Below are 72,089 nucleotides of genomic sequence, written 5' to 3'. Positions count from 1 at the left end.
CTTTGAATAGATCTAGAGTTGCACTATTCAAACAAGTAGTTTCATCATATCTTAGACACAAGAAAGCATCTTGTCCTAATTTTGGAAGTTGCTATAATTCAATATATGTACTAGGTCAGTCTAGTCAAAAAGGGTACCTTAGCAAGACACCGATACACCTACCCTACCCAACACCTATAAGTGAAGGGATGATCAAGCAATACGTTCGTGATCCAGATTTGAGGCTTGTACTCCTACCATAGCAGAGCTCACGTCCAACAAACCGTCCGGGATGTCAAATGGCAAATATAGTGACTTATTTGCACCATGCATTCAATGCAATGAACATATAAATGTAAATAAATCTCATATCATGGAGTTCGAGTCAAAGTCTCTTAGTTTCATTAGTAGAGTCGCCAGAAACTGTGCGATGCTTTTGGGGTTACCAAAAGCGTCCAACAATTCAAACTCCCAATCTCCTGATCTAGTCTAACTAGTGCAATGTGGGGAAAAAAAATAAAATAAAATAAAACATGAGAGTCCAAATCTGGAAACTTTTATAAAAAATTCATTTATCGCAAAATATGCCAGAAATTGACTACATCACCAAATCTCATAGTCGCCACCTAATCTTTTGGAAAAATTAGAAAACCCGTGACTCATGCTTAAAGGCCACTGTTCGCCATAACCAAAGATGCCTCGTTTCGAAACCTTAGATATGAAGGGGGAAGGTCATGAATTGAGCACCCCCGCTCACCTAATCAAAAGATCAGCTTCTACTAAGCCATGATATGAGTTTTATACATATTGTATGCTCATGTTCCGGCTATTTTAATAATAATAAAATTAGTAAGTCAAGCAATTTATAGATTATATCACTTATTTTGGTATGCTTTGATTTTATGCATTTTGAAAGATTTTTTTTGAATAAATGTACAACTCATAGAGAAACTGAGCCCACATGCATAACAATCAACAACATTCCAACCTCAGCAACACAACCTTCATCCACTGGCATTCAAGGAGGTATATCATTTAAGGGTAAGATGACAAACATGATAAAATAACATACACAACCGGGATGCTAAAGCTGTAAATGCTCACCTAGTACTCCTCTGTGGCAAGCCAAAAAATAATATGTTATACATATATATGCATGATCTTATATGTAAATACCTAATGCAATACATACACAAAATACGACTAAAGATCCGGCTACTAACATTTGATACATGAATCATCTGAAGGCATGAGTTAGCGCACAAAGGCACATAAAAAAAAAATCCTACAAATGCAAATGGGCCAAATCCTAATGCATGAAAAATAGATGCAAGGCATGGATATGATAAATAAAACATGAAGCTGTGTAAATACAGAAAGCGCGTAAATAAAAGTGATAGAAAGACGTGGAGTTGGAAGATTATTACAACAATTCGAATAAGAAAGAATGAGAGAGAGAGAGAGAGAGAGAGAGAGAGAGAGATTATTACAACACTATGAATAAATAATAATAAAAAATAACAGAAAGGGGATTGAAGGAATTATTACAACAATGAATTAATTCAGCCAAGATACTGTTGAATCTAACAAATCATATAAAATAAATAAAAGCAATTGACCCACAGCTCCAGAACCACCCGGGGAAACACTCCATAGAAACTGCATACTCTGTTCTTGGAGAAGTTAGAAGGCTATACGTAACAGTGGCCGGCTAAACAGGGAAAAGAGCCTGCCGAATTCATCTTCTGACTAAGATTTAGGTCAGCGTAGGATTTCCATAACAGAAGCCACAAGACACTTTCCGAGGGGTGTTCACCGCCCTTTCCTTATCTGCTCACAGGGATCACTTAGGGAAGAGACCAATGGGACCTAACCCTCAACAATGATACAAACATTTATATACAACATATATTTTGTAACAAGTCAACAATTAAATGGATCAAAATCAAGAATGACTTCAAGCCAAGAAATAAATAGGAACCTACCTCTTCTCTTTGTGAATAAGGGCAAATTAATACCCAAATCCATGCTATTAAGTGGAAAGCGTAGATTAATGAAAATCATTTCTAGGTGGGAGCTTTGCATATTAAAGTAAGAGACTCATCAAAGGATATTGATAACTCCTCTTCTATTCAATGAAACAAGGGTGTTTCTATCCCTTTTCATGTTCACAAGTGATTAAGAATAGGGTATTCAACACCTTTGACATAAAACCCTTTTACTTTACTTCCAAAAAAAACCAATAAAAATGAAAATCAACTACTTTCTCAAAACCAAATCCCAAAAATCATCCAACTAACCCCACGAAACAACCTCCACTACTCATTAAGATTGAGCATGGGTTGAAGCATATGGGCTAACATGCTAAGATGATGAGATATGTGATGAAAAAGTGTATAAAATGAAAGACACAACTCTACAAAATCAAACTTGTGGATGGGTGGCTACTTTCTACTCCCTCCACATCCACAAGGTTCCAAGTATCACATATATATACAACAACAAGAAACTATAGCACTAGGAAGCAAGAAAGGAAAGAAAGACTATCAACTCAATGGATAGGTGGCTAATTTCTACTCCCTCCACATCTATGAGGACTTGTTACAAGATTACAACACAACAATAATGAAATACAGAGCTTAGAGATGAGGAAAGCGAGAAGAAAAGTGAGAAAAATTACAAAAGTTCACCTCTTGAAGAGATGATAAGCTTTCTTGTTCACAAACTCTCTCCTAGCACCCTTAAATTTCTTGATTAAGTCTAAGAACCCTTAGCAAAGAGCTCCAAGTTGTCAGGGTTTAATGGTGTTTAGGTGGTGGGCATATGAAGGGAGAGATAGAGAAGTTGTGAGCTTTTGAGTTCAAGGTATAAGCTTTTGAAAATGATTTTCCAACCCTTCCAAAAAAAACTTCCAAACCCTTAGAAAAAAATTTCAACCTTAATTTTAGCTTTAATAGAGTTTTGGGTGATTTATTAGTGAAGGAGCATGAAAAAAAATGTAGAGGAAAGTTGAAGATGAAGTGTAGGTGTAAACAAAATTTTGTAACCCTTTGAAATGAAGAATGAGGGCCATATTTATAGACTTTTGAGGTAAAGAAAATATCTGAGATATTTGTAAAGGAAGCTTAGAGTCAAAATATCTAAGATATTTGTGTAAAATTCGGAGAAAATGCCGAATTTCTCGAAATTGCTCTGTTTCTTGGACAAATCAGTTGGCTAAACAAAAAATCATCTGGCCGAACAAAAAAGTGTTCGGCCAGACAAAAAAGTGTTTGGCCAAACAAAAAATCGTTTGGCCAAACAATTTTTTAGAAGGGGAAGATAGGGTTTTTTTTCCAGAAAATTCTCATTTCTTCCACTCATTTCCACTTTATCTTTGCTCAATTTATTATGAAAATATAACACTTGAATTTTGAAAACGCGAGCCTCGAACTTTGTAGAAATGTTTGAATCCACATGAAAAAATATATATATATTTGAAAAATATTTAAAAGGGTTTAAAAGAGTTTGGCCAAAATGAGTGTAAGGTTGGGATTAAAGCTTGAACCTGGCTCTCCTGTTGAGGAATTCGTGAGATAGCACATTCCAACTTTCATCATTGGGTGTTTGGAAAAGAGTGTCCAAGTCTGAAGGCCAGTCAAAATGGGGTGTCTTCAGTATGTCGTCCCCGATTCTCACCTCTTGTCCGACGTTGGCCATCTATCCTCTACAAAGTTCCCACAGATGGTGCCAAATTATGAGTGTTGATTTTCGACCTCGCAACCAAACAGGGAACTTAGTTGGAGAGCACGTGGCATAATAGATTAAACCATGCACCTGCACACAAGAAGATAAGAATACTATGGTGGCTCGTCCACCCGAGGGCACTCCGACGATCAAGTCAATAACTCATCTCTCAAAGATATCAAATCAAATGAACAAATCATTAGTCAAAACATACCTTAGACCCACGAGGGTGCCTTACTCTTATAACTAGTAGTGCCCTCATCCCATAGAAGTCTTATTTCATAGGACTCAAGCATAACACTCATCTCAGACTCTTAGTTAGATATGGATGAACTCCTTAAGAGCCTCATCTCTATCTGAACTAAACGCCTCATCTTATCTAGGACTCTTGTCCTTTATCCAAATATCTTAGATTCTGGTATTACCGCACCATATCTCGGTAATTTGGTTCATCCACATGGCACCACGGCTATGTGGCACGACCCTAAAATTATGTTCCCACGCCTTCTATTATGCAACATTTGTTTTGAAAACATGTTTTCACAACTAGTTATAACCCAATCTTACATTTCGACACACTATACACACTTACACATTAAAACATCTACTACCTTCCCTAGTCGTAGGCCCAAGGGCAAGGAACACCCACAACATTATACCATGACATGTATTTCTAAACATTTATAACTGAGTAATACACACTTCCATTTCCACTGGCCTACAACACGGATGGCAAATGCAACAACCACATAACACAAAACGCTTTACCAACCTCACCCAAAGAGGAACGACCCCAAGGTCACAATTCACCAAGCGCAAACTAGAAAAGAGAGTAACCTATCTCAAGGCGCTATGCTTTACTAGCTGCAAACCGGAAGGGAGAGGAACCTTTGTCAAGACGCCATGTTTACCGGCTTAATTAGAGAGATACAGACCTCCAAACAATATCACAGCATGCTAGATCACATAGCTACCACACAAGTGTATTGCATACATATAATCTATTCAACAACAACAATGTCATCCTCTACTAATGGCCAATAACAAAACCTCTAATATTTAAATACATAACTTCCATGAATTAAACCACAACTGGTTCCATAATTCTAAAGCATTATCATTTTTAATGAAGTCATTTCACAAAAGAGTTACGAATATCATTCCATTCTTCTAAACAAAAACTATTGTTCTAATTATTCAACACTTTTAACCAAAAACCCTTTCCATTTTTAATAAAACCCTTTTTATAACATACAAGTACAACCCAACTCAACACAACATAAACAAAGCAATCACAAGGCCTGGTTAATCCCTTTTGGTAACCAAAGCATTAATTCAATCTCATAACAAATAACACAACTATTACCCAACTCTATCCCTTTTTCATTTATTAATTCGTAATAATAAATTAGGGCTTTCCGCCACTAGCAACCTAACCATAACCAACCACGTCCCAATTCATCAAAATGAACCAAAAACAAACAATTTTAACTCCCGAAACTCAAACCCTAAACCCCCTTTCATGCTTTTGGAAAAATCCCTTAACAAATTTGTTTTTAAATGCAAACAAAATTACCACATGTCTATCTATAATGAGGTATTAAAAATGAGAAAAGAAATCCCTACCTCTTGAAGTGAAGAGGAGACAATCCAAAAATCATTGGCGACGAAACGATGATTTGTTTAGATTAAATGGAAGCCCTTGCCAAGCTTCACGTTTTGGTATATGGAACTAGGGGCCAAAGATATTTAGAGGGTTAAAGAGCTTGGAAGCTCAAAAATGACGGAAAGAGAGAGAAGAGAGAGTGAAAAGTGAAAAGATTTGACTCAAAAAGTGACTTTGAAAGATTTGATCCCAAATAGACCGCGCAAGCAGTCAAATCTGCACTCGAGCGGTGAATGAAATCTCTCAGTATCTATACAGACTCGAATAGACCGCTCGAGTGGTCAAAATTGCGCTCAAGCGATGAATCAAGGTTTGTAGTATCTCAGACAATTTTGAAAAAATAGAGCTGGAAGGATCTACGAACCATGAGCAATGAAACTTGCACTCAAGCGAATAATGCACATAGCACAAATTGGCAAATTTCAAATGGACATAACTCTCTTGTCTGGACTCCGTTTAGGGTCGTTCTTGTGTCCAAATTAAAGCCCCAAAAGTAAGCTTTCCAATGGTTCTAGGCTCACATCAATATTCAAAAAAGGAAAAATGATAAAAGAGTGAAGACTACTCAATAACAACTATTCAAATTTGGAGTTTTTGATCCAATCTCGCCCAACCACTATGGTAACACCTCAACCAAGGCTCAAATATCGACTAAGAAAGTTCTCAATTATGATAATCAAGGAGTCAAATATAATTCCATTATACCAAAAAGTATGGAGTGCTACACCCAACAAAATCAATAAGAGCACTAGTAATTCTGTGCACATCTTTTAGTTTATTGCTATGTAGACCACACCAAAATTCTTTAAAAAGCTTGCTACTTTTTGGTGCTAGTCCAAGATTATAAAATGGTTTTTTGATTATAATAGGGAGTTTTGCTATATCTATGTCTTCGAGTTCAGCAAGTTCAGAGCTTACCTCATCCTTTCGCTCCTTTAATGATTCACCTTTTAAGAATCTCTTTGAATTTTTTAGTTTAAAATTTGGATTTTTTCTTTTTGCTATCGTGGTTTCAATTGTACACGTTTTTTAGCTGAAGCATTTTTTGAATCCTTCAACCAACAGTTTTCCACTTTATATAGCCTGGTTTGTTGCAGTTTCAACAAAATAATGTGGGCCTTTTTCCTTTGTCAATTGAAGTTGTGATTTCCTGCACCATAAAACTCATAAAACTTAATTCCCCAGTTAGACAATCTACAATGGAATTTTTCTCAGAAGAAATATATTCAACATCAAAGCTAAAATAATAAAACTTTGCTACCATCTGTGTAGTCTGCTTTGACTTACATCTCTTAAATCTTTTTTTCAAAAAAGTTTTAAATATTTATTATTTGTTTTGATAATGAAATGTTTAGAGACTAAGAAAATATGAAAAGATTTTATACCATTTTTTTGTAACAAGAAATTCTTTTTCTTTTATGTGGTATCTTGTTTCAACATCTTTGAAACTACCACTCCAATATCCACATATATGTTCTTTAGATTTATTAAAGGTTAATGATTTTAATACCACTCCCCAATTATTCTCAGAGGCATCTACTTCTATGATTAATTTGTCTCCTTGATTAGGTAGACACAACTTAGGAATACTTTTGATTATCTTCTTGATATCATATACGTTTTTAGTATCTTCTTGATTCCAACTCCAATTTTCTTTTATAAGCTTTTTGCTTAATGGATTTACTAATTCAGATAAGTTTGGAATAAATTTTCTAGCATAGTTAATTATTCTCAAAAATCATTGAAGTTGTTTAACATCTTCTATCTCTTTAGGAAACTCTGTAACTTTTTTAGAAATATGATTTTAAAGCACAACTTTTTTATTATCATCAATTACTAATCCCAAATATTTTATGGAATTCTTTTCCCATTCAATTTTCTTTTCAGATAGCACTAATCCATGATCTATGAATTCTTGAGCTATTATTTTGAGATGATTTCGATGTTCCTCTTTAGTTTTAGAGAAAACTAAAATATCATCTGCATATACCATACAATATTCTCCATGTTTTTTAAAAATATTATTCATTCTTCTTTGAAAGAGATGTGGAGCTTGTTTTAAATCAAATGGTAAAACCAACCACTCATAATGTCCTTGTAAAGCACTAAAAGCAATTAGAGAAATATAATTTTCTTCCATTCGAATTTGCTAATAACCACTTTTTAAATCAAATTTAGAAAAGAAATTGGCTAATTGAATTTTATTAAGACATCTTTGTTAGACAATTTATAACCATCTTTTATGGTTTTTTGGTTTAAAGCTCTATAACCTATTACCATACGAGCTTTTCCTCTTAATTTTTCTGCAAGATTCATTACCATAATGTAGGATTAGAATAAGGACTTCTACTTAGTCGTATTAACCCTTGTTTTAAGAAGTCAAGAATTTGTTTTTTGAATTCCTTAATTATTTCAAGACTATGTCTAATGGGTTTTACATTGACTACATAATTTAGATCCTCAAGCACTATTTTTGCCCAAGGCTTGTCTTTTTTCCATAATTTTAGTAGGTTGTCACTAAAATTATTTTCTAGCATTTTCTTAATATTATCTAAACTCGAAATATATTTTCCGTGTTTTCCTTGTTTGCCTTGATAGTGATTTGAGATATCAATGATCCATTGTTCATCTTCTTCTTTTTCACTATCACTTTCATAGTCATTATCAGTTATAGTGTTATTTTCATTGCTAATTTCATCTTCAAATAGTTGTTGCCAAGTTTTTTCTTGATTATCGTCAATTATTTTAAGCTCACCGCGTTGGGTTGTGTAGAGAGGTTCAATTTTTATTAATAAATTTGGTTATGTAATTTTAACAGGGTTAAAACCAAATCTACATTTTTTAGATGCATATTTTAGCAATGGAATTTCATGCATTTTAAGAGCAATATATGATTCATCTTGAAGAAAAGGTCTATTTTCTTCTTGTTTTAAAATTGCATTGCCACCTAAAAAATCTCCATCTAAAAATTGAAATCGGATTATTCAGTTAATTATAAATTATTTTTGATTAAAAATACTAGGAACATGATAACTTTCATATTCCATAGTTACCGATTGACTGTTTGCCAATTTTAATACAACTGGATTTTTAGCTAAAACCCATTTGTCTGGAGGTAATACTCAAAGTTTTGCCAAACTATATGAAGCACCAGTGTCAACTAATGCATCAATAGTGTAAGAATGATACCTCATAAAATTATACAATAATTCAACAAATGAATTTTTTGGCTAACTTCAACAGTTTTTCTAAAAATTTCATGAGATTATTTACTTATATCTTCATTTATTTTTTGGATTTCTTCTACTCCTTTTTGGAGTTCCTTTCCGAATAATCCTCGTTTAATTTCGCATCTTAAGTGATAGAGAGATTATCGAGAGAAACCATTTTTAGGTTTTAGTGTTCTTCTATTTATATCTTTGATGAAGATTTATTGGTAATAGGGATACTTATTATTTTGTATCCTATTATTTTATCTGACTTCTCTTGTACACAAGATTCTTGTCCACTAGATTCTTCAATTATAGCCTTATCTAACTTTCTTGTACACAAGATTCTTGTACACTACATTATTCAATGATAGCCTTATCTTTGTTTTTTGTTCTTTCTAGGCTATTTGTAGAATTGGATCTAGTAAAAAGGAATTGATTTTCATCTAGGTTCATCTAGATAAACAACACCTTTATTTTCTCGAATTGTTAAATTTTCAAGATTTTTTTTATCTAGAATTTCTCCAGCTCAGTGGTTAGCTTTAACTACTGTTGAAGAGAATATCATGTTTATGGTAGATAACCTTAAACAAGAATTTTGTGGAATAGCCCTTAGCCAATTGGGAATTCAAGAAAATATAGTATTTGCAAATCTAACTAAGATATGAATATGTGATATGTGCTATTTTGAAAATTATGCTTGTGAAAACAAAAAAAAATGGTTCCATAAGCTAGACCTAAAAGATACTATTCATTGGCAAAAACAATTTATGTCTTCAACAGTAGTTAAAGCTAACAACTGAGCTCTGACGTTATCATTATCTAATAGAGTATCCCAAAATTTTGTAGCTTGACCTCTTAGAGTAGCTTTTACAAAAGCATTTAGACCTCCGACATTTATAGCTTGTCCAACTACTACAATTCTTACTACTTAAGCCCAATCATTTATAACATCTTCTATGTTAGTTACAAAGACGAGATCAAAATATATTCCATATTTAGTAACAGGCTCATTTTTTTACAGCTTTAGGAACAAAGTTATATTTTATATGAGTTTTTAATGGTTAACCTGTAATTAATAGAAATATTTTTGCTTCTTGCAACAAGGTCTTGAAAACCTTGAGTTTTTATCTTAATCCTAATGATCAATTAAGATTAGAATCTTCCAATGCCACGAAATAATTTGGTTTGATAGTGAACCAAGTTGGTCCATTATACAAATTACTTTGAATTCCTCTAATTAAGGAATTTTCAAAACTATGTCATCTATTATCCATTACACATGTTAACATAGAATTTTTTTCCCGCCTAAAAATAAAAGACTTATACAACATATACTAACTTGTATAAGTCCAAAATGAATGCAATTATATTTTTGATTACGATAATGTTTGATTTTATTCATATCAAACAATGGTATATGTACACATGTTTATTCTGTATTACCAACTAAAGTTCTTCCTTCAAAGATTTTTAGATTCAGTTTACTTCAAGGTTTGAAGATTGAGTTTATATAAATTTCCTTAATTGGAATTTTTGGCATTTTCCAATCATTTACAGAAAATTCTGGTTCTTCAATTTCAAATGATTCACTTTCTCCTTTCTTAGGAAGGATCATTTTATTCTTATCATCTGAATCTATTTTCATTATGAAACTAGTTCCAATTAAAGTTTCCTCTAAGCTTTGTTCATCATTTTCATTAGAAACATATTCAGATTCTATTTCATATCCCCATACTGGTTCATATTTTTCTTCAGAAAAGAATACTTGTTTAACATGTTGTTTTCTTTATTTGTTAGGACATTTGTTTGCAAAATGTCATTTTTCTCCATAAAGCCAACATTTGCATTCTTCAAAAGATTTTTCTTTTGGACATGGAGGTTTTTTGTCTTTTGTGAATTTGTTAGATATTTTTCTAATATATCTAGCCCAAGGTTTTGGTTTTTCTTTATAAGGAATAAAATTTTCTTTTATGATATTTTTATTTTTGTTTTTTTTTTTTTTTGTTTTTGTTTTTTTTTTTTTTTTTGGTCATTTTTTCACAAATTTCTTGGATTTTTTGTCACAACTATAGATTCCTACCACACCTTTAATTTTTGAACAACAACTATAATCTATATATGCCTTTTCCATATCTTTTGTATCGTTCTGCATAATATTTCTTTATAAGTTCTCGTGTAGAAGCTATTCGTCTATCTAAAGAATCACAAATTTGATTTTTTTCCAATAGCCTTTCAAACTCTTTTTGAGATAGTTCATCTCATGGTTTAGGAAGTTTGGTTAGTCATATTTTATATGAGTTCTTAATGGTCCTCTTTTTCCTAACTTTATTTCCTTCTTAGAAGATTTTTCTTCATTATCTCCAAAGATATTCATAAAAACGAGATTTTCCCAAAAGCCAAAATTTCCAAATACTTTGTTTATTTCGGATATTTCAGCTTTTCTTTTTGATTGATGGTGTTGTTCTTTTAACTCCGCTAGATCAATAGAACCACTTATTTGTTTTTAAGCAATTTTTCTCTTTCATAATTATCCATATATAGATTTAAATATTTTTAAAGATCTTCTGAAGATATTCCTGTAAGCATGTCTCCATAAAGTGCTCCACATGCCACATTAGTTTGTTATTTTATTATTATTACTATACAAATATTATTTACATATTTAATTAGTAATATTTATTTGGGTAACTAACGTGTATGATACCCACTACTCTATAAAGTGTTTTCATGGGAAGTTACAACTTCTCTGATTGTGGGAAGTTATGAGGAGTTTGTAGACGTTCCCGAACGCCCCCGGGAGGAACGAGTCCCCCGTTCCGTTCGATATTGGGCTCACTACAGTTCAGGACTCTAAAATTGTCACGATTCTTAATCTGAACCAAAGAGTCCAAATCCGGCAAATCGTTTTGAGAAAACAGATTTTGAAAGAAGTGCCAAACATGGACTGCTTTGCCAGATACAGAGTCGCCACCTAAATATTTTATTTTGGGAAATTTAGGAAACCCTGACTCGTTGCCTAAGGCCACGTGTCCGTCATCACCAAAGTTGCCTCGGCTCGGGAACTTGGGTACGATTGGGGAAGGTCACTTCGTGAGCACCCCCGCTCGCCCGATCAAAGATCGGCCTCTACTAACCATGATATCTATTTTTGAAAAACATTGTGTGTTCTTATTCTGGTTATTAGCCTAGATTTACTATGTGATGCGCACAGCATACAAGTATAGACTGGATCGCCTGAATTGGAACAAAACATTTCATTTTTGTTGTTTGAAAATGGTTTGATGGTGCTACCCGCGAGTAGGCAAAGATGTGGATTTGCCACCCTCAGGTGGGCTTAGAAAACATGATTTTGCCACTATCTAGTGGGCTTTAAAACACACATTTGATGAATTGTTCCAATTCAAATAACCCAACCTTCACCCACATAAGCATATAGCCTCATGGTAAGCATGCTATTCATGGTAGTCACTCACACACATGCAAGGATGCTAAAGCATAAAACTTACCGAATACTCCAAGCCAAAACAGAAGCTTATTAGAAATCCATGCATGATCCTAATTATACGGAAATGCCTAATGCAACACATGCAAAAATGCAACTATAGCAGGCTCGGCTATTCTAAACATGGCATATGAAATGCTACAGCTAACATGTATTCAATTTGGAATTGAAAATACAATGCAATTAGTATGATGCGCCGAGCCCGGTGCATGCAAGACAGATGAATGAATGCAAACATGCTATCATACTGTATGCTAATTGAAACATGTCCTAATCTAACCATCATAAGCGGGTAAATAAAAAGGAGAAAGACGTGGGGTTGGAAGACATACATCACACACACGCACACTTATTACAATATTGCCCTCGCACAGAGGGTACGAATAAATAATATACAGTCTCGAATAAATATTACAGTCCAAATAATTACAAAATCTTAATTAATTAACAAATTAAACTAGGTAAGCTGTAAACTAGCATGCAAGCTAGGGACTGCCTTGACGCTGCTTCGGATGATGAATGATGCATGTCCGAGTTGCCTTGTGCAGAGAATCCCTTGCGATGCCCCGGTTTGCCTCTGTTTGCAATTGTTCTTGGAATGCGTGCCAAGCTCCGGAAGGCTGTTGATTCTTGATTTGCTGCGACAGAGAGCAACAAAGGGGCATGGCAAAGTATTTTCACATATGTATGCATGACTACTCTTCAGGGAGTGTAGTCCTCGATCCTCGTGCCACGAATCACGCATATCGATGCATGATGGCCGAGGAGTCGAATTGCACGACTCAATATGAAATGAATGCACATATAAACGCAACAAAATCTAAACTCCATCATGGATAATCCGGAGTGTCGGTGACTGGCAATTGAGACACGTTCCGTCACTCGAAGTACGAAACGTCCCTCGTTTCCCGTGCTCGGGCTAACTCCTATCCCAAGCACAATGCAATATGCATGACATGCATGAATGCAACTAATATACAACCTAGCATGCACAATGCTATGAGATGGCATACACAATGCACGATGTAACAAGGCATATGCAATGCTCTAACATACAACCTAGCATACGCAATGCTATAAAATGAAATGGCATACTCAATGCACAATGGACTTACACCAACATGAGTGGACCTCAGCCACACTCACATTAGTGGCCATGAGATGAAAAATGAGACACTCGAAATGCGTGCACACATGCACGCAAATTGAGGACCGAACCCAAGGCATAGCATGCAACACTAACAAGGCATGGCAAGGCATGAAACACGGTATGCAAACATGCAAATTTCAGTGCTGAAATATGATGCAAAACAGCCCCGATGCATGGAATGAACCCGAAACACAAAACTAGGCATATGCATTGGCCTATAGCTATACAAAACATGCATTATTTGATCATGAAGTATGAAGACAGAAGCAAGAAAGTCCCAAAACATGCATATTTCTAGTTTATAACAAGTCCCAAAAACGAATGCAAATAGGGCTAATCTATCATGCAAGAAAAGGCCTAAAATAGAGATTAAACACAAAGGGACAAAAGCTGGCCCCAAACAAAGAAGATCCCTTCAATAAAGTTGAATAAGGGCTCAAAATAATGCACTTTACAGTTTATGACCAAGTCCAAAACAGTGCACAAGTAAGCTTAAAACACTATGCAAAAATAGGCCTAAAAGAAGGTTTAAACACAAAGAGAAAAAAGGGAGCCTCAAACAGCAAAGGACCCTTGATCAAACATGAAGAGGGGGTCAAAATATGACTCTTTACAGTTTGGGTCGGAGCCCAAAAATACAAGCACAAGGAGCTAAAAAAACATGCAAACAAAGGGGCCAAAAGAGGGATAAAGAGGCAAGTGATAGAGGGAAGTCCCAAACAGTGAAGAGCCCTTCAACAAAGTTGAAGAGGGGCTCAAAATAAGGCAACTCACAGTTTATATCAAAGCTTGAAACAGTTTACAAATAGGCCTAAAATACTATGCAAGAAAGAGGCCTAAAAGAGGCTTTTAACACAAAGTGTAAAAAAGAAGCTTCAAACAGGGAGAAGCCCTTAATCAAACATGAAATAGAGCTTAAAATAAGACTATTTTCAGTTAGGGTCAGAGCCCAAATATGCGAGCACAAGGGGCTAGAATATAGATCAAAATAAAGCAAGAAAAGAGGAAAAGAAGACTTACCCTTGAAGAACCAATCTTTGACAGCCTTTGGACCAAGTTTGGGGACTCTTAAGCTCTGAAAATGGCCTTCAAGCTGCTGGAATGGAGTGACGAGGAGGGGTGCTATGGGTTGGTGAGGAAATGGTGTAAGAATCAAAAGGTTTTTTAAGGCTTAGAGTAGAGAGAGAGAGAGATTTAATGTGAGAGCTCCAAACCAAAATTTTCTAACCCCTAAAACACAGCTGGGGGGTCTGTTATATAGACACAAGAGGGTGGAAAAGAGGGGGAAAAATGGGGGGGAAATGAAATTCAAATTTCCCCCCAAAATTGGCCTAAAAGGGAGATAAAGGGGCAAGTGATAGTAGGAGATCTCAAACCGAAGAGAGCCCTTCAACAAAGTTGAAGAGGGGATTAAAATAAGACACTTTGTAGTTTATAACAAGCCATGAAAATAAATACAAGTAGGCCTAAACTATCATGCAAGAAAAGGCCTAAAAGAGGGGTAAAGAAGAAAGTGGCAGTAGGAGATCTCAAACACCAAAATGTCCTTAATCAAACATGAAAAGGACCTCAAAATATAACTATCTCAAGTTCAGGTCGGAGCCCAAAAATGCAGAATGAAGGTTCGGGAGCCAAAACATGCAGTTCGGGGCCCCGAAAGTGGGCTGTTAGGCACCGGAAGTGGTGTCCGACTACGAAGTTGGTCTCTCGGACCGCAGTGTCCCTCAAAATGGAGTAAATAAGATGCATGCCAAAAACTGGAGCAAACGGAGGTGGTTAAGCGGTCCCGAACCGAGGCACACGGCTAACGGCTCCGAAAAATCAGAAATCGGACTCCAAACGGGCAAAACGGCCTACGACCACGAAACGTAGCCTACGGCCACTGAGAGATGATCTACAAGACCTCTCCCTCCCTTCGGGAAGAGAAAACAGAGAAAACAGAGCCTGGTTCGCAAACCGAGGCAAAGCACAAAAGAGTCCGGGAGTCCGGAGGCAAGGCTCGCAGCCGAGACTCTGAAACCTCTGAACAAGCACGATATGCAACATCATCAAGCGCTCAATCGGTGACGTCTGAGTCTTAAAGTCGGTCAAAAATGAGGTGTCTACAGAGTTACACTTGGATCATGGGTCCAAGCCTATCTATATATATGCTTGTGATAGCCATCAAAACATAGACGTTGTTTTGTGAATAGAATAGACTTGAAACTCTGTTCCTTCCACTTTTCCATATGGTTATGTGAAAGTGTTTTGTAAGTGGTTTTGTTTATGCGTTCAAAACTTGATCAATCAAGAACAAGATTCAAAGACTTGAACATCATGGCAGGAGGTATTCTTCTTTTATTAAATTATTTTAGTTCTCACAATTGATATTAAAGCAATCCTTCTGTTCTGTTGTTTAGCATGAGATTTATCTACACAAAATCGAACTTCAGTTTACGCATTATTGTGTAGATTTAGATTTGTTGAATTTTGTTCAACATATTTACTGATTATTTTGACTCAATATATGAGCTCCATAACTACTCCCATATGTAAGCTGTTTTTCTTTGACTACTATCAATAAATCAAGTAAAAGTTGTGGTCCATATTTGACATCAATTTAGCATTTCTCCATACTTATGTGGGTTTGTACTTTATACCTGGGATATATTTGTATACTAATTCACACCATAAAGGTTAACAAACCAGTGCCTTCGATGAATCAGAATTGATTATTTAATTGCAAAACTTCTGATTCAATGTTTATCACTATTAAAGAAAAATATGAACTGTTGCATGATGTATATTAATTAGAGGCAATAGTACCTTCTAAACATACTTTGTTTTAGAAAATTATTGTATGTCATTAAGTATGAACTCTTATTAATTGACAACCATTACAAACCAAAGTGTTTAATCTGATTTAGTATAAAATTTGTAAATTCTTCTATTTTTATTTGGGTTTATTTGGTTTAATAAAAAAAAACATTACTGGACTGTTTCACTAATTCGGTGAATACATTGCTGGAAATCAGGGTTTTTTAAAAAATGCCACTATAGGTCCTAAAAACGCCGTCAAATCTTTTTGTGACGTTTAGCACCAAACGCTGAAGATGCGGCCATCGCTATAACTCTATGGCCCTTTAGAAACGTCGCTATATTACTATAGGCGGCGTTTTCTAAAAATGCCGCTAAAAGTTCTACTAACGGTAAAATGACGTCATGCTATTTAGCGACGTTTTTAAAACGCCGTCGTATCTCTTTTTCCCATACAAAAATCCAACCGTTATGCTATTTAGCGACGTTTACAGAAACGTCGTCATAGCTCTTTTTAAAAAAAAAATTGTGCTAATTTTTTGTTATTGCACTAAAAAAATACCTATAATAAAACTGAAAAAATAGCACTAATATAAAATAATAACTCCCATTCATATAGTAAAATCTTATCAAATGATAGTCCACAATCATTGTGTAAAAAAAAACATTCACACACAAATCAAACGGTGTATGTTACACAATTTAAAGAGATTAATAATTCCAAAATTAATAGCTGTAAAATGTTAATCTTGTCTAATTTAATTTACTCAATCAAACAAACATATTCTAAGGTTCTTAACGTTCAGTTTATTCAGAATGAATTATCATCCACATATATATATATATATATGAGTAAAAAAGTTCACCAGCTAAACTCAGCTCAACTTAATAAATTTGTTCTAATTACTTGATTTTCTTTTTTAAGAAAGGGAAAACTTTAGTGCACAAGGGTCAGATTTATAGTTAGCATCTTGATGGCCCTTTACTTACATGCTCTTCAAATTGTTTCATATTTCTCACACCCTAGAAATCTTCATATGGTCGTTGGAGAGTTAAGAATAAGTCATCAATGCAAATAAACTCACTATTTCAAATACAACAACCATCAAAAAAAAAATTAAAAAATTAAAAAAAAAAGTCATAACAACTGATAGTAATATTAGTCCTCGGACTACCAGGTCACCAGCTAAAGTTGCAAACACCAGACTTTCTTGTTCATCAGCATTCTTCTTTAGATCTGCCAATTTGACGACACTAACGAAAGCAATCTTGCATACCACCACACTCATTCTGGATCAGGAGAACCACCAGGGACAAGCTGCATTATGCACAAAATGTTAGAATTGTAGAATACAAAATCAATAGGACTCAACTTCTCAAACAAATTGTCCAAGTCTAACAAGGCAGTAACAAAAGTGTTGCAATGTCCAAGTCTAATGATTTTTTTAATTGAGAGACAAATTTAAGCGATATTCAATGATAGCCGAAGAGATATCCATGAAATTAACCCAAAATATTATGTTCTAATACAGTGATTTGATGATAGAGACAGAGAGTAAGGTGCATTTCCAAACAGGCTGTTTATAAATGAAAGTATTTATTTTCTTGCTAACAATAGATAACTAAAATGATTTGGCACAACTCAAAGTTACTTATTTGATATCATTTTCTTGTTAACAATCGATAACTGAAATGATTTGGCACCACTCAAAGTTACCTATTTGATACCACAGTGAGAGGACCACAATTGAACAACACAAGAAAAGAAAATCCAAGGTAAACAAAGGCAATGACTATTTTCCACAAGTAATTATTGTAAAATTATAACTTTGAAAGGAAAACTATGAAAATAACCTATGAATTATAAGTTCTGTCAGGCATAACATGAGGTAATGACTAAAATCCATGTTTTATGCCAACAACCTATGAAAAGAAACATGTAACATTTCAATAATAATGAAGAAACTACAAAAACTAAAGATAACAGTCTAGATAACAAAATTTTGGGAAGTGACTGTTATAACATGCAAAATACACATTCATAGTACATAGAAAATTGATTGAAATATGGAAAACACAGACACCATGCAAAAGAAATTTAGGGATTCAAACGGCTATTTTGGCAAAAAATCATCACAAGATCTTGAACTTCTATCACAACATAAAAGCAGAACCATAGTACCTTTGAAGCTTGCTGAAATAAGAAGCTGGTTTGCTCCATCCCACTAATCTAGAGAAGCGCAAGGAAATCAATATTCCAGCATGTATAGAAAACCGTCAGCAGTAATAAAACATATCGTACTAAATAATCCAACGCAACAGATAACAATAAAAGCAATGCTAAAGACTACCCTAAAACTAACATAAGAATGTTAACACTTCATTCTCAGCAAAAATAAATGTATATTCTATATACGAAAAATGTGCATACAGAATGATGTGGTGATATGACATTTTAAAAATTAAGAGTCAACTAAATGATTGTTTTATTTTGAAATGAGCACAATCTCGATTCAACTACATCAATCATTTTGTATAAATAAAAATACTGTATAATTTTTATATTTGTATAGCATTACTCCAAAAATAAAGAAGACAAAGATAGTTTCAATGCAATTCTATAAAATAAAGATCTGAGTTGTTGCTAAAAAATGGAATATCAAGAGAATAGCTTTCCTTAAAAAGGGATATGATGTGATGATCGTTTATTTTAAAAAAACTTAGAACTCTCACCTAAAATCGTCCGAACAGCTTCTAGGTAGGAGGGATTTCTCTTGGGCCCTGGATCGGGTGATTTGTAATAGTGGCAGAGAGAGAAGGCAGAAACAAAGGTTACTGATTGAAAGAACAGCATAGTCAATGGGCCTGCAATCCACCCCAACTGAGACATGCTCCATGCTAGCGATAGTTAGTACCCCTGATCCTATACAAGTTAACAGACACAGTCAGATAGTTAAAATTGATAATTGATAACATTTTAAATGTCTAAAGTTCAAATTGAAAAAAAATAAAAATACTAGTTTAATTTGTTACAATGTTAAATTTTGAGATTTTTTTTTTTTTAAAGTTCCCAATTATTTTATTCCAATGCATTTCAAGTCACAGGATCACCAAAATAATAGAAAAATAGAAATCTAACAGAGAACAAGAAAGAGAGAACTTCAACTTGAGCTTGGCATATAAACAAACATGTAATATACACAAATAAATCCAAATATACATACACACAAGATTTGAAGGTAGAGAAAGTGAAGAGATTGGAGATCTGTACCTCAAGCTAAAGAGAATCTGGAAAAAGGAAAGTAACTGTATATATGGGATTGTAAATGGGTAAGTGTATATTCAGATATCTTTCAACTTTCTCAACATAATAGATCAAAAAAGGATGCGTTCAGACACAAATCAACTCCTCCTCCTCCTCATCCTCTCTCTCTCTCTCTCTCTCTCTCTCTCACACACACACACACACACACACACACATACAGACTTGAAGTAAAGACTTAAATCTAGTTTAACGAAGCAGAGAGTGAAGAAAAGAAGAAAATGATGTGTTTAGCCACAAATCAACTTGTAGTTTCTTGCTTACAATTTCAATTTCAATAACCAAATCGAGAGAGATGGGAAGGAAGAGCTTGAGAGAGACAAAGAAATCGATACCTTGCCGGTGCAGGTGGTGGCGGTGGCGATGCAGATGGTGGTGGCGATGGAGCTTCGAAATCGAAATCAGAGATTCAGATGAAATCGAAATCAGAGAAATCAAGCCGGTGTAGACGGTGGTGGCGGTGGAGCTTCAAAATCGAAATCGAAATCACTTTGAATCTCAAAGATGAATCTGTGAGAATGATAACAGTTTAGAGAGGGTTGAGAGAGACAAGATTTGAAGGCATGAGGATTCCAAATAAGGGTTTACAAAGGGCTTTAACAATTATTCTCATATTCAAAATAGACTTTGAAATTGAGAGAGAGAATCACCGAAACATTAAATTTCGAAATTGAAATCGAGAGAGAACTTCAAAATCAAAATCAAAATCGAAATCGCCAAGATGAATCACCGAGATTGTATCATTCTGAGATGAATCAGCGAGAGATGAATCGATCCATTGAGAGGGTTTAGAGAAAGAGAGAGAGCGAACGAGAGACTGAAAGAGATTAGGGCTTCAGAGAGTTGCCCATTTAAGGGAGAGAGAGGGGACATTCGAAGGCGCTTTTAAACGCTTGAAACGGTGTCGTTTTGATTTTTTAAAACAGCGACGTTTAAGAAACGTCGTTAAATATTATAAAATGTGACGTTTAATAAAACGCCGTTAAATTAACGTCGCCAAAACTCATTTTTCATGTAGTGATATATATAGACTGCATGTGAAACTAGCAATAAACGCATGTTTGGACTTTATGTGACTATGGTTTTCTACTATAAAACAAATACAAAGGAAATATAAGTCATGTATGTGTGGTTTTTTAGCAAAACAACATCTAGTCTTGACCAATAGAACCTACACTGATTTAAATTTAATCTTCAATTTTATAGTGGAACTAACATGCTATTCAGATTATTCTATTGTAGTTGCATGCTCAGGTAGTGAGTGAATTCTTTGAATTTCATACAGTAAATTATTTTAAATAATGTTCCTTCAAGCCTTATAAATTTTAAAGTTCATTGGCATGCTATCTAGAATAATGTAATATTATATTACATGCATTAAAGTAATAATTTATGCCATGAAAATTTATGTGAACATATGGATTTGTTTCATGTTCTATGCCATATTTTAAAAAATTTATTTTTGTTTTAAGAGTAGCCACAGCATCTTAAGACATAAAGATATAGTGATCCTCAGTATTTTGATCACATAAAGTTAAAATCAATTTGGCATTTTCATATTGCAATTATATTTTATGAATAATTTCTTGGTCCCACAGGAAAGTAGTTATATATAAAATTTAATTGGAATAAGATAATGGGTTGGGTATTAAAGGGATTGGACACTCTAAACCCACAGGAATGAGTTTTCTTTTCCTTGAATATTTCAGAATCTATTAGTCTTATTGTAAAGTAATAGCAAATTTAATACAATTTAGTAACCTCTACCCACATGAAGGTTTAGATTTGTTATTGAATTTGACATTGGCTGATTCATACTATAGTTATTGTTTCAAAGCATTAATGATATTCTTGGTAATTGCAATGATTTCTACCTTTATACTGTCTAATGAGTCTTCTCGTATTCTATTCTTGAACGGTGATAATTTTTTAGACTGGAAGGACAAAATCCTTCAGACATTAGGGTGCATGGACCTCAGTATAGCACTCTATGTGAATGAACCTCCTGAACCCACAGGCGAGATTTCCGCTGTAGAAAGGAATGCTTATGACAAATGGAAGCAATCTAATCGCTTAAGCCTAATGCTCATAAAGTCACAAATCAGCCAGAGCATTAGGGGTTCAATCTCATCATCTGATAAGGTCAATAACTACATGAGAGCTATTAAAGAGCAATTTGTTAGTTCTGACAAGGCTTTGGCAAGCACCCTAATGAACAAACTATCAAGCATAAAGCATAGCAATTCTAGGAGTGTGCGTGACCACATTATGGAAATGAGGGACATTGTAGCTCGTCTTAAGTCCTTAGAGATTGAGATTTCTTAGTCATTCCTTGTCAATTTCATACTCAATTCTCTTCCTATGGAATATGAAGCATTCCAAATTTCTTACAACACACAAAAGGGAAAATGGTCTATCAATGAACTTTTGACCATGTGTGTTCAAGATGAGGAGAGATTGAAGCATGAAAATGTGGAAAGTGGTCATCTAGCAACACGTAAATGAGGGCAATGGAAAAAGGGCAAAAGTGATCACAAATGGAAGAAGCCTGGTAAAGTGCCATTCAAAAATCATGGCAATAAGGATGCATGTTTCTTCTGCAAGAAAAAAGGTCACTTGAAGAAAGACTGCCCCAAGTATAAGAAATGTCTTGAGAAGAAAGGTAATCTCATATCTCCTATGTGTTATGAATCTAATTTTGTTAATACTCATTAACATGATTGGTGGATTGATTCAGGTTCTACAATTCACATTGTTAATACCATGTAGGGCTTCCTCAGCCTAAGGAAACCGATGAAAAGTGAACACGACATCTATTCAGGCAATGGGATGTGTTCACATGTTAAAGCTATAGGAACGTTCCGACTTGTTTTAAAGAATGGTTTTGTTCTGGATCTTGAAAACACTTTTTAGATTCCATCGTTTTCTGAAAAATTTAATATCTATTTCTAGACTAGTACCGTTTGGATTTGAATTTCAATTTGTTGGTTCAAATTTTAGTTTGTTTAAAGACTTTGTTTCTATAGCATTTGGTACTTTAATGGTTTTTACAAATTAAATTTGGATCCTATTTTTGAACAAAGTCTTTTAACCTTGCATTTGGCATTAAGCGTAATATTGTTGATAAGTCCTTCTCTATACTTTGGCATAGGAGATTGGAACATATCTCTATTGAGAGAATAAAGAGGTTGGTTAATGATGAAGTCCTTTCAACTCTTGATTACCAACTTTGGTATTTGTGGGGACTGCATAAAAGGAAAGCAGACCAACAAGACCAGTATAGGTGACAAAAAGAGTGAGAAAATTCTCGGAATCATACACACTAATATTTGTGGACCATTTACTCCAGCTTGTCTGAATGGTCAAAGATATTTGATCTCAGTTATTGATGACTATATATGATACATGTATCTCTACCTCTTGTTTGATAAGGCCGAGGCACTTGATGCCTTTAAAGTTTATAAAGAAAAGGTAGAGAAACAAACAGAAAAAAATAAACAAATAATAAAATTGAGAGGTCAGACATGGGTGGAGAATATTATGGGAGGTACACAGAATTGGGACAATTACCAAGTCCATTTGCTAAGTTCCTTAAGGAAAAAGGCATTATTGCACAATATTTAATGCATGGCACGCCACAACAAAATGGTGTTACTGAAAGAAGGAACCGAACACTTACGGACATGGTAAGGAGCATGCTTAATTATTCCAATGTGCCTATAAATTTGTGGAGTGAAGCTTTAAAAACTGTTGTTCATATCTTAGATAGGGTTCCATCCAAGGTTGTTCCCAAAACACCATTTGAGTTATGGAAATGATGGAAGCCACGTTTAAGAAACTTACATGTTTGGGGTTGTCCAATTGAAGTAAGGGTGTATAACCTACATTTAAAGAAATTAGACCTCAAAACATTTAGTGATTTTTTTCCTAGGCTATGCGGAAAACTCCAAGGGCTATAGATTTTATTTTCCTTCAAATTCAGTTAGAATTGTTGAAGCCATGAATGCTAAGTCTACTGAGGAAGTTGACCCTAGTGGGAGTTACCCTCAAAAGATAGAGCAGAAGGAATCATGGGATTTAGATGCAACACTTGTGAATATAGGTGATTTGGTTGTCTTTCGAGATAATCAACTCAATATCCTTGAAGATCAATCAATTCAAGAACTTCCACCACAGGAGGAACAAGTCAACATAGAGCATGTAGCTTAAGTCCAACTGAGACTACAGAATTAAGGAGATTCTCATGAACTAGAAAATCAGCAATTTCTAGTGATTATTTTAAATATTTAAAAGAGTCTAATTTTGATATCAAACCTAAAGATGATCCTATTTCATTTTTCAATGCCATGAATAGAGATGATTCTCAATTTTGGTATGATGCCGTGAAGAAAAATTTGGAATCTATGACATAAAGTAATGGTGTTTTCAAAACACGTAGAGGGCATGGGACTGATTAGTTAGCTCAATAATTTTTCTAGTTGTTGTTTTGTTTTATTTTGTTTTGTCATGACATTTTGATTATTATTAATGAAAAGCATCATTTTGTGCACCTAAAGTATTCGTGATGTTATGTAGTCCATTGAGACTATTGATCCATAGGGATCATTGGCCCAAAATAACTCATTAAAGGTTATTCATAAAGAATGACACCACATAAAGTTGAGGAGCAAGGATCCTCTAAAGTGATTTTTCCCTAAAGTTTCCTAGAGTGTTATATTGTGTGGTTAAGATTTACTGGCAAGTCACATCAGAAAAATTGATGTGACTTGCCAGTAAATCTCAACCACACAATGTAGCACTCTAGGAAACTTTAGGAAAATTTCACTCTAGAGGATCCTTGGTGAAAGTTGAGAGTATCATACAATGTAATACATTGAAGGAAATACTCATTTGTTAGAGTATAGCTGCCATGATTCGTGTATTATGTCTCTCTATAAAGTTTGGGTATTTTTATTTAATGGGCATAATTAGTTTGTTGGTTACCAAAAGTCAGCAAAATGTGTCATATGTGCCAAGTGGGAGAATGTAAGCATGTCTCCGTAAATTAGTTCACATGCCACATTGGTTTTTTGTTTTATTATTATTATCATCATCATCATCATCATCATCATTATTATACAAATATTATTTATATATTTAATCAGTAACACTTATTTGGGTCATTAACGTGTGTGATACCCACTACCCTATAAAGTGGTTTTACGGGAAGTTACAACTTCCCTGATGATGGGAAGTTATGAGATGTTACACTTGGATCATGGGTACAAGCCTATCTATAGATATGCGTGTGATAGTGTAGACGCGCTCGAACGTCCCTGGAGAATCCCGTTTTGTTCATTGGGCTTACTACAGTTCGGACTCAATGTCACGGTTCTTAATCTGATCTCGCAAAATACAATACGAGATTGATAAATCACCAAAGAGTCCAAATCCGGCAAATCGTTTTGAAAAACTGATTTTTTAGAAAGAAGTGCCAAACATGGACTGCTTTTCCAGATACAGAGTCGCCACCTAAATATTTTATTTTGGGAGAATTTAGGAAACCCTGACTCGTGCCTAAGGCCACATGTCCGTCATCACCAAAGCTGCCTCGGCTCGGGAACTTGGGTACGATTAGGAAAGGTCATGCAACGAGCACCCCCGCTCGCCCGATCAAAGATCGGCCACTACTAAACATGATATCTTGTTTTTGAAAACATATGTGCTCTTATTCTAGCTTATTAGCCTAGAATTGCTACGTGATGCGCACAGCATACAAGTATAGGCTGGATCGTCTAAGTTGGAACAAAACATCTCATGTTTGTTTTTGAAAGCGGTTTACTACTCACAAGTAGGCTAAAATGCAGATTTTGCCACCCCCGAGTGGGCTTAGAAAACATGGTGATTTGCCACTTTCAAGTGGGCTTAAAACTCGCAATCGATGAATTGTTCCAATTTAAATAATCCAACCTTCACCCACAGGAATTCAGGCAGGTATATCACATAAACAGTTAGCCTCATGGAAAACATGCTATCATGGCAGTCACTCACACACATGCGAGGATGCTAAAGCATAAACACTCACCGAGTACTCCAAGCCAAAACAGAAATTAGTTAGTAATCAATGCATGATCCTAGTTCATGTTAAGATGGCTAATGCAACACATGCAAAATTCAACTAAGATAGGCTCGGCTATTCTAAGATGGCATATGAGATGCTACAGATAACATGTATTCAACTCGGAATTGAAATACAATGCAGTTAGTATGATGCGCCGAGCCCGGTGCATGCAAGACAGATGAATGAATGCAAACATGCGAAGCATAAGGATGCTAATTGAAACATGCCTTAAAACTAACCATCGTAAGCTGGTAAATAAAAGGGAGAAAGACGTGGGGTTGGAAGACATGCAACACACACACGCACACTTATTACAACAATTGTGCCCTCTCGATGGAGGGTCCGAATAAATAATACAAAACCAACTAGCTAACCTAAGCTAAGTTAATTAAACTAGTTATTACACAACGAAATAAATAGTAAACTACAGCTAATTATTACACAACATTAACTAAGTAAGCAATCTAAATAAGCATACAAACTAAATGAATGTGGACTGCCTTAACTCCGCCTTGAATGACAAAGGACGCATGCATGCTTGAATTGCCTTGTTCAGAAATCCCTCGCGACGGCCCTAACTCGCCTTTGTTTGCAATTGATCTCAGAAACTTGCACGAAGCTCCAGAGAGATGAAACTCCACCCTGGGAATTTGTGGGAAGGCTGCCGACCAGCTTATAGGCATGGGAGACCAACTACCGACCACCTTTTGTGGTGGAAACCAAAAAAAGTGGTCGGCCAACCAGTAAATCTGGTCGGCCGACCAGTTTCCTCTCCTGGTTTCTGGTTTTTCTACAACAAAGGGAAAAAGAGAGGCACGGCAAAGTATTTGCAACACATGTGTGTACGACCACTCTCCCCATCATTGCACAAGCTCGAGGGAGTGTAGTCCTTGACCCTCGGGCCACCAATCACGCATCTTGATGCATGATGGCCGAGGAGTCGAATTGCATGACTTAATATGGAATGAATGCACATATGAACACGTAAAGCCTAGAACTCCATCATGTATAGTCAAGAGTGTCGGCGGCCGGGAATTAAGGCACGTTTCATCACTTTAAGTATGAAATGCCCCTCGTTTCCCGTGTTTGGACTAACTCCTATTCCAAACACAATGCAACAAACATGGCATGCACAATACGACTTCAAGCATGCAATCCTAATGCAATGCAACTAAGTCATGCAAACATGCAAGGGAAGAACATGCAAACATGCACCTAGCATACACAATGCTATAAGCTATATGGCATGCGCAATGCTCATGACATTTGGCATACACATTGCTCATAGAAACTAACACACACAATGAGATGAACAAGGCATGCACAATGCAATGATCAATCATGTGACAACATGGCATACTCAATGCCATGAGCTACAATGGCATACTCGATGCAAAATGGACTTAAACCAAAATGGATGGACCTCAGCCACACCCAAGCCAGTGGCCAATAGATGATGACACTAAGGCACACAAAACACATGCAAGCATGCACAATGCAATGGACCAAGCTTAAGGCATAAAACACAACTTTCCCAAATGCATTGAAGTGATGAAATATGAAGTGCAAGGGCATGTGTTCCAGCTCTGAAATGGCATGCAAAATGACTCCAAATCATGCAAACAACTCATGAAATGCATGTTGAATGGCTCAAGTACCGAAACTAGTGAAGTGTATTACACTATAGGCATGCAAGGAAATGCTCAAATGACCAAAACAACTCCAAACAGAACCTATGCAGACCCAAAACAGTAGCAAAATGAGTTGGGATGATGGCTTGAAAGGCACAAAAATAAAGCTCATGCAATGGCTCACAAAATAGGGTAAAAAAGCCCAACTCTCAAGGGCACTTAAAGAGTGGAAAACATGGAAGTATGACAGTCCTATATGCTCTGCAATATCATGCTCAATGATGCCAAAACATGAAATACCTCAAGTTAAGCATGCAAGGGTCCTCAAAGCTCAAAGCTAGGCAAGGCTATTACACTACAAGCATGCATGGAAAGCATCATTCGACCAAGAGGCCTCAAAACAGAGCTAAGGCAGCCCGAAATATGAACAAAATCAGTTTGGATCATGGCCAAAATATGCTAGAATAGAGGGCCAAAACATCATGCATTTCAAGCTATTAAACATGATTTACACTACAAGCATATGAAGCATGTGAGAGGCTACCAAACCAGCCAAAAATAGAGTCATGGCATGCCAAATGATGACCAAAAAACCACTGAAATGTGACCAATACATGCAAGAATGACATGTTACTTTGATAAGCCATAAAAGGGATTACTCTACATATGCAAGAGGCAAACCCAAGGTGACCGAACCAGCCATAGATAGAGTCTAGGCAGGTCCCAAAAGTCACCAAAAAAGGCCTGAACCAAGCCTTGGAAGTATGAAAGTAGGTGCTCCTTTGAAAGGCCAAAAATGCAAACAAACAAGGCCAAAAGGGAGAGGGTCTCCCCTCTCTGATTTAGGCCCTCAAAACCACATGCCAACCACTGAAAATCTGCTGGATTTCAGTGGCTAGAAGGCCAAGCAAAGATCAACACAAAGGTCTCATGGCATGGCACAAAACAAGGCTAAATAGAGTATGCAAGAGGGTAGATGACCCTCAACACCAAAAGAGCCTTAAACAAACATGAAAAACACTTAAATATGAAGCTTTTTTCAGTTGACAACAAAGCCTAAATATGGATGCAAGTATGGCTAAGAGAATGATCAATATAGAGCTTAAAAGGAGGGAAAATGAGTTACCCTTGAAGCTCAGCAAAACCAGCAAGTTTTGGGACCAAAAACCAACTCTTGAGCTCCCTCAAGACCCTCTAACAACTTAGCTATAAGGTAAGAGAGGTTGTGTGCACAAGTGTGAAGCAAAACCACAATATAAAAAGAGAAAGAGAGAGATATATGGAGAGATATATGCTCAAGCCTTGGACCAAAATTCAGAACCTGGTGAAAGGAGATGGAGGGTCTCTCTTATAGAGGTTTGAAGCTAAAGCTTCCTCAAGAAGCTAAAAACTTGGATGCAAATCCTCCATACACGTATATGGAGGATACAGTCTGTGCCTTCCAGCTGGCACAGCTGACATCCACACAATCTGACAAAACAGGAGGAAACCAGCCGACCAGAAAAGGTGGTTGGCCGACCACTTTCCCTGGTCGGCCGACCAGGGCAAGTGGTCTCCTAGACAAAAGGTGGTTGGCCAAGGGAAATGGTGGTCTCCACACTGAAATCAAGCTAATGGTGGGGGGTGGGAAACAAGAAAATGTGGCCCAAAGACCAAGACAACCAGTTTCCCGACAAGAAAATCGACTGGCGGGGAAAAGTGGTCTCCAAGGAGAAAAGGTGGTCTTCCACCGTTGTACCACCTCCCAAACAAGGAAAACAAGTTTCATGCCAAAAATGAACCAACACGGATGCAAAACGAGAGTTCGAGAGGCAAAGCGCGCGGCCGGGTGCCTTGAAAACTAGCTATTGAGCACAAAAAGTGGCGTGCGACCACAAAAGTGGTCTCCCAGGCGACAGTGTCTCTCTAGACAGAGGAAACAAGGTGTGTTACAAAAACCGCGCCAAACGGAGAATGTTAAGCGGTCCCGAACCGAGGCGCACGACCGACGGCTCCGAAAATCGAAAACTAGTCTCCAAACGGGAATAGTGGCCTACAACCACGAAAAGTAGTCTACGACCACTGAGAGATGGTCTACAAGACCTCTCCCTCCCTTCGGGAAAACAAAACAAAACTTTGTTCGCGGACCGAGTCAAAGCACAAAAGGTCCCGAGGTCCGGAGGTGAGGCTTTCAGCCAAAAACTCCGAAATCTCGAAACGAGCTCAACATGCGCGATCACCGAGCACTCAATCGATAACGTCTGAGTCTTAAGGTCAGTCCAAAATGGGGTGTCTACAGATAGCCATCAAAACACAGGCTTTGTTTTGTGAATAAAATAGGCTTGAAACTCTGTTTCTTCTACTCGTCCATCTGGTTTTGTGAAAGTATTTTTTAAATGGTTTTGTTTATGCATTCAAGACTTAATCAATCAAGAACAAGATTCAAAGGCTTCAACATCATGGAAGGAGGTATTCTTCTTTTATTAAATTCTTTTAGTTCTCACAATTCCTTCTATAGGATTTTTTGGTGCGGATGTACCACTACCATCCTGATCTTTTTCATCTTTTACAATTTTTGCACTTTGTTCAATAACCATAAAAGAAGTTCAAAATCTTTTAATAAAACTTTCTTTTGAATTTTAAGAGAAATTTCTTTTATTTCTCTTAACTCTTTAGATATTTCAGTAATCATGATATTTTAATTTCTGCAAATATTTAAAGTTTCTTTATGCACATCCATTAGACTATTTAATAGTCCTGTGGTTTCAGTTTTACTATTTTCATGATCAAGATGTATAAGGTTTTTTACTTTTATTATATCTTGCATTAAATATTGAATTTCCATTTTTAAAATTTTTTCTAGAATTGATTTCTAGGCTCTGATACCAAGATTGAGGGTCTCACAATATCTTACAAGTAAAAACTAATTTTTCAAAATTATACTAAACTTAGTTTAACCATAAAATTATACTAGAATTTTAAGATCACTTTATAATTTATGAAACTTGAGTTGAGTGAAAAGATGAGTGAATTTGAGGTTGATGATGTGGATATTGAGATGGAGTGTCACCAAATTATGGGTCTCTTTAGAATTCCAAAATTAGAGCTCCCAATCTTTATTCTTTTGGACTCCTTATGCACCAAATTCATAGGTTTAAGGTGCTCTTAGAGAACCGGTTAGGACTTTGCTTAGCTTATTAGAATCTCTTTGTCTCATTAAAAAGCATAATAATGAATTATGACAAGATTATCATCTTCAAGTGACAATTTTAAGGCATTTTCAGTTCGTACTTTTTACTTGTATCAATTTATGTTTTAAGTAAATTTTCAAAATATCTCCACTGTTTTACGCAAATTTATATCAAAATAAATTTGGAATTTTTTTATGAGAGACTTAAATGTGTGGATTTATTGTCCAATAGGTTGTATGATAATTAATAGCATTTTTCATCAAATATTATTAAAAAAACGGTAGTAATTGTTAATTTTCAACAATAGTTTGAAAATTTTGTCACAAAAAATGTCACTACTTATAAGTTTTAGTGACAGTTTAAAAAAATTGTCACAACAAAAATGTCACTAATTTTTAAATTCCAGCAACAGCTTGAAAAATTCATCGTAGATAAAGGTCACTAATCGTAAGTTTTAGCGATAATTTATAAAAATCATGACAAAAAAAAGTCACTAATTGTCAATTTTTAGGGACATGTAAAAAATTATTACAAAAAATTATTTTTAGCGACAATTTTACAAGGACTTATTTCTAATAGGATTTTATGGGAATTAAATCCAACTATTAGCACATATTGGTAGTTTACCATTTTTTTTATTTAGCACTTTGAATAACATATTGTGTTAGTTTATAAGGGCAAACAATTTTGTACTACTAGTGTAGGTCCTCCAGCAAAACACATAAACGATTTTGGAGCAAAATACCCTCACATTTATGTTCACATTTCACATTTCAAAATTATTTCAAAACTTACAATTTTAAAAACTTTTGATTTACATATCCATTTTTGATAAATTTTGTATTTTTAGAATCCTCTCATCAAAATCTATCAAATAAGATCCATAAACAATATGAAATTTTAAAAAATTATTGTGTTCGTTATTACATCATAGTGAAATTTTACTGACTTTGCATGGTAAAAGTTTGTTGTCCAATATCTATGAAACTTCTATTTTAGTGCTAAAAATTAAAATTTTGAAAATCAAATCCAAAATTAGATCTTTGATTCCAAATTTAACACCAAAAAGTTTAAATTTATTGCTCCAAAAGAAAGTCAGCGAAATAACACACGACTAATGAAATAAGACTTCAGTTAGAGAAATTTCACTGAGTACGACAAATGGTAAACATAGAGTAGACCGAGAAAAAACATGCAAAACAAACAACAACAATTAGATTTCTATCAACTAATAACATACAAATCAATAAATAAAATAAATAGAGAATGAGAAACTTCATTGAAGGCGATCAACGTTGAACTACTGAGATACGTTAAAGAGAGATAGAACTAGTGCTTGACAGATTGGTGAAAATAATGATTTTTTCAAGTGAATAAAGCACATCCTACACCGAATGATGGAAGAGCCTAAGTGATTGATGGTGGCAGGGTGATTTGAGTGAAAAGAATATAAGCAGTGGTGGCGGTGGCAAATGCGATTAAGGTGGTGGTAGTAGATGTCATTGAGGTGACGTCAGTAAACACAATAGAGAGAGAGAGAGAGAGAGAGAGAGAGAAATGATACAAAAAAAAAAAGAAGAGAAAAACAATAGAGAGTGGGAAAAAAATAGTAAATTGGTGGAGAGTTCTAGGGTTTCTAGGGCTATAAGGTTAGTTTTGACCATTTATGTTAAAATTTGTCCTTATCCTTCTAAGATTTGAAATCCTAATGACTTTAACTATCAAGCAAATTGTTAGTATGCTCGAACTTTTACACAAATATGTAGAGGATCTACCCTTAATTAGCCTATATCATATTAAAAATTATTTTGTGGTGATATATCAATTTCTAAATTTACCACAGTCATTAGGGTTGAACCCAAAAAAAAAAAAAAAATCATAAAAATTGCAAACTGTCTGATCCAAATTGAATCGGACAATTTGGTTTATTTTTTTTGAAAGTAAGGTTCAATCTTGATTCTTAAATCGGTGGACCATACTAAATGATTTAGTCCATAATTTTATGGTTCCAAACTTTTCGTGATTTAATTTAATTATAAATTTCATGAAAATCGTAGGTAGCCATTTAATCTTAATTTATTTTAAAAGCAAACCAAATTAAAAGAGTCGAGCGAGAAAAAACATGCAAAACAAACAACAACAATTAGATTTCTATCAACTAATAACATACAAATCAATAAGTAAAATAAATAGACAATGAGAAACTTCATTGAAGGCGATCAACGTTGAACTACTGAGATGCGTCAAAGAGAGATAGAACCAGTGCTTGACAGATTAGTGAAAATAATGATTTTTTCAAATGAATAGAGCACATCCTACACCGAATGATGGAAGAGCCTAAGTGATTGATGGTGGCAGCAGTGACTTTGAGTGAAAAGAATATAAGCAGTGGTGGCGGTGGCAAATGCGATTAAGGTGGTGGTAGTAGATGTCATTGAGGTGACGTCAGTAAACACAATAGAGAGAGAGAGAGAGAGAGAGAGAGAGAGAGAGAAATGATACAAAAAGAAAAGAAGAGAAAAACAATAGAGAGTGGGAAAAAAATAGTAAATTGGTGGAGAGTTCTAGGGTTTCTAGGGCTATAAGGTTAGTTTTGACCATTTATGTTAAAATTTGTCCTTATCCTTCTAAGATTTGAAATCCTAATGACTTTAACTATCAAGCAAATTGTTAGTATGCTCGAACTTTTACACAAATATGTAGAGGATCTACCCTTAATTAGCCTATATCATATTAAAAATCATTTTGTGGTGGTATATCAATTTCTAAATTTACCACAGTCATTAGGGTTGAACCCAAAAAAAAAAAAAAAAATCATAAAAATTGCAAACGGTCTGATCCAAATTGAATCGAACAATTTGGTTTATTTTTTTTGAAAGTACTGTTCAATCTTGATTCTTAAATCGGTGAACCGTACTAAATGATTTAGTCCATAATTTTATGGCTCCAAACTTTTCGTGATTTAATTTAATTATAAATTTCATGAAAATCGTAGGTAGCCACTTAATCTTAATTTATTTTAAAAGCGAACCAAATTAAAAGAGTAGACTGAGAAAAAACATGCAAAACAAACAACAACAATTAGATTTCTATCAACTACTAACATACAAATCAATAAATAAAATAAATAGAGAATGAGAAACTTCATTCAAGGCAATCAACGTTGAACTACTGAGATGCATCAAAGAGAGATAGAGCCAGTGCTTGACAGATTGGTGAAAATAATGATTTTTTCAAGTGAATAGAGCACACCCTACAGCGAATGATGGAAGAGCCTAAGTGATTGATGGCGGCAGCGGTGATTTTGAGTGAAAAGAATATAAGCAGTGGTGGCGGTGGCGGTGGCAAATGCGATTAAGGTGGTGGTAGTAGATGTCATTGAGGCGACGTCAGTAAACACAATAGAGAGAGAGAGAGAGAGAGAGAGAGAGAGATGATACAAAAAGAAAAGAAGAGAAAAACAATAGAGAGTGGGAAAAAAATAGTAAATTGGTGGAGAGTTCTAGGGTTTCTAGGTCTATAAGGTTAGTTTTGACCATTTATGTTAAAATTTGTCCTTATCCTTCTAAGATTTGAAATCCTAAGGACTTTAATTATCAAGCAAATTGTTAGTATGCTCAAACTTTTACACAAATATGTAAAGGATCTACCCTTAATTAGCCTATATCATATTAAAAATTATTTTGTGGTGATATATCAATTTCTAAATTTACCACAGTCATTAGGGTTGAACCCAAAAAAAAAAAAAAAAAAAATCATAAAAATTGCAAACGGTCTGATCCAAATTGAATTGGACAATTTGGTTTATTTTTTTTGAAAGTACGGTTTAATCTTGATTCTTAAATCGGTGAACCGTACTAAATGATTTACTCCATAATTTTATGGTTCAAAACTTTTCGTGATTTAATTTAATTATAAATTTCATTAAAATCGTAGGTAGCCATGTAATCTTAATTTTTTTAAAAGCGAACCAAATTAAATCATACTTACCATTAACTAAGTTTTACTTTTTTTCACATTTATACGAAGGATAAATTACATATACTCTTCCTGAAATTTAATTAAAATACGATTTGTTTTTTGTGATTTTGTAAATTACATCTCGCCTCTTGAAATTTTTAATTTTTAATTTCATAATAAATTGACTCTTTTATTAAAAAAAAATCATCAAGTCAATTAATAGTTTTTAATAATGTCAAAAATTTATTTCACTTAATAATTTAGATAGTTTTATCATTATATAGAACAATAGTTAAGAATTTTATTTTTTCAATTAAGTGTTTGTTTGGCATCATTTGAAAAAATCAGTAAAAAAACAAAAAAGTTTATACTATTCATAATGTTTGGGCGGAAAAATGGAGCTGAGTACTCAGAGGGAAAAAAAACATTTTTGCCTTTCACTAACATGCATAGCTCACGGCTATTTAGAAAAAAAAAAAAAAAAAAAAAAAAAAAAAAAAACCAACAACAACAAAAAAAAAAAAAAAAAAAAAAAATGCACCAGTGCACTGTGAGAGAGGGGAAGTGACAAGTGCTTAGTGCTCAATGCACTGTAAGATGCTCAATGCACGGTTAAAAGGTAGGAAGCTAATTTTTGTATTTGATACAATATTTTAATATACATTTTTTTTTTTACTTTTTTAGTCAAAAAGTGCACATATATAGATGATCCCAAACAATCCTTAATTATGTTAAATAAAAAATTCTAATAAGGAAATATTTATAATTTTTCAAACTATAAAGAATAATTCATATTTTAAGCAATTTATCCTATACAAAACTATGAGTCAAGATTGGAAATGGTGTTAGACATGGATTAAAAAAAAATTAAAAAATAAAAAACAAAAAAGTTATACAAAGGTAATGTATCATGTAATAAAAAATAAAAAAAATTAAATATCAAACAAAACACATTTTAGTAATATTTGTTAATTTATATAAGAGAAATGTTTGGCATCATGAAAATTTTTTCATGAAAATGATAATGAAAAATCTGTTACCCTTAGATTACCTTGATTAGTGTGTAGTACTTTATTTTAAGTGTAATCCAAAGGTCATAAATCTTTCATGATCATATTCATGAAAAAAATTTTATGATACCTAGCATTACTGTTTATATAATACTTACTCTAAAAATGCTTCTAAAGCTTTTGATTTTTTTTTAAGGAGTTAGGCCAAGTTTGGGAAGACTAAATAAGTGCACTTTTTGTCTTTTTAGACTAAAAAGTTGAGGTTGAAAATATGAATGTTTGGGTTAACTTTTTGACTTTTTATGGAAAAATGTGTAATAAAAAATTGTAAAAATTAGTTTGTAGGAGAAAATTAGAATTGGGAATTGTGCAGCCGTAATTGTTGACTTTGGTGAATAGTAATGACTTTTTAACTTTTTGAGTAACTTTTTGACTTTTTGGCTTTTTTTAAACTACCCAAACTTGGCCTTAGTTTAAAAGGCACAACTTGAGATTTGGGGCTGTGTTTACTTTAAATCACACGTTCCACGTTTTACATTTTCGTTTTTTGTTGTTAACAACGTTCCATCATACTTTAATACTAATAAAATTTGTCCACAGACTATTTGTTTAATTTGAAATTACAAAAAAGAAAAATAAAAAGAAAAACGAAACAGTAGTTAAAGAGAACGGAAGCTTCTCAACCCCTCTTTGACTTTGACCCAGCAGTAGAGTAGACAAAGCCAACTACCCATTCCTTATCTGACACGTGTTCATGACAAAGACCCGGATAATAATCACGCTTTAAACAACAAAAAATATAAAATAAAATAAAAAAGTATTAAATAAGTTGGTTGTATTTGGAAACCATATTTCGTTCTCTTCTCTAATAATCTGGATTGAAGACTTCCACCACAGCACTTCCGAGTTTTCAACGTGTCATCAACCTCATCACCCCTCCGCTGAGAAAATCTCTCTCTCTCTCTCTCTCTCTCTCTATCTCTCTCTAGAATTGAAGCAGTTATGCCGTTCTGCTACGTCGGCTCGTACCAAACGACCGGAGATTCAGAAGCTAACAATAATGGAACCAAGATTTTCTACAGAACCTACGGCCGCGGACCCATCAAAGTCCTTATGATCATTGGTACTGTTTTTATTGTGTTTTTTGAATTGGGTTTTTGATTAATTTTTGTGGGTCGGAGATGAATTTTTGGTTGATGATCAGGATTTGCTGGTACCCACGATTCATGGCATCCACAAATCAAGTGGCTCACAGGGACGGTGACGCCCAATGATGATCAATTTATGGCCGTCGATCTTGACGCAGCTGAGGTTGGTGGTGACGGAAACAGTGAAGGTCGTGTGGAGGTTTGTGCTTTCGATAATCGTGGAATGGGTCGCAGCTCTGTACCCACACAAAAGTCAGCATACACGTTAGTCTCATATATATATATATATATATACTCTATAATATATGTTGCGATTGACTTCTTTTTTTTTTTTTTTTTTTTTTACGTTTTTGAAAGGAAAAAAAAGTTTAAAAAATAGATAAGTGATGAGATTCAAATAGTCAATAAATTAGTCTTTTCCTAATTGCCAAAATATAGGCCTTAATTCCTATTTTGCATTCTTAGAAGCCAGAAAGAACCAAATTTGTTAATTTTTCTGGTCCTTTTACCCTTTTTTTTTTTTTGATCTGTTTGGTCGCTGAGAAAATGGGTGGGAAAAAAAAGTGAAAATTTGGTGATCTAGACTATCATGATTCAAGATTGGAGAAAATAGAAACTCCACTTATCTGAGCCTATTCAACTTTTAGCCTTTGAGGATCAGTTGAGGTGGTGTTTTAAATTGTTTCCTAGCTCCTGGAATAGTGGATGTAGTCCTCAAAGAATTTATTTTTGTTGTGTGCAGAACAAGAATCATGGCAAAAGATGCAATAGCCCTAATGGATCATTTGGGTTGGAGAAAAACTCATGTTTTTGGCCATTCAATGGGTTAGTCCATGACTCTTATCTCCATTGAAATTGTTATCTTACTCTTTTACACAAATTTGAACTCGTGGATGCATAATGCTGGCTCTAGATTTTATTTAATGGGTTGCATACTTATTGTTTATCATGATAATTGAGTTAATTACTTTTAGTTGTCTTATCTTCTGTGTCACACAGGAGCTATGATATCTTGTAAGTTAGCTGCACTGGTACCGGATAGAGTTCTGTCTCTGGCTCTACTGAATGTAACTGGTGGAGGTTATGAATGTTTTCCAAAGGTAGAATTTCTTTTTTTGTAACCGTACAAGGGATTATGTATGGCATCCATTAACTGCAAAACGTGGATTTAAATCCATAAAATGTGGCTACTTCTATTAATTAGTGATGACTTGTTGGCCTTGGCATCATTAGGCGCGTGGCTATCACAACCCATTAACTTGGATGAAAAAACTAACTGTGCACTTTGGTCCACATTTTTCTGGGGTATACAAAGTATATAACACAAGCAACTTGACCTCCTTGTGAAAAATGTTGCCTGTATTATACTTTGTAAATAATGTGATGGAACTATACTAGTTGTCTGTGTATGCATTATGGCATCTTGCAAGCATGAAAGTCAACTTTTTGTGGGCATTATATGATTTATTGCATATTGTTTTCCATTTCCTAATTTAAAACTTACATGTGTTGTTAGTCACTCATGTTGATATGTAAAAAATTAGGGTGGAAGACAATAAATGTATCATTATTTTCTAGGTTAGGCAAATGAATTTATCAAATTCTAAAGGCCTAGGTTTGGAAAGAGCTAATAGGAGCTCATACCATGGGAGCAAGGAAAAACATGCAGGTTTTAGTCTTATTAGCATTGCTATAGATTTGACTTTTGTTTAGAGTCATTGGAGACCAACTGTTTATTTCGCATAAAGAACAGGAATTTTTATCAAGATTGCATTGAAGCCAGTTACCAGATATGATGGTCACATTTTTAGTCTTTTGCAGCTTGATCGTCAAACATTATCCATTGCAATCCGTTTCTTCAAGGCGAAGACTCCTGAGCAAAGGGCAGCTGTTGATTTGGAGATTCACTACACAAAGGTCTATTGTTATTCTTGTTCATCATTCTCCTGTTTTATAGGCCATTACAGATGAGAAGGAATATTTGATGAAGTAAACTGAGGAAAAAAAGAAAGATTCTTTGTATTTATTTTTAACATAAATATACATAATGGGCTGGTTATCGATCCTAACCAGATGATTATGATTACTTATGTTCTCCCCTATTCCATGATCGGAAGGGGTAGGGTGGGGACTTAATGATTGTTTTACAGTTACTAGGTTTTGCTTCAGTGGACATAGTGACTTTTTACATTTACACCTTAGAATTATCTTGGCTTGAAGATGATTAATTTCGGTAATAAGTTGAAGATTAATTCTGACCTTATAATAGTTCATATGTCTACTTATTCTTTTATGATTTCTACTCAGTCATCCATGACAAATTATATGTATTCTTGAGCTCTAATTTGAAGAACATAGTTGCTGGCATGCATGCATGCTTTATGTGGCTCTGTGACCACCTACAGTAGTTTATGTTATATTTTCTGTGCAGGAATACCTTGAGGAGTATGTTGGACCTAACACAAGAAAAGCAATTTTGTATCAAGTAAGGAATGCTAAGCCGATCAAACTTTAACTTGTTTTGCTTTATAATCGCACTAGGATACCAAAGCCAAATAATTACTGCACTTTCTCCTAAAAGTTTTTCATAATATATAATCTTCATTTTCACTGAACTGTCCAATTTCCCTTCTGCAATGATTCTGAGAGATGAATCAGAACTAACTGGTATTATCACTGTAAATGAGACAACCATTGCTGATTATATAAAAATAAGTCTCAAGTGGTTTGCAGATTGCTATCATCTTTGGTGGTACTCCTTAACAAAAGGAAGGTGCAGGGGTTCAATTCCCAGGAAAGGGACATGGGGTGGTGGTATTATATATATAGGGAGTGTGCTACACTTGCTTTGTATCTCACATTATTGAAAAGAAAAAGAAAAAAGAAAAAGAACTATTCTGAAAAACATGTCGTACAATGCTACTATTTATGAAAACTCCCCTTATTGAAAATCATGAAACGCATGGATATAATCAGTCTTCATTTATCTTCAACCATGTATTTGTTAAGCTACCAGTTATCACAAAAACCTCGGCAATTAGGAAATGAGCCACCAATGTGCTCTTCAACACACTCTCTCACGTGTCACCTGCAACCCCATCTTGCACGTGGAGAGCTATACATAGAGAGAAGTAAGAATCTAAATGGGGACCAAATGTAAATGGAATGCCTTGAACCCAAGACCTCCCCCACTCAAGCTCTGATACTATGTTAAGTTACCGATTGTCCAAAAAGCTTATACTACAAAGAAATCGGCCCAACAATTTATATCAAGCTATTCAACAGTATTTGGCTCATCGTGATTTTCGACATGAAGGAATTTCTAAATAATACTTTTCTGCTATCTTTAGATAGATGAAGTTAAAAGTTAGTGTTCTCAGTCCAAGTATCAAACTAGTGAGTTGAGGTTGCTTTCATGTTTTCAGGCTGTGGCCTTATTTTGAATACTTTTATGCAGGAATATGTGAAAGGTATATCAACAAGTGGGATGCAGTCCAATCATGGTTTTGAGGGCCAAATTAATGCATGCTGGAATCATAAAATGTCACAAATAGAACTTGAATTAATCCGCTCCGCAGGATTTCTTATTTCAGTCATTCATGGCAGGTATTTTCTCTGCTCAATAGCACTACTCGATTCTCTTTCTTGTCAATCTTTTCGAATATTCCCATTTAGAAAACTAACCATATTTCCTGAATGCACAGGGATGATATCATTGCTCAATTATACCATGCAAAGAGACTCGCTGAAAAGCTGCAGCCTTCTGCTAGAATGATAGAACTACATGGAGGGCATCTAGTGAGTCATGAGAGGACAGAAGAGGTATTTGATCTTATTGTAATGGTTTTAGATATGAAGTTGTCCTTCAAAAATAATTGGCTTGGTGGCTATTCTATATTCAAGACTACATAAAATAATGTATGGTCTGCATTGTAGTAGTATATATTAAGAAGCAAGGATACGGACATAGGAGAGAGGATACGGACATAGGAGAGAGATATGACAAAATATGAACATACTGAGATGGCAATTTTCAAAAATAAAGAACATGCTGGGACGAACGAATAAATAAATTATTTTAAATATATATACATAAAAATGATGACTTATTCATTTTTACATTACAAACACATTTATATTTTATAATATTAAAACGGTTAGAAATTATTTTCTACATTCTATTATTGCAGAAGAAGTCTGAACAAAATGTTCCCATTTCTATTATTTTTAATAGCTTATTCACAAACAAATTAGAAATTCTAGGCTTTTTGAGTTCCTAATATTAAAAAGCTTAAAAAATGAGGGATTAATAGATATATATCCACATTATTTTGATTTTAATCATTGACTCTCGAGTTATAATCTTCAAACCTAGGAAGTACGGATACGGATATAGATACAAGATACAGCAATACGGATACAGCGATATGCTAAAATTTGAAAAAGTAAGATACGTATGGTGGGGACTAGAAAGCATAGATATGGATACGAGGTACGGATACGATACGATACGGATATGGCGATATGACAAAATCTTAAAAAGTAGGATACGGGTACTGCTAGGATACGTTTGTAAAAAATAATAAATAAATAAATTATTAGCAATGAGTTATACATAAACTCAAGAATGTTGAGAAACCACAGTAACTTTATAATGCAAAATATTAATCTTTAAGAATTAGATATTAATTTAAGCCAGTAGCTAGTTTAGTTTTTAAATTTTCAATAGGTCTTGCAAATATTTCATTTCAATATCAAGTCTAGTATGTTGATATTATAATATCAAAACAATCCACAACTTGACCCTATGCTTTACCTTTTCACTAGTCAAAAATATTCTATGTAAGTTTATTTGCTTATTTATTTATTGATATTTAATTTTACTATTGTTATATTATCTTATTAATCTTTATTTCTATGTAGTTATAGGAGACATGCATGATACAATGAAGATATGTCAATTTGATGAATTCTATTACTTTAGCTTACTATGTTATTTTTATAAAAAAAAAAACTAAGCAAAGTATTGTAAAAATGTTCTATTTATCCTTGCAATTATATTATATTATGATGTTATGCAAGAAATGATACAATTTTAATTTCGTAAAAGGAGTAATACGTGACTTGGAGCATTTGATACTTCAAAATTAATTAAGAAGTATCCGATAATATGTGACTTAGAGCATCTGATACTTCAAAACTAAGTATCCGATACTTCAAAATTAATGAAAAATTAATTAAGAAGTATCCGCTACTTTTAAGAAGTATCGGATACGTATCCATAAGTATCCAAGGAATATCGGTATCCGATACTTTTAAGAAGTATCATAGGGTGGGGATATGTTCATAAAAAAAATTATTTTTTATAATTTTAATAATATAATATGTATGAAAATAAAACCTAAAGCAACTTAATAAATAAAGAGAGGGATTCCTATTAAATAAAGATATACTAACATTAAAGTTTCTAAAATTAACGGTAGCATTTGGTAGAGTTTTCTAAATATGATTTGAAAATACAATTGTATTTTGAGTTTATGAGTTTTGGAATTATGATTTGAATGTGGAAAATTTGTTTGGTTATGAGTTTTTAAAAGAGTTTTGAATTAAGTTTTGGAAGGAGTATTGAGTTTTTGAAATTAGAAAAGTTATTTAATTCAAAAATTTACAACTCATAACCGAACACCCAACCTAAAATTCTATCCAAAGCTCATATAAAAATTTAAAAAATTCTGAAAATATTTTTTATTTACAATATAAAAATAATAGGTGCCAAAAAAAAAAAAAAACGAATACTGTTCCGATCAACTGGTTGGACATCTGGGAGGAGGACGACTAAGTTAGCCAAATATTCCCATCTGGAAAAGAGTTTTCAAAAATGGGTTTGAAATTATAATTTGAAAACTCAAAACAAACTCCACACTCATGAAAGTGGTTGGAAATGTGTTTGGCAAACCTAACCAAACATAGCAAAAAAATTGGCAAAGAAATACTTACATTAAAACTATGTAGAGAAAAAAAAAAAGAAAGAAGTAGCCTAATAGATAAGGGAAAAAGAAAAGAAAAAAAAAAAGAACAAGCGCAAAGGGTATTGACCATTGAAAAGATATAAATATAAAATAATTAAAAAAATTATATACTTATTTGGCGCATTAAAATATAAAAAATTAAAACCAAACCAAGCCAAGCCTTAAGTCCCATCAAATGGGGTCGGCTACATGAATCCTTCTTCTCCACGCGGCCCTATCAAAGGCTATTTCATTAGTCAAATTAAGTAGATTCATATCTCTATTTATAACGCTAGTCAACGTTAATCTAGGCCTACCCCGTCCTCTAACACTTCCATCTATCGTTACAGCATCGTATCTCTTCACTACTGCCTCTGTTGGTCTCCGTTGAATATGACCAAATCATCTCAAACGATTCTCTCTCAACTTATCTTCTATCGGTGCTACTCCTACCCATTCCCGAATACACTCATTCCTAATCCTGTCCTGTCTAGTCTTACCACACATTCACCTTAGCATCCTCATCTCAGCCACACTCATCTTATCTACATGTTGTTTCTTAGTTGCCCAACACTCCGTCCCATACAACATAGCTGGTCTAATGCTGTTAAAATTCACCTACTACACACCTACCACTACCACCTACTACACACTCACCTACTTCACCTACTCTCCACCTACTCCTCACCTACTCCATACCTACTACACACTCACCTATTCTCTTCCCACATCCTCTCTTCTATATATAGGAATCATTGTAATATATCAAGATATAAATTAATCAATAATACAATTCTCTATTTCTCTTTATACATTAAATTTCTACATGGTATCAGAGCTATAAAATTTAGGCCTATACTCCTTTATTTCCGGCGGGCAGCCGGCCGGCAACCTTGCCTTCGCTGCCCGCTGGAGTTTTTTCTACACATACCTTCACTTTCCTACTGCTGCACCTCCACAACCGGCAGACACCGCTGCTGCAACTCCACGACTGAGCTACCATACAACCTCCAAACCGTGACCATGCACACATGCACAACTTCTCTCTCTCTCCAAGCCATTGCAGGATTTCGTAGAATTGCTGCAAAGCCAGCATCACTGATTTTAGAGAATCCACCGAATGTCACTGATTGTAGGCCTCCGCAACTCACAGAAAGGAGGAACATGCCCATATCATTTACTGATAGCATAATCTACGAAATCCTGGAAAAGGCGGATTTAGAGACGCTTTGCTCCGCAGCTTGTGTTCCCGACACCATTCGATCCTCTGTCTACCGTGTCCTTTCCTCTCTCCCCACTCTCGATCTCTCTTCGTTTTCTCCAGATGTGGAGACTCTGGATTGCATTCTGAATCGGTTTGGGGGAGGACTCAGAAGCGTCACCGTTGATTGCCCTAATTTACGGGTACTTGTGCTGGAATTGGCAGGAGGAGAATCACCAGAGATGTTCAAGAGGAACCTTACACATATGCTTAACAGTTGCTCATGCTTGGAGTCACTTTGTATAAAGATCCGAGGGACAGAACTTGATGCAAATGGTTTTCAGTCAATGGAACTGTCTCTTCCCAAAACTGTCAAAGTTCTAAAATTGCAGCCACTGCTTATACAAGATGCCATCCATTTCATACGTGAACTCAGAGATGACAAAATTTTTTTTGCAGAACTCAACCAGACTCAGCATCCCTGTCTGTCCAGGGTCTCCTGGTTTCGCTTTGCAGAGTTTATCGCTTGTCTTAGATATTATATCTGATGAGCTTGTCATCTCCATCACTAAGTCTCTCCCATTTTTGGTCGAGCTCGATCTGGAAGACAGACCTATCGAGCAACTACAGCTGCCCTATGACTTGACAAATAGTGGCCTTCAGACCTTGGGGACTTGTCAGCATTTAACTGGTGTCCCTCTTTTTGTTTCTTTTTCTTTTTCTATTATCCACCCACTCAACTTTCTTTTTCTTTTTTATTATTTTACTCCATCTTTTGAAAAGCACACGAAACAAAAATTGATTTGCACATGTATCTCTTTTCTTATTTATTTATCATCACACCCAGATACCAACTTTTGTCCCCCTCTTTTCATTTCTTTATTTTTTTTTTTCTTTTACTCACCCATGTGACCCACGATGTTCCAACCTATACTTTTTCTTTTCATTACACTCTTGTTCCCCACTTTCTTTATTATATATATATATATATATATATATCTTTTTATTATATTATATTTTAAAAAAAAAAAAAATTCATCTCTCCTCCGTTTGATTTCCAACTCCATTATTTTTATTTATTTTCTCCAAACCACTTTCCGTCTTTCCCCCATCTTTCATTTTTTTGATTTTAAATATATTTTTCTTATTTTTTCTTTATTTTTTTCTTTCACATTATTTTTAATATTTTTCCAATTCCATTCATCCAATATAGCTTTGCACACCAAACCATATTTTATTCATCTCAGGGATCCACCCCGATCACAATTTTACACACAAAAAAAAAAAAAAAAAAAACAAACAAACCACCACACAACACCAACAGCTTTGTTTTCTTTTCTGCAGCTGGCCATCAACCGACCTCACTTCTTCGCCTATTCCGCCGGTCTTTTCTTCTTGCCTCCGTCCTGGGCGGCCCTTGACGGTGTTGCCTCCGTGTTTCCCACTCCACTGGGCACGATCACTCCACCCTGCTCCTCCACTACAGCATATGGCGGACCTCCAAATAGGAACATCACGGTGGCCTTCCGCTTCAGCTCCTTATTTTCCGCCTTTAGCACACTTATCTCTGCTCGCGCATCCTTATACATGCGTTGGAGCAGAGCCAGCTGGTAGTTTAACTGCTGCACCTCATTTGCCCTACTCTGCAGCCGGTTCGACAAATTTGTAACCGCAGTCATGGTTTCCACACATGACTTCAATGTATACTGATTGGCCTCCACATCCGACTGCACTGCCATTCTTTGCTCCACAGACCGCATAGGAAAGTTCAACGGAGCAAACTCCGGGGCGCTTGGTTGAGGTTCCAGTGCCACCGCACCAGTTATCTCTCTTGTTGACTCGTTGAGGTCGGGAAAGAGAGTGAGCAGACCTCGGGAAGACGAAGCCATTTTTCTGGAACAGAGTGTTACAGAGTATCTTTCTCAGCAAAACGAAGAATTTTTCAGAGGTTTCTCTCAGTTTTTTCTGTCTCAGCTTCTGCCTCAGCCTCAGCCTCCGTCTTGGTTAAATAGCCGAGGCAGCCACGCGTATCGCGCGCCACTTGACGCCAGACGACAAACGGGCGCGCCAACCAAGGCACTCACGTGCCTCGCCATCATATCTGGCACGCCTTTTTATGGATTGGGCACGCCTTTTGATGGCACGCCTTTTTTGACAGATTGGGCACACCTTTTGAGGGTGCGACTTTTTAAGGGTCCGACAAGATTCTATAAACTGTCCTGACATTGATTCCGGTTAGCTCCTTCAAGGGTCCGACAAGACTCTGTAAACTGTCCCGACATTGATTCCGGTTAGTTTCTACAAGGGTCCAGCAAGACTCTGTAAACTGTCACAACCACTGTCACAACATTGTCTGCTACAACGGTCCGACATGACCCCATAAACTGTCTTCTACATCGGTCTGACACCGCCATCCAGTGTCCTCTACACCGTTATGACACCACCATACAGTGTCCTCTACAACGTTATGACACCCCCATACAGTGTCCTCTACAACGTTATGACACCACCATCCAGTGTCTTCACCAATGGTCTGACACGACCATACAGTGTCTCCTATCCTCTTTTATTTTTATGTATTTTCTTGTTTTGTTACTCTCTCCAAACTCAAGTTGGTTAGTTCCTATCCCCCTTGAGTTTGCGGGGGCTGTTAAAATTCACCTACTACACACCTACCACTACCACCTACTACACACTCACCTACTTCGCCTACTCTCCACCTACTCCTCACCTACTCCATACCTACTACACACTCACCTATTCTCTTCCCACATCCTCTCTTCTATATATAGGAATAATTGTAATATATCAAGATGTAAATTAATCAATAATACAATTCTCTATTTCTCTTTATACATTAAATTTCTACAGCCGTTCTATAAAACTTACCTTTTAGTCTAGTGGGTATTCGTTTATCGCACAATACCCCAGACGCACTTCTCCACTTACACCATCCCGCCTTAATCCTATGGGCCACATCTGCATCAATCTCTCCCGCTGTTGTGATAATCGACCCTAAATAACGACAATGTTCACTCTTAGGCAGTTCTTGGTTCTCAATCTTCACTTCTCCTCTGCTTTCATTGTTACTGTTACTAAATTTACACTCCATGTACTCTGTCTTAGTTCTGCTTATCCGAAATCCTTTAGATTCAAGAGTTTTTTTCCAAATCTCTAACTTTGTGTTAACTCCTTCTCTAGTCTCATCCACTAACACAATATCGTCTGCAAAAAGCATACACCATGGCACGTCATCCTGAATATTTATCGTCAACTCGTCCATAACTAAAGCAAAAAGATAAGGACTTAAGGTAGATCCTTGGTGTAACCCTATAGTGATAGGAAATTCATTTGTTTCTCCAGCTGGCGATCTAACAGTGGTCACCACCCCTTCATACATGTCCCTAATCACGTCAATGTAGCCTTTTGTCACCCTTTTTTTCTCTAACGTCCACCATATTATATCTCGGGGCACTCTGTCATATGCTTTCTCAAGGTCGATAAACACCATATGAATGTCTCTTTTCTTTTCTTTATACTTTTCTATTACTCTCCTCAAAAGATAGATCGCTTCCATTATTGACCTACCAGGCATAAACCCAAATTGATTCTCTGACACCTCTGTTATGTCTCGCAATCGGCGTTCCATCACTCTCTCCCACACTTTCATTATATGACACATTAGCTTAATTCCTCTATAGTTGTTACAATTCTGGACATCACCTTTATTCTTATAGATTGGCACTAAAATACTCTTCCTCCCCTCATCTGGCATGTTCCTAGTCAACAAAATTTTGCTAAACAACCTAGTCAACCAAGCAACTCCCTTTTTACCCAAACACTTCCAAGCTTCAATAGGGATATCATCAGGTCCTAAAGCCTTATTTGATTTCATCTTCTTAAGTGCAATCTCCACTTCAAAGTTCCTAATCCTGCAATAGAATCTATAGTCTTGATTTATCGTATTATTGATTATTTCTTCCCCTATTATCGTACTTCCATGTTCCTCATTTAACAATTTCTCAAAATAATTCTTCCATCTTTCCTTAATCTCATCATCCTTCACCAATACCTTAGAATCCTCACTCTTGATGCACTTTACTTGATTAAAATCTGTTGTTTTCCTCTCCCGTATCTTAGCAAGTTTGTATACCCTCTTCTCTCCCTCCTTACTATCTAGTTTAGTGTATAGGTCATCATAAACTTTCAACTTAGTCTCTCTCACTACTTTCTTGACCTCCTTATTAGCCAATCTATAGCTCTTTAAGGTTTTCCTCAGTTTTATCATTCTGCCACTTTTTAAAGCACTCTTTTTTTGCCTTAACTACTGCTTGGACCTCTTCCCTCCACCACCAAGTTTCCCTAGAGCTGGATCCCGTTCCTTTCGACTCTCCAAGCACTTCCCTTGAGATTCTCCTCATACAATTGGCCATCGAATTCCACATAGAGTTAGCATCACCTTCTAAGTCCCAAGTACCTTCCTTATCCATTCGATTCTTAAATATTTCTAGTTTATCCCCTTTTAAGTCCCACCATCTTATCCTACGACGCCCACCATCCTTCCTAACTTGGTATTGCCCTCTAAAACATATATCTAGTACCAAAATCCTATGTTGAGAGACCAGACTCTCACTAGGAATCACCTTACAATCATTGCATTTCAGGCAGTCCACTTTTCTCACTAAGAAATAATCTATTTGGCTCGTAACTAATCCACTCTTAAAGGTTATCAAATGCTCCTCCCTCTTCCTATACATAGTATTGGCCACCACCAGGTCAGAAGCCAACGCAAAATCTAAGATTCTCTCTCCAGCCTCATTTCTGTCACCAAAACCGTATCCACCATGCACCCTTTCATAACCTACTTTATCTATACCCACATGGTCATTAAAATCTCCACCTATAACCAGGTTCTCTCCTACGGGTATCTCCTGCAAGATCTCATCCATTTGCTCCCAAAAATCCCTCTTAGTCTGATCATCTAACCCTACTTGAGGGGCGTAAGCGCTAATAATATTCACTATATTCCCTCCAATAACTAGTTTAACCAGCATAATCCTATCTCCTTTCCTAGTGACCGCCACCACACTTTCCACAAAAAAAATTGGATACTTGTTTGGCATATCCCTCATGTATCCTGCCATATCCCTCAAGTATCCTTCGCATATCCCTCCTGTATCCAAAATTTGAAAATAAAAATAAAAACAAAAATATCGGATACTTATTTGCCGTATCTGATACGTATCCCACCATATCGGACGTATATCCATATCCGATACTTGTACAACACCTTTTTTGAAGGATCCACGCTTTATAGCTTCAATCTTGTGATGTTTTATATTTGTGTGTAAATAAACCCAAGTAACTCAAGCATGTCAATTCTAAAAAATGTTAAAAATAAATGATGTTAGATGAGTATCAGTGACACAAACACGATACCTTCTTTGAAGTGTCCGTGCTTTTAGGGTTAATTACACAATTTTGAAGTTGAGGGGGAGCAAAGTGATAGTTTATGATAGTTGAGGGGGTATCCGTGTAACTAACCCAATTCTGTTTTCATGATGCAATTATATATGAATTTCCCATGAAATTGTCACTATTGTGGCATCGAACACTTTGCAACTCTAATTTTTGGAGCACACATGCACACGTCAAAGGTTTTTTGGTCAAATGTTATGATAGGTTCAAATCCAAGACTTGGTGTATAAAGTGCAAGGATCATACATTGCCTGCAAGATGCAGGGAAAAAACTGTGGCTCGAAAAATCAAAATTGACTAGTCACACTCATTAAAATATTCCAGTGAATTCACAATACAAGCATTAACCTTGAGTTCTACATATTTCCACTATCAAAACACTCAGCTACTCAGCTTGTTTTTTTCATAATATGTTTTCAATATATTTTCTGGTGTTCTGGTTATTGTATGATGTGGGGGACTTTCTAGAAGTTCAAAAAAGATTCTTGTTAACCTCCTCACTTCTACTTTGTGCCATTGTGTTTGTGTGCTGTATGCATTAAAGCATTGTTTTGAGTATATTACATTGTGACAGTATACCAATACGATGATTTAATTGCAACATTTCAGGTCAATCAAGCTCTTTCTGAATTGATCAAGGCATCAGAAAAACAGATGATCCCATATGACTGGACAAACTTGCCCACGAAAAGCTCTGGTAAGTGTTGCTGTTTGTGACTAAAGACAAGCCCTCTCCTCTTCTTTCTTATGTAGGTGCGGTGAATAACACTATCTCCTCAGTAGTGAGACCCAGTTCATTTTTGTCTCTTTTCTTTTTCTTGAGGAAGGCATAGAGAGCTTAGATGATATGACATTGATAAGTATGGAATGGTCCTTAAGGGTGAAACCCTGCAGCCATCACCTTACCCTCAATAGCGCGGATGCTTGACCATACTCAAACAGAGTCCTTTCATGTAATTCACAAAATGGAATCCGTCCTGTGATGAATTTTTGGCATGACTTAGAAGCATGTTGACGTCGAGACTAAATTGCAAGGATTATTTTTGGGCCAAATGATTTCGGGCCTGTTTGGTGCAGCTTCTCAAGCTAAAAAGTTGATAATCAGGAAACAAAAACTAGAAGCACCCCTCCCCCAACTTGCATATTGAAAAAACTAAAAATCTTCTAGATGTTGATTTGTGATTATGTATCAATTTTAAGTAGTAAATAATAATCTCAATCAAACAATCAAGACAAATCGATACAACGATTTTACGTGGAAAAATCACAATTGGAGCGCCTCCAATTGTGATAAAAAAAAATCACGGGCAAAAGTCACAAAACAATCCACTAAAAAGACATAAAGGAATTACACAAGTATACCCTCAATTACCTAGCGAATCCACGTCCGAATTGAGCCAACCCCTATGTGCCTCTTCCAGCCCCGTCTTCACTTCAGAATTGTCTTGCCTAACGTTAAATCCACAACGCTGATGTCGAATCACGACAATGAGCCATTCCAGAATCTACCAAAGCTTCAAGCCCAAATTCCACAAAATCCACCGAAAAACAACTCTTTCTTTTATATAGAATAAACAAGCAATCCTTTGATGTATACTTCTTAAACCATGAGTTGAATACTCAATAAAATATCAAAGAAAACTAGCAAAATAGCCCCAGATATAAACCCTAATATCCAAGAAGAAGATCTGGAAGCGTAAGCCTAAAATCTGACTAAAACACATATTTATAGCAATCTGTTCCGCGATCTCCGCTCGAGAGCCGAAATGGCTGCTCGAGCGCAGGAAATTCCTTTCAAGTGGGAAAAAACATCTCCCAGTATTTTTGCAAGCGATCAAACTTCTGGAACCAAGGATTCTCCGCTCGAGCGCACAAACGGCCGCTCGAGCGGACAAGCAACTTTGAATGTATTTTTACATTTTGCTTCGGGGGCGCTACCCCGAACTTGCCAAGGGGCGCTGCCCCCTAGACCCCCGCGAGCTGACTGGGCAGCTCGATCCCCGTTATAGTCAGCGAAATGGCAATCATGAAAGAATTAGCACCATAAACTTCTCTACAAGGCACAATTCGGGTTGAATTCGCATCTAAAAACTCATAACCTTACTGAAATAAAAGTGCGAAAACAAGTACAACTGGAAAGAGTTTTGTCAAACGGAATTGCCAAAAATAAAAACCTAACACATATAATCAACTTATGTAGTCTATTTTGGCCTCATAAACTATAAGCAAAATATGCACCAAACACTTTGTCACAAATTCCTATAAAAAGAAAAAATGAAAAGAAAAGAAAGCTATAAGCAGCTCCAAAAGCTACACCAAATGAGATTAACAGTCTGACCACAAAAGGAACTGTATTAACAGTCTGATCATAAAACGAACTGCATATATCTATTGAATCCTATTTCTCCACATATATGCTATTGAATTTTATGTTCTGTTTTACAATCATTTCTATTTAATTTTGATGTGCTAATATGCACTATTCCTTTTTCAGGGTGGGTGGCAACAAGGATATCACTTGGAAGTACAACTACTTCTGAAGCAGGAAGCAAATTTTCTTTCATGGTTGACATTTTAGAAAAGCTCTTTCTTTTTCTAAGCATATTTGGCCTCTTTGTGCTGATTTTTGAGTTTTTACAAAGAGGCTTAAGATGTCTAAAACCAGTAGCAGCCGGACCCGCCCTCACATAAGCTTTTTTTTCTACTGGTAAATCATTTAGTTGTGCTGTCTAACACTTGCATTCCAGTTTCTCCTGATTTTGGACATTTCTACTTAGAATATGAGGACCTAAACTGCTTGTGTCCCTTCTACTTGCAGGGATCTTTTCAGTTTGCAACCCCAGTGATGTCAGTTTGTAAAATTCTTTTGCCAGTCGATGGAATCTGTAGAGGAAGAGTTTTGGCTAGAGATTTCAGGGCTTTAATGGCATCGGCACACTTGTCATCCCATGGAGGTGCATTTTTTCATAGTTGAGTTGAACTGTGGTTCGATATTGAATCAACTTGGGAATAAATCTGTCATGTTATTTACTCTTTCATTATACAAGCGGTCCACTTGTAGTACAATCGCAAATTATATCTGGAAAATAGTAAATACACAGAGGAGTAATATGGCCAGAGTCTGGAAACACCATTTATACAAGGATTCAATTTGGGCATGGGTGGAGATAAACAGCCAACAGGCAGTGGATGGCAGCATCCTCTATTCTTGCCCTTTAGTTGCAACCAACAAAAGGGTTTTTTTATTTTGTTTATTCTTTATTTCATTTTGTTTATCTTAATACAAGTGAACTTATTGTAATATTCAGATTCTGAAAAGGTTCGAAGTTGATTCTGTGTTCAATGGATTTTATGCTTTTGAAGTGTTTTTATAGATTGATGTGTTATACACCAGTTAATGGTTTAAGTGGTTTTAGAGGTGACAAAATGGGATTGCCAGCTTCTTCAAAAGCCAAGAATTTATCATCAGTCATAAGCTGCTTTTTGGAACACCAAACCAAACAAATATTTCATACACAGCAGCAGCAAACAAACTAACAAAAATATTGACACTGTAAACGTAGGAAAGCCATTGAAACAGTTACATACCAATATTTTGGTGATCCTGGTTTGTGTTGAGCAAGTGTCCGTCATCACATACTATGATTTTTACTACAACAAAACACATCAGCCGATGAGTACATCATCATCTAACGGCGCATATCGCTTATTCCTAAGCCTCCAAGTCTGCAGCAAAAGAGTAGTCTGAAGAAGGGCTTATTTATAGTTCACATTTCATTTTTGTTTTTTGTTTTTGGTGCAATCTTTCTTTCTACTTGTCAGGTTTCCACACAAACCAACTGAAAAAGACTTTTGAAGAAGGAAGAATTGCACACCTTTTTCTTTTTTTTTTGTTGGAGGCCACAGATTTCTTGATCACTCTACTATGTACATGATTTTATGAGGAAATATCATTATATACCTAAACTTTTACGCGTTTTTTAATTTGACCTCAAACTTCGATTAATATTAATTTTATACCCAAACTTTCTAAATTTTGATCAATTTGGCCCCTGCTGTCACATTCCGTCTACAATTGGACGAAATATGCTGACGTTTCATCAAAATTCATTTGAAATTTCATTTTACCCCCACACTATACTTTAAAAATCAATTTGTCCTCCAAACTATACCTTAAAAATCAATATGCCCCCCACATTAGCACATTCCGTCCAGTTATAAACGGAATGTGACGGCAGGGACCAAATTGATTAAAATTTCGAAAGTTTGGGTATAAAATTGATATTAATCGAAGTTTGGAGATTATATTGAAAAATACATGAAAATTTGGAGGGCAAAATGATATTTTCTCTGATTTTATGGAGGAAATATTTATATCAAGCAAGAAAGGCAGTCATATATGATCTATAAAATGAAAGATAATTTAATATTTCAAAATTTAGAAAAATCAAAACAATGAAATGCCTAGAAATCATTCTAAAGAGAACCACCATCGTGTAGCAAAACCATGACAAAAACTAAAGCATGAGAGAGAGAGAGAGAGAGAGACCTTGACTGATAAGTGCTTTGGGGAACATCAATCCGTGGTGGTGGTGGTGGTGGTGGTGGTGGTGGTGGTGGTGGTAGCGAAGGAAAGTGAGAGAAACTTTGCTTGGTTAGAGAGAAAAGGAGAGAAAACATGATAATTAATAACACTCTCATCTCAATAATATACAAGATGGGCCATTGCGCCAATATACCAGAGGAATATGCTATAATGTGCTTTACGCAAACATAGGATACGTACTTTAGCCAAACAAGATGATTAATTCTTAATAAATAAAATAAATAAATGAAAAATAAAAAAATAAAATCCAAGGCAAACTTCATTTGCTCCACCGTGATTTATATTATGGTTTAATCTATGTATAATTTGTCTCTTGCCATTTAAAAATAAAATAAAAGGTTAATTACTTAAAAGTTCTATTCACCGATACTATAATTTTTTGAATTCACAAGTCCTATTTTGAGATATCATGACATTTTTGCCCTTCTGTCCTTTGGTTTGATTCGACTATCTAATAAAATTGATAATATTATCAGTTTTTTTCAATTTTAAAACTGAGAACATTATCAGTTTTGTACAGAAATGTTCCAAATAGTTGTTTTACTAACTGAGGAAAAAAAAAAAAACGAGTATCAGATTAAACGATTAGCTCTTTAGTTTTATTTGACTATCTAGTAAAACTGAGAATATTATCAATTTTTTTTCAATTTTAAAATTAAAAACATTAGCAGTTTTGCACAACAATATTCCAGATAGTTATTTCGCTAACTGAGGAAAACATAACAGAGTATTAGATTAAATAGGTGATTTCATTCGCATGAACTCTAAATCTGAAAACAATAATACCAAAATCAACGTTGAAATTGAAATCGAAATCGAAATAAAAAACAAGAGTTTTGAAACTGAAAAGATTCCCTAAATAATTAGGATTTAAGATATTTAAATCTAAAAAGTCTTGAATCATTGAGCCGATCTATAATATTGTCGATCACAGTTTTGCAAACCTCAGGGTATCAGGAAGCAAAGTGACCATAGCTCATCGAAGACCACTTGTTACGAGAGCTCTTATTTTCACTATTTCACTTCTTCAAATCTTAGAATGTTCCAACTGAATCGATGTTTGTTGATAATAGATGATCTTCTAGCTTTGTTGCTTTGGGATTTGTGAACAAAAAAGTAGAAAAATTTGAAATTTGTGGACATAGAGAGAGAGAAAGAGAGAGAGATGAACGACTTCGAATCTTAAAATGTTTCCACCTGATATTGATGTTTGATGATACTAGATGATCTTCTAGCTTTATTGCACTGGAATTTGTGAAAGAAAAAGTAGAAAAATATGATATTTGTAGAGAGAGAGAGAGGGTTTTTTGTGTTTTTGAATTTGTAAGGATAGATTGATCATATAAAATTAACAGAGGACTTATGGGTTTAAACTTTTGTGGTAGGATCTAAGCTACCATTATTTGCCAAAATAGGACCTGATTGTAAATTTCCCTTTCTTATGATTTGGGGATTAAAATAAGAAAATATTATTTTGCTCCTCAAACTATCACTCGAAAATTAATTCAACACTTATACCTTCAATTATATTAGTTTTACACTTAAACTATTCAATTTTGGATCAATTTCACCCATGCCTTCAGCTATCGTCTATAATTAGATAGAACCCGCTGACGTGTCATCAAATTTCATTTAAAACATCATTTTGTCCTTCCAAACTATCCCTAAAAAATCAATTAGATCCCTAATAATATAGAAAAAAATAAATTTAAATATTTAATAATAATTTTTCATCTAAAAAAGTGGGAAAAATAAATTTTAAATTAAAAAATTGAGTATTAGACATGTTGAGTATTCTTTAGAAGTAATTGCTAACTTTTGCATCAAATTGTAATTCAATCGATGATATTAGGGGTGCTTGTAGATCGGATTGGATCGGGTGACCTTTCTTCCGCAATCTATTAGAACTCAAGTGGATTGAAAAAAAATCAATCTGTATCCATCCGTTTTGTTAGCGAATGTGCATCGGTTTGCCGATTTGGATTTTACTATTTTATGCTCTCTTCTCTTTTTTTTATTTGATCTATTCTAAAGTAATTTTTTACTATTTTGAGCCTTAGTTGAGTTCAAAATTTTTATTCATAATTTTTTATAATTAAAATAAAGCCAAACTTTAAGTAGCTAATATTATTAATAAAATATATTATTTTTAACATACAAAGCATAAAAATATAATATCATTTTCTTAAGGGAGGTTGGCGGATCGAGTTGTGTCGGGTAGCCTCTCATGTATCTGTTTGAACATAGGCGGAATTAAAAACTATTCATCCACATCCGTCCGCTCATACTATCAAAATCGCTCAAATGCAGGTGAATTGGGTTGGGTTAGGTTGGTTTTGGCAGATTGATTGAGTCCATGAGCACCCGTAGATGATACAATCAAGTAGGTACTAATCTCGATTTTGTAAGCAGATCTCGACATATTTATTTCCATCTTTCAATATAATTTTTCAATTGTCAAAAAAATATGATACTCTCATAATAAGTGTAGTCTAAATTTTTACCCACTCAATTTTGAAATTACTATTAGTCGATCAATTCTATTAAAATTAATTTGGGAAACAAGCTAGCTACAATTGAGAGTGCGTTGTCACGCCCCAAGAATTTCTATGACATATGAAGCAGCGTTTGAGGTTTATGGCAAGCGCTAGAAGGTTCCAAAAGGTTGTGGAGAAGCCTATCGTGTACTACACTAATATAGAGAATTCTAGTATATAGTAGGAGAGATAGTTGTCCTAGATATTTTATGGAATGTTCTAGAGGAGAGTTTGTAGCTTTGGATCAAAATGATCCTAGCTATCCATTGAAGATGTGGATGACTATATAAAGGGAGATGCCTCTGTTGTAAAGATCATTCAAGAGGAGACCCAAGAGAGCTCTAGAGTGAGAATTAGAGTGCCAAGAGTGAGAACTTGTGAGGTTGAGGCCTCATTTGGCAAGTGGTGATTTTAACCAAAAAACTACTAAAAAAATCAAAAAACTAACAATTTATACTAAAAAGTCAAAGATTTCATTTTCTCTCTACTTTTTGCACATCTTTTCGTAAAAAACCAAAAAATGATTCCAAACATTTTAATTTTTTTACATCATATTTTAGCTAAAAAACTAAAAAGTTACTAAAAAAGTCTGTTCTCAAATAAGGCCTGAGAGCCTTATAAAGCTTTGTGCATTACTATACTTGTATAGTGAATACAAACTTCCATTTCTACTTTTTGTTCTAGTTAGTGTGGTCGAGTAGAGAAGGATATGAGTCAATGAATTTTCGGCTCAATTAGTTTATCTACGATAACTCAAGATACTTTAAGACTTAAAGAGACAATTTTAAATGAGAATTTTTTTATATTTTTTTAATTAACTTTTTGTAAAGTATATTATTTAAAATTTATTGTTTTTATTTTTGAGATAAAAATTTATTAATTAAATATTTAATTTTAATTTCTTTATATTTAGGGGTCTAATTGATTTTTGAGATATAATTTAGGGGGTAAAAATGAAGTTTAGTGAATTGATTTTTTGAGATATAATCTTAGTTGCATTTTCAACCAAAAAAAAAAAAATTTGCAAATCCAAAGCGCTTGAAAATGCCACTAAGTACAATTACCACAACATTTTCAAGGGCTAGTATTATTTTTAGCGGCATTCAAATGCATGAAAATTCTTCAATATGTATTCAAAAAAATGTGTCTAACACCAACAAAAGTTCATTATGTAGGAATATGGGGGGAACTATTTACTGTGCGGATTGTAATCCGGGAGAAACATTCAATCCGGTGTTCGTTTTTTTTTAGTCCGCCGGATATAGAGTCCGGCCAAACTCCTTATCCCCCATATGGGGGATTATACTATCTCGGGGGAGGGGTGTAGGACAATTTTGGAGGGATTATTTACTGTTGGGATTAAGTGACAAAATGATCATTTTGACCCTCTACTATTTAATTATGTATTATATTTAGTAAAATTCAATAAAATTTAAATGTCTCAATTTAAAAATAAAATAATTTTATTTAAATTTTTATTGATGTTTTATTTATTTAATTTTTTAAAAATAATTTTTTATAGATATTTTATTAATGTTTTATTTTAAAATTTTGTTTATATTTTATTTAATTTCATTATTTAAATTTTAATAGACGTTTTATTTAATTTCATTGTTTAATTATTATTATTTTTAAAAACAAATTTATTTAGAATTTTAATTAAAAAAATAACATATATTTTTATTGATATTTTATTTATTTAATTTTTAAAAAAATAAATCTATTTAATTGTGTAAAAAATAAAATAAAATAAATTTTTATTTAATCTATCTAAAAATAATTAAAATATTAAAGATATGTTTAATATTTGCTATTACTTAGTAAACAATTGAAAAATGGTAAAATAGTCTTTTGCTCATTTATCCTACCAGTCCGTCTAACTAAATATTGGATTCACTAAAAATAGTCCTTTCCAGACATCTAATCTCATGAGAAAATAAACACAGGATACATATCAATCCAACCAAATAGTTCGGGAGATTCACAATTCTAAAATTCAAGTCCGACGGATTCTAATCCTACTTATTTAGTCCATCCAATCAAACACATCAAGTCACGTTTGTTATCCCGCATGAATGATGGGATTGGAGTCATAGTGAGGTGGGATCTCTTAAAGCATGTTTGGTTTGAGGAGTTTGTGGCCAGATTATTTGTCTAGTCTGACTGTCAATCCCACCACACAGTCGGATTAGCTAAGCTGTAGAGGGTGTGGGATTCAGATTTTAGTCCTGGAATTGTTGGTGCTATTATTGTTTTGCCCTTCCTCTTCAAGACTATGCCAAACCATTTCCAGCAAGAAATGGCAAAAAATAAAAAATAAATAGTTTGGGGGCATTTATGTAAGGGGCAAGACACATCCACGTGGGTTGTCTCCCTATTTTCATTTTTTTATTATATATATTATAATTATTTTAACATTTGTTAGTTTGGGGGTATTTATGTAATTTTATATATTAATCACATACCATAATATTACTTACAAATAACTATATTTTTACTTAATCTTTTCACTAACAATTCTCACATTAACAATCTGTTCACTAATAATCATTTCACTCACAATCTTATCCAATCTAATTCGTCAAACAAACTTATTGTAATTTGCAAACACATTGATATACAAATTTATTGATAGTTTTGCCTTAGCGTCAACTCTGCCAGCACATCTAGCTATCATAAAAAGACAATACCAAAACAAAAGCACAGCATAGCGGTATGTCTATTTTATACTACTATTCATTTGTTCTACATTAGTGCTCTACTACTTACGTTGAGAATTAAGATCCTTTCCTTACTGTCTCTCCTTACCTTCTTATTTGTAATAGTAGAGATGAATTCTAAGATGATCTAATGGGTCCAAATCTAGTTTGTTTAATATCTTTATTTTTTAAAATAATCAGATCTGGACTATTAGATTAACTTAGAATGCATCTCTACCGTTGTAAGTAGAAAAATAAAGAGAGAATCTAAACTCTTACATTGAAGCCGAATAGCACGGTCAGGTATAATTGGTCCCTCAAGTGGGGCCCACAAAATTGGGAGCCAATCATATCCATCTACTTTTGTTAGCTTCAGTTTAGTGGTCTTTTTAAACATCATTTTTGTTTTAATTATTTGACCAAAAGACTGAAGATCGAATGCCTAGTAACAATTAAAAAAAGATGAATATTGTTTGTTGAAACGAAAGCTCCTTTCAAACAAACCTATTCCTAATGTTACACCTCTTTGGTATAGCCAACAAAAATAACAAAAACAAACACTGGTGATTTTGCAAAAAGGTAGTTTTACAAACCTTGATGTTCAAACATCTCATCCACGAAGTAAATAGATCTTCAATGATATAACGACCACTATAACATTAAACTGGGACAATTCTCAACTGTTTGCCCCAATTGTCTTGCCCTACAAAACTTCCATTTGAGCCTTAGATCACGTCTATTATTAACAGGACCGTACTTGTAAAAAAAATTAACAAGGATTGTGAAACAAACCTTCATAAATTCATTCGTTACAACAATTCTGTTGGAGCTGTTTGACAGGGCCGGCCCTGAGGTGAGGCCACTAAGGCGGTTGCCTCGGGCCCCCAATTTTGAACAAAATTTAGGGCCCCTAATTAGGGGAGTGTTTCATAATGTGTTATTTCATAATTACTTTAATATTAGTTCAATTCATTTATTTTCATGCTGTTATATGGTGTTATTTTGATTCGTGTCCGATTGATATTTAATGTGAAAACTTTTACTTTTAGTTAAAAATAACTTAGCAAGTGTATGAAGAGATTAAAATTTTTCCCATAGGTTGAATTTTATAAAATTTATTTCTACTAAATGAAATTATTCATAGAATGTTTGATTTTAATTCAATTGCATTTTTCTAATTAAAAAAATTGTACCTTATTACTATATATTTTTTATTAGATTGACTCTAAAATAGGTAACAAAAAAATACATATCTTGAATGAAAAAAAGATATTAGCCTTAATTATTATTTTATATACTTTTTTATTCAGTTAGATGGAGTTAAATAAAAGAGTAAAAAAATGTCATCGCATCCCTTAGTGAACATTAAAATATATAACTAATAATTCATATTATTAAGTCGTGTCATATTTAGATTCATGTTGAAAAATAGTCAACCCTAACTTACTAATTTTATATATTGCTTGAGTTGTGTTGAAAATTCTCATCCTTACCTCCAATTAATTTTAGTTCTTATAGCATTGGTAAGCTAAAAATAAAGATTCGATTCAACTAATTGAAGTTCAACTATTTTATATATATATATATATATTGGTTATGTAAATTTTGTTAAATTGTAATGCAATAGAAATAAATTTTTATCATTTTTATTTTATCTAAACAAATTTTTTTTAAGGTAATGATACATGAAGGGCCCAATTTAAAAAATTCAACTTAGGCCCCTAATAACTCAGGGCCGGCCCTGCAATTTGATTGACTATTCTCTCAACCCAATAGCTTTTCCATAGAAGATACAAAAATTACAAAGTCATCAATAACCAAGTGGATAACACATTTAGGCCATATTTGTTTGGGCGGATATGTGATTGAGATTGGACTAATAGTCTAATAAAATTATTAATCCGACGCTGAATTAAAAAATTGAAGTATGAACTAATAATCCATTTGGATATGATATCCCACATATAATGAACTATTCAATCCCATAGAGAGGAGTATGATATAAATTAGGAGATTAAGGTAAAATCTGGACTAACTCATCAAATGACCAAATTAACCATGACTATATATATATATTTGAATAATAGATTTCATTTTTTACCTCATTTAAATATTTTAAAAAATTAAGAAAATTTTTAAATATTTAAAAAAAAAAACAATTTCAAAATGCAACTAAGAACATAATATTGACATATTCTTTGCTAGAGATGATCTGAGAACAATAATATTATTATTTGTAACAATTATGAATGGTAGTAATCATTAATTACCACCATAGACTTTTAATTCAACATGTCTACAATTGGTATTTTGTATGCATCTTATCATAAATATATTTGCTCCGTTTTTTATATTTTTTGATATCATTGTTTTTCTAAATAGCTATATTTCATAGTTGAATGATTTTGACATTTTTTTGTTCAAAAAAAAAAAAAGAGTTAAATTTTGTTTAAATGAATGTCTTTTTAAATTTGGACAATGAATGGTTGGATGATTAAAATAGCCGTGCATATTTTTTAATAGTTGCTTGTGTATATAAATTTTATAGTTAAAAAAAAAAAGAATTAAATTTTGTTCAAATGAATATTTTTTTGAATTTGGGCAATAAATGATTAAAATAGCAGTGCATATTTTTCAATGATTGCCTGTGGATATATAAATTTTATAGTTGAATGATTTTTTATTTTTTCTATTAAAAAAAGGGTAAGTTAAAATTTGTTCAAATGAATCGAAATCGATGTGGAGCAACAATAGGGAAATTTGTTTTTTAAAAACTATAACACATGCTAGTACAAAATTTTACAATAATTATAATAGGAGTAATATGGTCAATATATTAGATGTCCCATGTCCTCTCCTGTCATGTCATATCCATTCCAATCTCCTTAAACAAACATCGAATTAGATAATATTTTGTTAATCCCTCCTTATAATCCTAACTCAATCCAAACATATGATAAGATACCCAATTTAAGAGATTCATAATTCTAGAACTATTAATCATAGGAATACTAATCTAACCTAATTTAATCTGTCCAAACAAACCTAACCTAAGGTATAACTCAAGGACATCCCAATTTATGACCAAAAACAATAAAATATAAAGGACAGGGAACAATTACATGGAACGACGGTTAAGATAAGGGAGCAGCATGTGTCCAGTCCGAGATCAGATTGGATGGTACTATTAGACCCGTGGAGGCCTACCACATGTCTTGTTTTGATAATCCAAATTGTTCAATGTGCAGAAATCGTCGAGTACTATATGCCTGTAAAAAATCACGTTGATCGGATATTAATAGCTATGTGATCAAAATAGTTTTTTGTCAATTATTAATTTGTTCACCGTTCATTTTTTTTTATATAAAACTGATTTGATCACATAGCTATCGATATCCGATCAATGTAATTTTTTACAAGCATATAGTACTCGACGAGTTCTACACATTCAACGGTTTGGATTATCAAAATGGGACCCGTGGTGGCCCCCATAGGCCCAACAGTTCCGTCTAATCCGATCTCGAATTGGACACAAGCTGAACCCTAAGATAATAACCAAGAAATATCATTTTTTCCTCCTAAGCTATCACTCGAAAATTAATTCAACCCTTATATTTTTAATTACATTAATTTTTCACTTAAATTATTTAATTTTTTTATTAATTTCACCCATGTCGTCAGTTGTCGTCTATAATTTGATGACACTTGCTGATTTAGTACCAAATTTCATTTAAAATATCATTTTTCCCCCTAAACTATCCCTAAAAAATCAATTAGACCCCTAATATAGAACTTTTTTTTAAATATTTAATAATAATTTTTCATCTAAAAAAGTGATAAAAATAAATTTTAATTAAAAAAAGGGTAAATTATGCAAATGGCCCCTATAGTTTACACGATGTGTCAATTTAGTCCATGTTGTTTCAATTTACTCGATTTTGCCCCTTAATTTAACAGATTGTGTTATTTTAGTTCAATAAATAACGGTTGTTAAGTTTGATGGACGGAAAGTCTGCACAATATGTCAATTTGGTCCCTCTAGTTTACACAATGTGTCAATTTAGTCCCTGTTATTTTAATTTGCTTGACTTTGACTCATTGTGTAAACTAAAGGGACCAAATTGACACATACTTTGACTTCCCGTCCACCAAACTTAACAACCGTTATTTATTTGACTAAAATAACACAATCCGATAAATTAAGAGGCAAAATCAAGCAAATTGAAATAGTATGGAGCAAATTGACACATCATATAAATTACAGAGACTATTTGTATAATTTACCCTTAAAAAAATTGAGTATTTGTCATGTTGAGTATTCGTTAGAGAGTAATTGCTAACTTTTGCGTTGTCATTCAATCGATGATATTAGGGATGCTCACAGATCGGATTGGGTCGAGTGGTCTCCCATCCTCTATCCGTTCAAACTTAGGTGGATTGACAAAAAATTATTTTGTATTTGTCCGCTTTGTTAGCAGATGCAGATTAAACGGGCTGTGTGGGTTGGTGGGTGAATACAAATCGATTTAACGATTTGAATTTTACTATTTTATGCTTTTTTTTAAACCATTTTAAAGTAATTTTTTACTATTTTGGGCCTTATATGAATCCAAAATTTTTATTCATCATTTTTTATAATTAAAATAAAGGCTAAACTTTCATATTTTATAAGTAACTAATATTATTACTAAATAAAATATCATTTCTTAAACATACAAAGCAAAAAAATACAAAAAAACTCAATTTTCAAAAAATCAATCAAAGCCTCTGTTTGAGAAGTGGGTTGACTTTTTGGCTTTTTAGCCTGGGCTAAAAAGCTTAGTTTAGGAAGGGCTTTTTGGTTTTTTTGCTTTTTTGACTTTTTTTGTAAGAGAATAGTGTAATGATTATGGGTTTGATGTGATGTTGTGGCTAAAATAGCTCATTTTGTCTTTTGTTGCTAAAATAGCCAAAAAAAACTCTTGCCAAACGGAGCAAACCAAACAAGGTGAATATCATTTTCTTAAGGGGAGTTGGCGGATGAAATTGGGTCGGGTGGTCTCTCATCCTCCATCCGTCCAAACATAAGCAAATTTAAAAAACCTCTATCCAGATTTGTCCGCCCATACTATGGAAACCGCTTAAAAGCGGGTGAATTGTGTCGGGTTGGTTATCAGGTCCATAAACACCCCTCGACGATATGACCAAGTATGCACTAATCTCAATTTTGTAGGTAGATCTCAACATATTAAGTTTCATCGTTCAATCTAATTTTTCAAATGTCAAAAAAAGATGTTACTCTCATAACAAATGTAATCTAAAATTTTACTCACTCAATTTTGAAATTATTATTAGTCAATTAATTCTATTGAAATAAATTTGAGGAGTAAGTTAGCAACAATTGTGCGTGCGCACACACACAAAGTAGCCAAGGGATTTTTAGCTCAATTAGTTTATCTAGGATCAACTTGAGATAATTTGAGACTTACAATTTTAAATGAGAATTTTTATATTTTTTAATTATTTTTTTGCAAAGTATATTATTTAATTTTTTTTTAATTTTTGAGATAAAAAATTATTAATTAAATCTTTAAAATTAATTGTATTTTATATTTGGGGTCTAATTGATTTTTGAGGTATAGTTTGGACGGTAAAATAAAGTTTCAAATTAAATTTAGTGTTATGTCAACAAATTCTGTCTGATTTCAAATAACAACCGATGACGGGGGTCTAAGAAATCCAAAATTGAATAGTTTAGGAATAAAATTGATATAATTAAAAAATATAAGGGTTAAATAAATTTTGAGTGATAGTTTAAAGGACAAAATGATATTTTAAAAGTGAGTGTAAGTTCTTTTTATAATTTTTATTTAATTGTTTTTTTAATTTTTGGCTATGTTCTTTTTATAATTTAATTAATGTATTGTTTTGTATTATAATTTAAATTATCTAATTTTACTTATTCAGTATATCTAATATTTATATAATTTTATTGGCAACACTGAGAAACTAAATTTTAATACCAATTTAAACACACAATGAAATAAAATATTTTTTAAAACTAAAATAATATTTTAAGATTTTTATGTAATAAAATCATCATTAGGTAGGATATTTTACTAATTTACAAAACTTATGGGCACATATTTTATTTTTGTAATCTTTTTAAGGACTAAATAGGTTTAAATTAAAAATTTTAAGAATTGATAGATTCAATCAATAATTTAAGAATTAAATAAATTTTGATTTATATACATTAGGAACTGAATAACTTCAATCGATAATTTATATATTAAGTAAATAATTTGACAATAATTTAAGAGTAAAAAGTGTAATAAACCCTTCTAGTAAAATTGTAAATTTTGTGTCCGGCGACCATGAAATCTTATTGAGTGGATTACACTCGTAAGCTTTTAACTATTTAACAAAGGCATTTAAGAGAGGAAAATAAAAATTAAGAATTAAAATTAAAATTCAACGGAAAGAAATAACAATGGAAGGATAAATTCAAAACAAATTTTAAATATTAATTAAATTTGTATAGTTCACTTAATGCAATTCTTTTATGAAAAAAAAAATTAAATTAAATTATTGTTTGTAGTGTGATTGTGATGTTATTGTTTGTAGTCCAACAAAAAAACTATAATTGAAGGAAAAATAAGACACTCCATTTTATATAGGGGTGTAACTCGGGTGGGTTGGAAGGTTGTCCAAACCCAGCCTAAGTTGTGCTGAGACTTGCCCAAGCTCGAATTATAACTCGAGATCGTATGTCCAAGCCCGACCCGAGTTAAACCTGAATTGCCTGAATTGTAAATGAATTTCAGTTTTTTTTTTTTGCAGCTATATTATTAAATTATTAAAATTTGACTCTATTTACTTTTTTTTTATTTATAGAAAATCATTTATACAATCAAAATAAATAATTTATATAATGTAAGAGAAATGTCGCTATAGTAGTCCTTACAATTTATGAGTGTAAATAAAAAAAATATTTTATGTTATTTGTATATATAATATATATTCAATATGATTTAATAATCTAAATTACTTTAATATCATGTAATGGCTAATAATTTATATGTATATTTAATATTTTTATACATCTATATATGTATAATTCGGACTTCGGATTGCTCGAGTTGTTTGACGTCTTTGCCCAGGCCAGCCCAAATTTGATTCGGACTTCTGAATTTTTACCCAAGCCCGTACCGAATTTGAATATATTTTGTCTAAGTCCTAAAAAAATTCAGACTGGGCTCAGGTTGCTCGGGTTGAGCCCTCCCAAATTGCATCCCTAATTTTATACCACTAGATTTTTATTGTGAGTAAATTGTTGTAAATGAGAATATATTTGAAAAAACCCTCTTTTACTTTTCAACACCAAATCCTAGGTTTAACGCAAGACCTCCAAATCACTAAACACTTTTCAAAGAGCAAATAACTAAACTAAGAATCATACGAGAGGTTGAAGAAATCCCAATCTTAAGAGTAGAAGAGAAAGAGAGCAAGAGTGAAACTTTAACAGAGACAAAAACGAGATCCTATTCGATTAGAATGAAGCTTTCAATAAGCTCTACATTTTTCTCCAAGGAGCAATGGTAGAGAAATCAATGGATGATGAAGTGTTTGACTTTTAAGTAAGGACTAGAGAGAGGAAGTGAAGAAATTAAGGTTTGGAAGATTTTAAAGAGAGAGAAAAAAATGAAAAAGTGATTGAAAAATCCATTTTCCTGAACTGATATACGCGCAGACCGCTCAAGTGACGAAAACACCGCTAGAGCATCAGAGACAATAAGTGACATCGCTCGAGTGATCAAAACACCGCTCGAGCGCACAATGACCTCTTCCCAGAAGTTTGCAAACTGAAGAAGACCGCTTAAGCGCAAGAAATACCGCTCGAATAAAGATACCCTGCTCCTAGAACTTTTGCAGACCTACAAAATATTGGGAGATCTCAAAGACTGCTTGAACGACCAAAACACCGTTCGAGCAAACAAGCAGAAACAAAACAACAACTCTTTGAAAAATTAACTCCCAACCTGTTTCAAACACGACTAACAACTCAACACGACTACTAACAAGATGACAAAGAATATGAACAACAATTAAAAACATAGAATCCCATATCTAAAAGTATGCAATGGGTCAGGTCTAAACCGGAAGTGTTATAAATTATTACTCTTAACTACCACATTCCTCAAATTCTACATTTTAGCCATGAAGCAAGCTAGACAAATGGTGTGGGCCTCAGCTTGAAAGGCTAAAATAGTGTAGGTGTGGATGGTATGTCCATCAATAATATGCCATGCTAAGTCACAAAAGACAATAGCTAAGGACGCTTTGTTGGACTGCTTGCAATAGGCCGTATCACAATTGGCTTTCAAAGATCCATAAGGAGGCAATTGCCAACTGTTAAGCCTAGCCTATTGAGGATAAGATTCAAATTGCTCAGAGAAGCCATTATGCTGAAATTGGAAATATTTTTTCCAAGTATGAGCAACACGTTCAATGGTTTCCACTAGATTCATTAGGGTATGATTAAAAATAAAATCATTCCTAATTTTCCATATTTGCCAAGCAATCGTAATCAACTAAATTAACATAAGGCATCAACTGGGTTGAGACTAAAAAAGATACAACTTTTCACTTATCCAAATTGCTAGATTGCTAACTTGTGACATTTTGCTTCAGGTGACTGCTCGAGCAGTGGAAATACCGCTCGAGTGAATATTTGGTGCTCCCAGTAGTTCATTTTTTAGGCTTGGGGACCGCTCGAGCAATGGTCACTTGAGCGAAGATAAGGGGCTCCCAGTATCTTGATTTGCTGATAGAGATACTGAGAGGTATCGTTCACTGCTCAAGCGATAAAAAGACCGCTTGAGCGGTCTGCGCGATTTTAGCATTTTAAAAACTACTTTCTAGATCATTCTTTTACTTTTCTTTTTTTCTCTTCCTCCCTCTCTCTCTCTCTCTCTAAGTCTGAAAGCCATGCATTTCTCTCTACATACCTCTCATTTCACTAAGTTCTAAGCCAAAATCACTTGCTAGAAGTGGAGTTTACGTAAAGATCTTGCTTTCTACCGATTGGATTTTGGTTCTACGAAGGATCTTTCTTAATAGTCTAGTTTTCTTGTTCTTCCTCAAGGTAGGGTTACTTTTAAGTTAGTATCTCTTTATTTTGAGGATGATTATGTGGTATTGTAGTGACTATAATATTTTATTTTGATAATTGTATAAAAGTTAAGTTTTAGGTTTGACACAAAAGGGACTTTAACCAACGTTTATAAAAATAAAAAATAAAAAATCAAATAAATTCTTATGGATTATGTGTATTGGTGTTGGAAATTATCACATATATGAAGAGGGGGTAAAAGCCCTAGATTTGATAAAACCCTAGTGTAGATACCCCATTTTTGACCGCTTTTAAGACTTGGGCGCCACTATTGATCACTCGATGATGAAAGTTATACTATGCAAGCATTCGATTTCTTCAGCAAGAAGAGCTTCTAAATCCCAACCTTGCACCCCATTTTGGACCAAAACTTTTTTAGACCTTAAAACCCTCTCTTTCAAAATATTTTTGAAAATGTTTTTACGATGTTCCGAGGCTCGTATTTTGTTAAATGTTACACTTTTCAATAAACCGAGCAAGGACAAAGTGGAAATAAATTGAAGGGAGGTGAACTCTTTGAAAAATATTTTAAACCTCTTATTTATAGGTTTAGAGTTGAAGAAAATTAGAGGAGAGGAAAGAAAACTAGTTTGTGAAGAAGTTGGGTATTAAACCGTTAAGAGAAAACTGAGCAGCCTTCACTAAATCAGGCCTATCTCTTTCTACACTTAGAATTTAGTTGTGAGGCCACCACCATTGGAAAGTGAACTTCTAGGGCTTCATTTTAGACTCAAGAATCTCCTAAAGCCAAGTCCGGATAAGGGAGATATGGTTGTTTGAAGTTAGGCATCAATCAGATTAAGACAAAACTAAGCAACCTTCAATAAAATATGCATATCTCTTTTCACACTTAGAATTTAGATGTGAGGCTGCCACCATTGAAAATTAGACTTCTGGGGCTTCAATTTAGACTCAAGAATGACCTAAAAGCGAGTCCGAATGAAGGAGATATGCCCGTTTGAAGTCGGGCCTGGAAGCAGATTTTTGGTGGCCAGAAGATGGCCGGCCGGACACCATTTGTGGCCGGCAATTCACACTTCTGGCCGGCTAACCACTAGCCAGCCACCAGTGTAAAACCCATATATTTTTGCTATCTATTCCACAAAGCTCCGACTGTCCCTTTTAGATATTTTCGACCTAAGGCTCATGTTTTCTATATATAGAGGACCTCTCTTCTTACTTTCAAGGTTAAAAAAATTTAGGAGTGAGGAAATAATTTTAGAAAAATCCTCTCTCTCTGCAATTCTCTCTTTCTACAATTCTCTCTCTCTTGCAACTTGCATAGCTTTTGCCCAAACACTCTAAACCAAACCTAGAGAGCTTCTTGCTGAGGTGATTTGAGCTTGAATTTGAGCTCTTGAAGCACTTGAGAGTGTGAACTTAGTGATTTATGACTTAAGGGTTCATTCATCTTCAAGAGGTATAGCTTCTCTTGCCTTTGTACCATCTTTACACCACTTGTTTTTCATCTTTTCTTACTATTTTTAAGCTCTTTAAAACCTGTATTTTTGGACTGAAACTTGTGGTTTAAGACCATTAAAAGTAGAGAGGTTAATAGCCCTTCTTTACACCTTGCTTCTAAAGCCTTTGCCCTTGTGTTTCCCACTTTGTTATCAATTTTTTTTGAGCTTTTTACCACTGATTTTTAGATATTTTCGGAGGCTAGAAAAGTGATTTTGAAATCCAAAAATAGAGGGGTTAGCCACCCCTTCTTTGACTTGTTTTCTTGCTTAAATTGCTCCATGTTTTTTTGTCTTCATTCTAGCAATTTTTTGTGCTGTTTTTGGGCTGTTTTTTGACTGTCTAAACTCTGAAATTTTGGGTTGAAACTTATGGTTTGAGGTCAACAAGGGTGGAGGGGTGCTCACCATTCCTTCTACCTAGCTTCCAAGGTCTTTACCCTTGTGTTTCCCATCCTCGCACTATCTTTTTTTTGAGCTTTTAAACACTGATTTTCAGAGTTATTTCAATGGCTAAAATCATGTTTTAAAGTCCAAATTTGGAGGGGTTAGCCTCCCCTCCTTGTGTCTTACTTATTAGCCTAGTTTATGCTGTGTTTTAGCTTATTAATCTAGCCTTTTTTGTTTTAATTCCAGCATGTTTTAGGACTGTTTTAGAACTATTTTAGCATTGTTTTTGGTTGATAGTTGCATTTGAGCTTTGTTTTGCATACTTATAGTGTAATAGTCCTCATGAGTTTGGTGTTCTAGGCCTTAGTCACCTTTTTGTTTGAGTTGATTGCATTAATGTATGGCTTTTCATACTTGTGATCACCATTAATCACCTCTACAACCTCCCTCCTTTTTTGGCTTTTGTTTTGCTTTGAAAGTGGTTCAAACAACTTATTTGTTTAAAGCATGAGATGGAGATGTCATGCTTAATGGTTTAATCCCCTTGGGGTTCATTACCAACGGTATGATGTCGTTTTCATACCTAAAACAACTTTTGGTTTAAGCCCTCTTTCCATTTAGGGGACTTAAACTCACCATTGGACTCAATTGAACTAAAGGATGGTTGGTAATTAAAATGGAGTAATTAAAACTTGGGACTAAAAGTGTACAAGATAATAACTTGTTATGTTCAATCGGATATTAATTGAACACATGGAAGCTTGAGGCATTTCATACCATTAGTGATAGAATGATTCAAGTATCCAAGGTCACTAATTCTCTTGATCTTTCATGATAGGGAGGTGGTTTTTGTGTCTTGTTTTGTTGCATTTATTGAACTTGCACACTTTGGTTCATAAGCCATCATGCAATGAAATTACTTGAGTTGGTGGTTTGTGAACCAAGTTCACTACTCCTTTGATTTGCTCATGAAAAGGAGGGGTGAGTTATGCAAACAAATCCTTGAAAATACCCTGTGGATGCTCTGTTTGTCCTCCGTTGCAGCAAGGTGAATTGGGCAGCAGTGGCTGGCAGGCCATTTTCCATGGCCGACAGGTGGCCGGCAGACCACCTTTGATTGCCGGCCAACTATCACTGATGGCCGACAACCTTTATCACTGGCCGGCCAGCCACCAATGAAAAATTCAGCAATGTGTTTGTGAGGCAAAACAGAGTTATTCTGGAAGTGGGCAACAGTGTATGTGTTCTCTATGCAACAGAGGCTCTCCAAAAGCAAGACAGTGGCCTTTTCGGGTGGAAGCATGCTCATGAACATCCCTCGCTTCCTAAGGTAAAATAGTTAGCTTAGTACTTAATTGTTTAGCTTACTTACTTCTTTTAATTATAGTGTATTGTAATTATTTAATTAGTTAAAGTAGTTAGCTAGTTGTGATGTTGTAATCTTTAATTAGCTAGAATAGTTAATTAATTACTTCGATTTGTAATAATTAGTTAAGTAGTTTAGCTAATTTTATTTGTTTTGTAATAATTAGCTTAGCTTTAATTAGTTAGTTAATTAGCTTAGTTCATTCGGACTCTCCTTCATGAGGGCGCAAATCTTGTAATAATGTATATGTCTTCCAACCCCACATCTTTCTCCCTTTTACTTACTAGCTTTATGATGGTTAGTTTAGAGGTATCACGTTTTGTTTAGCATACTCCATGTTTGCATCCACTTGTATTGCATGCACCGATGCTCGGTGCATCATTCTAACTTGCATTGTTCATTTAAATACTTCTTTAAATACGTGCTTAGATCGTATGCTATTTAATTGTTTCATATGCCATATTAGTAACCGAGCCTAGTAATTGCATATCGCATGTGTTGCATTAGTCATATTGCATGGTTAGGAATCATGCATTTTTCTAACTCATTTCTTTTTGGCTTGGAGTACTAAGTGAACCTTTACTCGCTTTAGCATATTGCATACGTGTGATTGTTGTCATGTCTAGCATGTTCACCATGAGGCTAAGTACTTAGACGATAACTGCTTGAATGCCTGTGGATGAAGGCTTGTTGCTTTAATTGGAATAATTTGAGCAATGTTCATATGCGATCACTTTTTCAAGTGGTACATATTTCGAAATAATTTTCAAAACAAACAAGAGCATATAATGTACATAAGATTCATATCATGATTAGTA

At 34.3% G+C, this 72,089-nt stretch overlaps 2 protein-coding genes across 10 annotated transcripts; one reads left to right on the top strand and one right to left on the bottom strand.

The window, feature by feature from the left end:
* Positions 1-16,911: 16,911 nt before the first annotated feature.
* LOC114287195 (uncharacterized) lies at positions 16,912-53,766 on the bottom strand. Of its 6 annotated transcripts, none has more exons than XR_003637832.2 (6): positions 53,609-53,766; positions 52,648-52,785; positions 38,160-38,318; positions 18,765-18,954; positions 18,214-18,261; positions 16,912-17,349 (listed from the first exon to the last, which is right to left on the bottom strand). XR_003637832.2 is itself a non-coding variant. In XM_082884523.1 (5 exons), exons 2-5 carry the CDS (start codon positions 52,724-52,726, stop codon positions 17,286-17,288), a joined length of 381 nt encoding a protein of 126 aa, XP_082740649.1. In that variant the 5' UTR covers positions 52,727-52,785; positions 53,609-53,763; the 3' UTR covers positions 16,912-17,285. The 6 variants fall into 6 exon arrangements, 4 of the variants coding, with proteins under 4 accessions (XP_082740649.1, XP_082740646.1, XP_082740653.1 ...); XR_014338966.1 differs by having other exon boundaries at positions 52,648-52,710; XM_082884523.1 differs by lacking the exon at positions 38,160-38,318 and having other exon boundaries at positions 53,609-53,763.
* LOC114287194 (uncharacterized) lies at positions 36,044-52,402 on the top strand. Of its 4 annotated transcripts, none has more exons than XR_014338959.1 (11): positions 36,044-36,347; positions 36,429-36,636; positions 37,115-37,197; positions 37,372-37,472; positions 38,194-38,289; positions 38,804-38,857; positions 39,830-39,978; positions 40,077-40,194; positions 49,604-49,756; positions 51,554-51,766; positions 51,878-52,402. XR_014338959.1 is itself a non-coding variant. In XM_028230471.2 (11 exons), the coding sequence occupies exons 1-10, from the start codon at positions 36,227-36,229 to the stop codon at positions 51,748-51,750; spliced, it is 1,215 nt and encodes a 404-aa protein (XP_028086272.2). In that variant the 5' UTR covers positions 36,044-36,226; the 3' UTR covers positions 51,751-51,766; positions 51,878-52,402. The 4 variants fall into 4 exon arrangements, 3 of the variants coding, with proteins under 3 accessions (XP_028086272.2, XP_082740633.1, XP_082740639.1); XM_028230471.2 differs by having other exon boundaries at positions 49,669-49,756; XM_082884513.1 differs by having other exon boundaries at positions 36,068-36,347; positions 36,429-36,571; positions 49,669-49,756.
* Positions 53,767-72,089: the final 18,323 nt, after the last annotated feature.

The sequence above is a fragment of the Camellia sinensis genome, chromosome 1 (assembly GCF_055761805.1).
Source record: "Camellia sinensis isolate YWXY chromosome 1, ASM5576180v1, whole genome shotgun sequence".
In the NCBI taxonomy this organism is placed as follows: domain Eukaryota; kingdom Viridiplantae; phylum Streptophyta; class Magnoliopsida; order Ericales; family Theaceae; genus Camellia; species Camellia sinensis.
This window is presented reverse-complemented; position numbering and strand designations above follow the sequence as displayed.

Bases quoted from the DNA above. Each gene is read 5' to 3' on its own strand.
- LOC114287195 (XM_082884520.1), bottom strand. From the start codon at position 53,636: ATGTTCCCCAAAGCACTTATCAGTCAAG. The intron at 18,262-18,764 runs GTGAGAGTTCTA...GCGCTTCTCTAG, and splicing joins AGCTGTTCGGACGATTTTAG to ATTAGTGGGATGGAGCAAAC. The intron at 17,350-18,213 runs GTACTATGGTTC...TGCATAATGCAG, and splicing joins TATTTCAGCAAGCTTCAAAG to CTTGTCCCTGGTGGTTCTCC.
- LOC114287194 (XM_028230471.2), top strand. From the start codon at position 36,227: ATGCCGTTCTGCTACGTCGGCTCGTACCAAACGACCGGAGATTCAGAA. The intron at 39,979-40,076 runs GTATTTTCTCTG...CTGAATGCACAG, and splicing joins ATTTCAGTCATTCATGGCAG to GGATGATATCATTGCTCAAT. The intron at 40,195-49,668 runs GTATTTGATCTT...GCAACATTTCAG, and splicing joins GTCATGAGAGGACAGAAGAG to GTCAATCAAGCTCTTTCTGA.